Raw genomic sequence first — 60,668 nt, forward strand, 5'->3', positions numbered from 1 at the left:
TGTATGTTCAGGGGATCATTTTGAAAGTCTTATGGCAACAAGTCACAGAGTCTTATTAGTCCTCAATTTGTCAGGATACTCCATGCAAAATGTCATACTTATATGGCGATCTGCACAGTTGCACTACCTTAACTTTTCTATTCACATATTTTCTCTAAAAAGATTTCTCTAAAGCAGGTTTTCTGGCCCCTGAGACCAAACGGCCCCGAGCTGGGAGTGGTCGGTATGAGGTATAGCCCAACGGGGAATATTAGAGGAAAAAATGTAGCAAAAACTTCCTGAGAGCCTGAGACCTCCCGGCCTGTGATTTTAATATGCTGAGATTCATAATTACTTATTGACGGAGAACAGTCCCTGTCTTGCAAATAATAGTCAAACCAATTTAATGCAGTGCCAGAAATTCTCCGCAGTTTCATTATTTTCATTATTATTTTTTCAGTTTCTGAAGATATATCTCGTGGTTGACAGGTGTGGACGATTATTTGTTTGTCAGAAGAAAAACTGGCACCACTGTTGAGGTACAGGCCATCTGCTTAACTTAAACGCATCTCTTATTAAAAACCTGGATATTTTACGGTTGAGATAAGCTGCTGTTTACACTGATTGCCACAGATGCAGTTTATATTTTTATGTACGCCTTGACTGATATTAATGATTCAACATTTAATCTCTGAACATGGTGGAAAGTTAAACGCCCAATCATGAATTATGTACTCTGGGGAAGAAGGTACAAAACGGAAACTTTCTAGTATGTGTTGTATTGGCTAATTATCTAGTTTCCCCAGGATTAATAGGAATCATTTTCACCTGACTTTCATAAGCATATAGTGGACTTATATTAGAGCATCAAATTATTTCTTAATGCTGTAAACTGTATGAGTACTGTAAGACATTTTATCACCAAGTGTCCTTGTTTTTCTCATCTCTTCCGATTTGAATTCAAATATAATTCAAGGTTCGTTTTCATTGCTGAATTAATTGAATCATTTTACTTAACTGCTGTAATTGTTAATCTTTGGAGGCGTTTAACTCTTTAATTAATACGCCAATTCACCGCAAACAAGCTGGTTTTGATTTTGTTCTTTTATTCTTAGTACGGTACTTTAATGCGCCTCTCACAGATAAAATTGATGCCGATTCCTCCTAAGAAGAAAATACACACACAAGTGCACACGCGTGAAACCAGGTATAAAAAAGCAGAGCTATTCATTCTAAGAAAGCTAATATTAAGTGCCTCTTCGATCAAGAGGAGAAGACGCAGACACGTGAATGAGCATGCAGCTTCAATAATTAAGTGGCCGATCACAGAAAATTGAAAGAATAATCTCTCAGCTATTTACTGTTGACACAGTTGTGAACATGAAAGCCAGGACACACACGCCAGACACACAAAGAGAGAGAGAGAGAGTGATGTTTTCTTGTTTTTCTTCCCTCACCCTCTCATTTTCTTGCTGTTTTATTCTGAGTCATCAGCGATTCTGTCAGAAGTTGTTTTTGAAGACTTTGACTCAGTACGGTGCTTCCTTGTCCTGGTTTTGTTGATATTTTCTGTCTAAATGTTAATTTGAAGCTTATATGCGTGAGTCTGCGTATGTATGGTGCGCGGGCGTCTCGGGGCGGTGTTTACATAGAACGCCTGAAGCCGGCTGACAACAGCCATCGTGATGTCCCAACGCTAATTAACTAATTAAAACGGAAACGGAGAAAAACAGGAGCGCAGTGGGCAGACGGACTGACGGATCCTGAGCCGTGGCCAACTCAACGTATGCAGACGAGACCGACAAACATGTCCCGCCCTTCCCATCACGTCAAAGTCAGCCCCGAGTGTTTTCCCGGTTTCTGTCCAGGATCTCAAATGTCCCGTGTGCCATGCCGGTATTTCAGAGTTTGTCGCAGTACTACAAAGTGCAGGGTGTGAGGACCAGTTCCAATTCTGTGATCGATGCACCACTCTTTTCATTTTTCTTATGGGGGTTTGAGAGAATTCACCTGCCTTCATAACAATTGAAGCAACTTCATATCAGTGTTCCTGGGAGCTGCCATTGGAAATGCACTGACTGCAGAACTTGCTCTGCAACTCTAAAGATCACTCTCGAAATTCTAAATTTGACTTCGGCTTGCAAAAATGTTGGGCTATCTACTGACGCTGTACGCTTTGCCAGCGCTCCTCCACTGACAGCTGACAGTTAAAGTCTTACTTTGAAAAGAGGAAACCAGGGAAAAAGACACTTTTTCCACTTTGCTTAGTGTAGATATGAAGTTGTCTCGATTACATTCAATTCCATAATCAAAATATTGCTTTTAAAACCAATTCATCCTCATATGAAATCTATAAATTATTTCTACGATAATGTACTTTTTAAAATCTAATGAGCTGTGCTGCAGAAAAAAAAAGAAAAAATGCTCTACTGTACAACATATCAAGTATATCATCCATGAACAACTGAGACATGGTTTTTAAATACAAGAGGATGGAAAAACTTTAAAAAAATGAGGAGATGGAGAATGTGTATGCAATCTTAAATTCTACCTTCACGATTCCTGTGGTCGTACCAGCGGTCACATTGGTGAGAGTCATCCCGATCATGTGCCACTATCACATGATTATATAAAGACACAATCAGTCACCAGTCAACCCCTCAGGCTGCCTCGTGTCAAGTTGCTTTTTTTCAAGCCAAAATTAAAGATTAAAAAATAAATGTGAAAGAAGGCATGCTGGGAAAGAGTCTGTTCTTCCGATCTCAGTCTGTTCTTTTCCAGTCATGTCTCTGTTACGATGGAAACTTGTAGATAACTCAATTCAATATTTCTCAAAGTCACCAGCTGATTTTTTTTTCCTTTAGCAAAAATAAATCAGGATGAAGTAAAAAAAAAAAAAAAAAGGATTTTAGAGCTGAATTATGAGTCTAAGGATCTGATTATTAGAAAAAAACGTTATTAAAAAAAAACAATGTGTTTGACAATAGAGAGACTTGTCAAACATTACATCAGACTTGAAGAAGAGTTATATTCATTAACGCTCTCTAGGATTGTACGTTCAGTCCTTGTTTCCTACTTTTACTTGTTCTATCAAATGATCTCTCAGAGACACAACAGATGTATTTTCCACACTGTCCAAACAATGCCTTTACAGTTTATGATGCTTTAAAGCGTCGCTCATCTCAAGGCTGCGCAGAAAGCGTCATCCCTGTAAATTTGCCGCCAGGGTCAAAGGCAGAGATTTCATCAAATAAAGCTTTACTTTTTGTTTCATTTCACTTTCCCCAGTGATCCATCCAGTAATAGTCAATTTTATGGGCTGTTTTTGTGAAGTAAGCCACGGTGGGACCGATAACAACGTAAGAGGCACTGATACTGTTGTGGACTGGATGGATGATGACACTCTGGACACCTTTGCAATTTCTCTGATTCATTTCAGCCATCTTGAAGTGGCCTTTGGTCCCTAAATGGCCATGAATGATGAGAAGTTTTTATTTCTTCTTCTTCCAAAGGTATTTGTTCTCCTTCTTCTTCTTCTTCTTTCAACAACAACAAAAAAAAAAGAAAATTCTAATAAAATGAATTAAATTGTTACTTTCGGCAATGAAACATTTACAAACCAAGTGTTCTGCTTCTCTGATGTTGCGTGGTCTGATACATCGAATAACTAGTGTATTAGAGTTACCTCTAGGCAGATATGTGCTGTAAGAGAGATTACTCCGTGAATTTATAACATTTCTCTCCTTGGGCTATTATTGCACACATTTCTGGGCTTTCACCACTATCCTGTAATTGTCACATTCACCCACAGTTGCCAAATAGTCACTTTACTCTTTCGCCACCCATTCCAAAGGCTATCTGCCCTGTTAAATGGATGTTGTCAAGCGTTATCAGTCACCTTAAACATAAGGCAGCAGGACCCACCTCCACCTTCAGTTAGCTAATGTAGGCCACTTTTATCAACGTAAACTTCCAGTAAAAGGCGCTTTGGACCTTTGATATCAGGGTAATAATGCTACCGTGTTTAAGGAAACATCCCACTGTTGTCTCTATTATAGAGTCTATTTACGAGCAATGAGATACTTTACACGCATATAAATAAAACAACTAGATTTAATTTGGTCTCACAGGAGCCCTGGTTGTCTGCAGTAACTGAAAATTAGGGGATAATTAAAGGTATTGCTAAAAAGAACTCAATTCTTTAAGTAATTATGGCACTAATTTAATTCATCTGCTTCACTTTGGTCTGTTTTTTTATGTCTGCATACTGTAGCTGTTTTATAGCTGTTGCAGGGTTGCATTGTTTAATTAATAACTGAGTAATTACGTTCAGTCACAGTCTCATAAAGTGATAAGCGGAATATGGTGTGTATGTCATGGGTGTCAAACACACGAGGGGCCTTATGCAGCCATTGTTTCTTTATTGTTATTGTTAAGAGAATGAGAAATGAAAATGACAATGTCTATTTTTTCTACAAAACCAATCAGTAACTACACAAAATTACAATAATCTCAACACAAAGCAAATTTTAATGTAAAATACAATGAAATGTCCAGAAAGAGCTCATGTTTTACAACCTTCTCTGTATTTGAGGATAAACTGCAAATAAGACTAAATACAATAAGCTCTTCTAAAGGAAAACTAATATCTATTTAGCCAATGAAACAATCAAAGTTAGAATTCATCCTTAATTTAATCCTATATCTGAAAATACATAAAGTGTAAACATACAGTATGTAACTCCATTTTTTTTTCTTTTTTTCTAAGTCCACACTGCAATGCACTGAAAAACCACTTCACATGTTCTACATTTACATTCTTTCTGGTTACATATTAGTTTCTCTCCTCAGACACTTGGCACCAGACAAAATTAAACTTCTTTTTCTTATATTTTCATTATTTGATGAGGTAACTGAATTTTCAATGACTTGAGTGCACAAATGTTCTCTTTTCTGGTGACCAGAAACTTGTTGAGGAACTCAGAGAAAATTAGCAACTTCTGAACTGGCTATATAGAAAATACAATAATTTTAGCAACAAATTTCTATTAGTTTTAACCAAAAGTGAAATAATTTAGTGGTTTTTGCAAGCTTTTTTTTTTTTTTTTTTTTTTTTTTGCGGAGGCAGATTACGCTTTTTTGTGTGACGTAGCATTTCACATCAGATAAATATTTTCCTGTTCGGGGGCAAAGAGGGAGTGAGTGTCAGTCTCCCTTCAACGACGACGAAAGGGACCCTATAGTGGCGATATGCCGACCTACACCACAACGCGATGCAACAAGAACTATAGCATTCATCGCCTCCAAACTCTTTCCCATCGGCGTGATCAACACAAGTCTTGCTTTGGTTTGAAGAGAACAGCTCTTGGAATGGTCGTCTCCCCCTTGATGTCTCCCTACCGGTGCAACTTCCTGTAAGGACCTGGTCTTGTAAATGTTGCAACATGATCTTGTTCCAAAGTCATGACTCTTTGGGGTCCAACATGTGCAGCGTCTGCAGCAGAGCCACTTTCAGCATGCCGCTGAACATGTCTGATGGTCTGGTCAGAGCAGTTCATCTGTCGCTTAATTTCTGATCACAGACGCCGGATTGTACAACGCTGAGACATCGCCATCCTTTGGAGTCAACCGTGGCGTCATAGATGAATGGAATGCAAACTGAGGCCTTTAAACAGATTTATATAGGTTTTGCAACCAATCATTTGTGTACTGTTTTTTTCACCCAATTCTGATTACTCCCTGAAATCTTCTGCTCTCGAAAAGGTTTAAAATCACATATATCAAAAAATCATTACCTGGACAGCTTCACCGACCACCACATATAGACAAACAATAACTGAAAGCAAGATAAATTAGGTTAATTAAAAATGTAAGAACATTTTTATACAGATTTATTGTGAACACTCATGGAATACAAAATAATTAAACTGAATATACGAGTAGATGGGAAACTGTAACGTGTGTGTCTATATAACACAGATTATGCAGCGGAATGAAACATCGTGCAGATATTTAATTATGTACTGTCCTCAGTAGTAATTTCATTTTCTCAACCCCTCCTCATTCAGCGTGTCACTCAATGCTAAATGTAGCCAGATAATTTTCCACGAGTGTCACATGAGGGTTTTCAGATTCCAGGAGGGTTCGCTGGAGTTGTTGATGGCAGACAGATCCTCACTGCAGGGAAGAGGTCAGCTAGACGGTCTGTGCTCTGGCCTAAAAGCATGTATGTGTTAAATCTGTCAAAGGCAGGTGACTCCATTCTGCATGAAAATGTGTTAACTTCATTTTTCATTTTGAGCATATTATCTTGAAACGCTGAAGCAGACTTTTGGGGGTATTGTACTTTCTGCTGTCAGAAGGGCAGATGAGGATGAGGAAGAATGATCTGCTGACTGACTTCAGCTCTGCTCATGATGAATTTAGCTTTAATCTAGGTCTATTCTAGGTTTTGAATGCCATCATTGCTGTTGTCTTTCCTTCTTTTTATATTCTGTATACATATACACAAAAACAAAACATTTTTTCCTTATCCTTTTTTTGTATACTTGTCAGAATGTGAAAATAAAAGAAACAAAACTCTGCGGTATTATTTGATAAGCTATCATTGCTTCTCTGTATTAATTTTATATTTCTTTGTTCTGTCTGCTAAAGGACTAAAACACTTATCCCTTTAATGCCTTAAAATAAGCACACAGCTTTAGTTTTGAGCTTTGTAAATAAGTTTTTTTTTTCAACTCACTGCATTTCAGTAATTTTCCCACAAATATGAACGCTGTAGACCCAAAAATCAAGTGTACACAGACATAAAAGTAAAGCAGCTATGTAATGCGAGAATTAGACACATTGATTCATCTTATGCGCTTCCCCTTGTTGAGAGTCAGACAAAAAAAAATATTGATTCTGCTCGGTGGATGCATTCACTACTAATTTCCTGTAGCTCGCCATTCAAACTTCACAACTGCCATTCAATACGTTTCCATCACATTCACTTCAAAGACTGTGTGTTTTAATAAAATAAATATGTTTTTAAACCCCGACTTATCCCCTTTTTTTATCCAGAGCTATTAAAAATAATGCAAAGAAGGAAATTCACCCATTTGGCTTCTTCAGAAATCACACTGGAGTTGCATTAAACGTAAACTTTAATAACGCTTTACTGATTCAGAAAATTATGTATTTTTACCACAATCTTTCATAACCTTACATATCAGCATATTTCCAATGATCGACATCAACAAAGCCCACATCAAGCATTCAGTAATTACAGAGCATCACACGAGGAAAAAAGTAAATGTGATGTGTCGAGATCCAGCAACGAGTTCGTCTAAACCAGAACTGTTCCCTGAATAAAATGTCTGTTTTTGCAGTTTTTCTATAGACTTGGCGGAAATGTATCCTTGTTTTAGAAATTTAAAATGTTCAACAAAATTGTTCATGTGTCTTCATTAAATATGTTTCAGCTAAAATGAGTCCATATTACCTTGGATTCCACTGTGGGACAAAATCATGTTGGATGGCTGAAATAAACTACAGTATATTGCTTTAAATTTACACAAAAGTGAAATGTTTTACTTTAGAAAGTCTTTTTATTTAGGATGTTTTGGGGAAAAAAGGTTTCTAATTCACTAGTTATGGTGCAGAAAGCATAATCACATCAATTATGGTGCTACATGACAAATCTAAGAACAATAGTTTGAACATTTCATGAGTGTAAGAGACTCATTACATCTTATAATCACATAATTATGTGATTAGATCTCAGAACGCTTGTTCTTTGTGAAAGAAATGCACCTTGTGGAGTTTGTAAATTGCTGTCATTTATTATGGAGTCACCCTGAAGCTCATATGAATGTTTCTTTTGGACACAAGCTTAACATTATGTATGCACAACATGCCAGACAGGCAACCTTTCCCTCATACAGAAGGTTGCATTCATGTCTGGAGAGTTGCGATTATCTCCGGAGATTATCTTTAAGAGCATACTGAGTCTGTTTTTTTAGTTGTTTTTTTTTTTTAAGATAATCAGGAGGCAAATTGGGTTCAAGATCAACCTGAGAATTCTCAAGTGCATCGTAGCAAATAAAGATAGCGAAGTCACAGCCTCTGTATTTCCATCAAAACACTTTTAGTCACTTTCCGTTTGAAAGCACCGATTTCGAGTCGAGGGTCAAAAGCGCTCGTTGTATCGTCACTATACATCCTGACTGTGTGTTTTTCCGGCAAATATATATTATCACAAATTGAAAGCTGTTGTTTTCTTACGTCCTGTACATTTGTACCCCGTCGTAGGTGTTCAGGCATGAGCGTGTGTTTGTAGTCTGGGTGGCGACGGACATGAGAACACACATGTGGGTCACGGGCGGGCGTGTTTTGGTTGCTGCAGGTTTGCCGTGCATCTGCATTGTGTGTGTTCAGTCATGCAGGAAAACTGGAGCCCTCACGGGACAGACAGAGGAAAGAGGTCATACATGTGCTTAAACGGGGCCCGCAGTTCCTCACAAACATGTCCGCTTACGCTGAAAGCCTCAGCAATGTGCAGAGAGAGACTGCAGCTACATTGTTATTAAAGTGGAATATTAGAGTGTCAGAGATGAAGAATATGCTGGAGAAATGGGAAAAACTGATTTTTCTTTCCGGCTCTCTCAAAAATGAAAATGTCAGAGTGCTTAATGAAAACAAATCCTGTCACACTGCATCCGTACGAATGTCTCGCCAAAGCACACACATATACAACATATGTATATGCACACAAAAAAAATGGCTGCATGCGGCTCCTTTAATATGTCCTTGTTCTTCCTGAGCAGATATGCAGAATATGACTTTCACGGTCGTTTCTTTAGGTCAACACTCATTTTTGCATAAATTTTGGTATTTAAGTGAAATGTCATTTGGAAATAACACACCTCTCTTTCTTTGTGAGGAGAGAAATTATTCAACATAATGTTGTAACATGGACACATCACATGCTCATTGATTTATTCCATGTTTTCAATTCTGCCTGCAAGGAAAATAAGAACACAAGGAGTATTCACTTTATGGACCACATGACAAAAAGCTCAACTAGAGTTTAATGTGGGATCGTTCTGCAGTAGTCAACACGGTTTCCTCAATATAAAATGCTCCAGTGTTGTGATTTAAACTCATTGGATCTTCCCGTTGCCTTCAAAACATCAGTCATTGTATCCACTGTTTTTCTTCTCGGTCCTGGGAGCTGTTGAGTTTTGGGGCCTACTTGGGGTCAGTTGAGAGTCACCAATTAATAGTCATGAACACATGTTTTTGAACTATGAGAGAACACTCAAGGACTTGAAGAAAACCCCACACGCACTGGGTAAAAAATGAAATAAATGCAAACTACGAACAGAAAAGCCCCCAAGCAAGGACTCAAATCGTGAATATTCAAGATGCTAAGAACCACACTAGTGTGGCCCCTAATAGCAACAAATTTTAAGAAGAAGAAAAAAAGTGTTGATGGGCTCTTGATGCTGAGAAGAGACTGGATGTTACATTTAAGTTCTTTTCTCACCAAGTGAGCGACATGCCATCACGTTTCACTGGAGGGAGGACTGGTGGTCTGTCAGTGTCTGCAGCTCTGCATGAAAGATTCAATGGAAAAGAATTAAAGAGTCCAAGAGAAACTCTACCGCAATGACTCAAGGACGAGGTATTACGTTGGTTCTTGAGCTGCTGATTGGATGATGGAACCCCTCTTAAAGGTCAGCCTATCAGACTAAACCCGGATCCGTCAAAACAAATAGCTTAATATGTGTGAGTTGGGCTACAGACGGTATTATCTTATACTTTATTATTTATCTTTGAAGATGGTTGTTTTTAGGTAATATTTCTTCTGATTCATTGTAATTATTTTGTGTTTTTCTTCTTTCTTTTTTTTTTTTTGCCCTCTACATTCTTCTCCTAATCAGATCGGCTCAGACAATCTCATCGCATTTAAATGTGCCTAAAGAAAGAAAACAATGTGATGAAATGTAGCTGTAGCTGCAAGAGTTATAAAGAGGAAAAAGAAAAACTTTTGAAAGTTCCTAAAAGGTCACAGTCATAGTTCAAACAAACCAACAGTGACTGATGGCTGCCCGGCGTCCGTGTTAAAACACTACAGCCATTCATGCCGACCCTTAAAATAAGAGGTTCAACATCACTGCAGCTCCACGTTTACCTCTGAGAGACTGGGAGAGTCATGACCGCACAATAGCCAGACGTCATTTCTCAGGAACAAAGCTCAAACGCTCAGAAGTCCGAGGAATAAACCACTCCTTCCCTCTCTGTCCAGTTTTTTCTTGGAGGGAGAGATGCCGACCTTAAATTTCCTCGGGGAGGAACGTATAAGCTCTTTGTAAAAGCGAACAGGGATCACAACACAGACTAATAAGATACAGTCGTCCAAATACCAAGAGGAACACACACACTCACAATCACATGCAGTGTCTGATAGCAGAGGTATAATCCAGGATTAGTCAGATTAAGATCTATACCTACATGTGTTACACGATTATGCCAGACAGCCCTGACCAATAAACAGACTCGGTCTGGAGTGACAGCTGCAACACGTGGAGTGTGCAGAGGAGCAAATTATTTGTTCATATGCTAAAATATCTTGTTCTTTGATGTAAAACTGGTGTTTTCTTCTTTTGTGAGGAAGGAGGAAGAGGAGGTGGGGAACAGTGGAGACAGAAACTTAATGAAAATAAAGAAAAAGATGTCAGAGAAGGGGAGGGGGGAGTCTTCTGTGCAGCGGCTGATAGACCCAGGATGAATGACAAAGAGTTGTAATTAATAAACTCAAGGGATAATCAGGAGTCTGCACTCACACGTACTTGGACATACAGGCTACACATACACTCACACACACACACACACACACACACACACGCACACACACACACACACACACACACACACACACACACACAAGGGAGAGCATATCGCTCCACACAGCCAAAGACCACAGGCTGCTGTGGAGTGATGGAAGAGTCGAGAACAAATATAAAGTGAGTGAGAGCCTAATGAAGATTTTAAATGAGTAAATTCCTGTGAAAATATGATAACCCCCCCACCCGGCCCTGCCTCTCCGACTGCATCCCTCCCTCCACTCCCCCACGACTCTAATACCAATTCTTCTTCATGGTCTGCTCCCCCTCGCCTCCCCAGCCCTATTCTTCCATGTGTGTGCCGCGCACCATAAACACTGTTATTTTAATTAGGATTTGTGCACTCCAACTCTTTAATTTTCTCTCCCTTATTTTCCCCAGAAATCTCTTTTTATTAGTTATCAAACTATTCCAGGCCAAACTCATAATTACGCTCGGTCCCAGAGGGAAAAGTGTGTGTGCATTCACACGGCGGAGTTTATCTAAGCCTGTGAGGGCTTCGCAGGAAATACATGCTCGACAATTTTTGCTGATCCTCAATGAGAAAACAGCAGATTTCAGAGATAAAAGAATCCACAGAGGCTTGTTTTGGAAGGTTAAATTTAGGATGGTGCTCAGGAGAATGAATGAAAGTAAGTCGACGAAGTGAGCAGTTTAAGAAGCAGCATGTGTGATTATGAGAGAGTTAATGGTCACATACTGTTGGGCCGACACGGAGGTGCTACAGGTTCTCAGTGATCAGTAAATTATGGCGGGTAACGTCATTGTACAATCGAGGCTTAAGGAAATCGTAGCTATGTTGGACTTCCCCTCGATGCAGCAGAGAGCAACAGGGGAGGGGATTTTAATACACTTTTTTTTTAACTGGAAATCAGAGCAAATGGAAGCAACACTCAACTTGAAGTCTTCAGTTTAGAACATGAGGAACGTGAGATGGCTTGTAGGTTTGCCAGGAACTGAAAGGAACTTGCTCAAGTGCTCTGCGACTTTTAAAAAAATAAAATTGATTAAATACTGTAATTTTTTACCGTTTATTTCTTTAGCAAATATTTTATAAGGACTTGAAATCGTAGTTGTAAAAATAATAATGAAAAAAAAAAACACATGTTTATCTGGTTTGGCTTTACCTGCCTTTGAGGAGCGTGAAGACAGGGAGCACTCCAGCATTGTGAGATCTGATTCAGCTTATCAGGCTCAGGCCCCCCAAAAAACAGGAAATCTTCGCTGAGTTCTGGGTGTCTGTTTACATGACAACAGTGAAAACACAACTTTTTGAAGTTGTGCATGCGCAATAGTAAATAGTTCTTCAGCAAGTAGCTAGACAATAACCGCAATGTCGGCTTCCAGAGTGGCATGACTCCTGCTGTTATTCTCCCGGACTTGGTGGTGTACTTGAGTTACATGTAATAGTAATCTGTCCTCATCGCCTGTCCATACAAATGTTTGTGTACTCGCTATTAATGTCTATAGCGTATTGCACTCTGTACACTATGCAACGTCATTTGAAAAACAATAGATCCCACTAGTGGCCCTACATGACAACTACTTGTTGTTTACTGTACGCAAAACCTTTCTGAAATAGAAATTATTCATTTTCACTTGAAACATTGTGTAAAAAGGGCCTCAGAATGCTGAGCTCTGCACTGATTGGTGTGAAAATGAGGGTTACATTGTGATTTAATCTCAGATTAGGTCGAAGGTTAAGGTCAGACCTTTAGTTGCGACTGTTAAGGCAAGAGTAAGAGACGAGCAAAGGCATGAAGAGAATGGAAAGACTCAGTAATGACAGCGATGCTATTCTGTGTGTGTGTGTGTGTGTGTGTGTGTGTGTGTGTGTGTGGAAGAGGAAGGTTCCCATCTTTATAGATTCACTATTTGGATAAATCTTCCACGGAGGGGTTGTGTTATTTACCTGTGGTAATTGGTTCCCCCAAATGGCAGTTTTTCTGATTACTCTCACACTGAAAAAATGCAATCACGCACATACACGAGCAATAAAGGGCGAGACAACGAAGATGCCATTTCAGATAGCGGCAAGCACAAAGTCAACACGGTTGTCAAATGCACACATTTGAAAAATACACAACTGCACAGAAGTAGATGTTGAGAGTGCGTGCGTGCGCACGTACGTGCGTGCGCAGCAAGTATAAAGAGCTTCGGTGTTTCTGTCAAAACAATGATGATCTCAGAACCTTGTGAAAGAAATAATGAAGCACACTGGCTCGCCACAGTGTTACAGATTCATCAGACAAAAGACAGAACTCTTTGCTGTATGTGTAACATAGTCTGCACTGAATTTTAACCGACGGAAGCGAACCAGCATCTGAGGAGCCAGCCGCTCCACCGCTCGCTCTCTCTCTGAGGCGAAAATACAGCATGTTCTCTTTTCTTTACCTGATATTCACCTTTAATTGATTCATGTTCTCCTCCTCCTGTGTCTTCTCTCTACTCTGCCTCCATGTTAACTCAAGCTGCAGCAACAACTTCTTCTGTTATTTTTATCAGGTCATTTTGCTTTTAAACATCCTGCCTTGAGTTTCGGGTTGGGTAGGAAATCTATGATTTTGAAGTAGTAAAGCCAATGTCAACTTGAATACTTTTATAGATTCACAAGGTCTTTTTCAGGTTACAAATATGATTTGCACAAAACTTTTACAGTTTAAGTTGTATCACCTCTCTAAAGAATAAACAGGAGGGACTGGGGGTTCCACTTTATAACAAACATCCTGATATGGATGAATATCCTGTGGGTGACAGGACTGTGTGTGTGTGAAGAATTTTTATTTGATTGTCAAACATTGCGCGGTACACACTGCAACATTTTATGGTGTAAGAACATTTTAAGTATATATGTGTGTGTGTGTGTGTGTGTGTGTGTGTGTGTGTGTGTGTGTGTGTGTGTGTGTGTGTGTGTGTGTGTATTTCTACAGTCCCCAGCAATAGAAAATGACACTTTTCCAGAACTTCCTAAACTATTACAGTTGCAGGATTCAGCCATTATGTTCACGTCTGTAGCGGAGCCAGAGTGGGGGCAAGGGGGCGGTCTCCCCGGGGCCCACAAGGTCATAGGGCCCTGTTTCATGTGATGTGGTCACATTTACTCGTAAATAAATTATTATAATAAAATGTGCAGTGTGTGCCAGAAGGTATATGCATATGATTGTGGGCTCCAATTTGCCAATTCTTACATTACGACTGTCCATGAATGCATCAGAGCTGTAAGCCAGCGCTGATTGGCTGTGCGGCATGAACGAGGTTTTTCTTTTGCACTTGATCTGAACTCTTTGGAGGGAAGTTAACCAATATGATAAACACTATGCTAGCCACTAGCGGTACTACCCAAAACCTAACATCGGAGCCACTGGTGAGTCAGTGAAACCTTCAAAAATATTATCTTTATCAGAATGCTGTGGTCTTAAACACCTGCCTATTTGAATGTGCCTTTTGTTGCCCTCAACTACAAGAGACCGCCAAGTCTATTTTTTTCTAATATACGTGAATTCCAAAAGATATAGATAGCTGTGACTATATCTATCTGAATAGATTGTGTAATTTTAGACCAGCTGTGTTCATTTTATATTTAAGCTGTATCAAAGATGGTACAGATGTAGCCCGTGACTTTTTATCTGAGCTTTCAGCACCATGGACAGCGGACGCTCTGAGATTGACAGCTGTCAGGCAGGCTGCATTTGTGTGTGTGTGTGTGTGTGTGTGTGTGTGTGTGTGTGTGTGTGTGTGTGTGTGTGTGTGTGTGTGTGTGTGTGTGTGTGTGTGTGCGTATGTGTATTTGTTCTTCAGAACAAGTTTGTGAACTACTTTGTGACTTTATTCTGCTTTCTGAAGCATATAGGTTTGCTTGGCTCAATAAAAGTGAGCATTAGTGTGCTGTTTGATGGTAGCATGAGGTATTGTTTGAATGATAAAATTACAATCATAAGGCCTGTCGAGAATGCTCTGCCTCCTCTGTACTGAGGCCCACGCTCCGCCTCTGGTTCACGTTCATGCTAACAATGACTATTCTGCTCAGTCAAGTAGTTCCACTGTATTCTGTGTACCTCCACTTTTCACATCACACACACTTCAGACCCCATTAACTGTCATTTCTACACAGAGGACACACACATCTATTTATATATGAAGCCTGATCAGTTTGTCAAATTCGAAGTCAGTCTTCAAGACATGAAAGCCTGGATGAGCTGTAATTTTCTGCTTCAGAACCCAAATAAAGCAGAAGTTGTTATATTTGACCCTGAGAGACCTCCAGTACTACTGTGAGGAACGTGGGAGTTATTTTTTTTTAAAGGAATTATCCTTTTACTCCCACAATACACAAGTTTGCAGGACTGCTTTCTTTAACCTCTAATGTCTCCAAAATAAGGAACAAGTTGGTTCAATTTGATGCTGAGAAAAAATCCATGCATTTCTTACTCCTACAGCGGAAATCTATATTATTGGGAGAGACCAAATAACTCTTTAAAAAGTCTTCAATTGATTTAAAATAACTAGAAATAACTAGTAGAGCGATCATTATTGTGTTAACTATAATTTGTACATTTATTTGTGTATACAGCTCATTTTGGTCACATGAAAATGCACAATAGGGTTGAAGTTGTACCTGGAGGGAAGTGCCATTCAAGGACAGCTGACTCTCCCACACACTGATCAGCTCACATCCGCCCATAGAGGATGCACACCGCGGCCTCAGGGAGGAACAAGACGGGCTGCCTGGGCTTCTCTGCTGGTCTCGGCAACATGAGGACAATGCCTTCTGACAAAGAGACAGCTTAAGGTGAGAGGGGCAATGCCCCAAAGGAGATAAACAGTCCACAGAATACAAGGAGGTGGGGCGCTACTCTTTTTCTCCTGAGCTGCTTGCAGGCACAGAGTCACACTCCTTTACAGAGAAAATGTTTCATGTGATTCTTAAACTTTGAAATTCTGCATTAAATGTTCTCAAACTGAAGATGAACCTCATTCCAAATCTGAATGATGCACTTTTAGATCTAGAATAGAATTTAAAATCCTTCTTTTACCCTAAAAGCTCTTAACAACCAGGCTCCATAGTGTCTTAAAAAGCCAGTCAGTCTCAGCAGAACCATTTCAAAGTGCTGCCTTACTGGAGAATTCAATGTTTTCTAAAAGTAGCATGGGAGTCAGACCTTTCAGCAATCAGGCTCCTTTTATGTGGAGCAAACTTCCAGTTTCAGTTAGTCTACGTTTAAGGTTAGGTCTAAAACTTTTCAGTTTAATAAAGGCTGCAGTTCTAGCTGGTTCAGGTCACCCTGGGCCTTTTTCTAGTGAAGCTGCCAGAGCTTTAGAGTACACCGATGTCTCACCGTTATGTCACCACCATCTCATCTCTCTCTCCTGTAATCTTTTCTACCCTCTGACCCGAACTGGAACAGCAGAAAGTTTTTCAGTCAAAGTGCCTTGAGATGCTGGTATTGCATTATATGAAAAAAATGTATATGAACTGAAGAATGACCACAAAGCATAATCATGTCAGTGAAAAGGTGAAGACATCTATTAATAATTCACCTTTCAAGGAAGCAATCAAATTTGCATATGCAAATATAATTTCAGTTAATCTGAATTTGTCCGATAATATACGTTCATATATAAGGATATATTTCTAAAGGTGGCACAATACAATGAAAACTAAGAAAATCCATCGGTCAAACCAGAACTTTGAAAAACAAAGATATTTTAGGAATTTATAAAACCTACAGGACAATCAGCACATGAAAAGATCACGTCTGGACAGAAGGAAATATTTGGTCAAAGGAAATATACAGGATCTTACCTTCTTAAGAGTTGGTGCTGTTGTTTCTTCTTCTTGGTCGTTGATTAATCTGTTCATTTCAATATAAGCTGTTTTGTTGATTTATGCATGATTGCTAAAAAGTATCTACTATATCCCCATCGAGGATTGAATGATTGGCTTAAAAACAACACATGATTCCCACCATCTGACTTCCTACTAACTGATGTAACTTCAGCTGAACTAAATGATTCATCTCAAAGTAACTGAACCATGACAACCGGGGTGTGTGTGTGTGTGTGTGTGTGTGTGTGTGTGTGTGTGTGTGTGTGTGTGTGTGTGTGTGTGTGTGTGTGTCTGGCTTCCTGTGCTCCTCTGTGCTCCCTCTTCATGATTACTGCTAAAGTGTTATCTGGTGGCCTTCCGCATTACTGATGGGAATTTCAGCTCTTTCAGGAGAACCCATCTCTTTGAGCTCCTCTCACATGATTTTTCTGTTGCATTGTGTAAAATAAATGATAATAATGCACTGGTTTTATTTCACGCTTTTCTGGACACTCATAGTCACTTCACAAGTGCATTATTTTTTTTCATCCCGTACTTGATGGTGGTCAGCCACAGACTGACAGAGTCAAGGCTGCCAATCAGCACCGTCACCTCCTCCAACCACTCACTATCACACTGCTTTCACCCAGGATTCCTGCTGATCCCTCACAGTCTCTCATCCAGATACCGACCAGGCCCTACCCCACTGAGCTTCTGAGAGCTGACAGGGTCAGGCATGAGCAAGGCACTACAAAGCACATCATGTGCAATGTTTATTGTTTTTATAGCTTAATATCACAGTGCTGTAGAAGTGGATTTTAAAGTTCAAAAACATCAACCTCAATATATTACAGTTAATTTTACATCCAGTATTAAGACGGAGGGGAGGAGGGAGAGAGATATTCAGTTCAAACAGCCATACTGTAAAGACCTTGAGACGCTTATTCAGTTGATATCATAAATTGCTTACTCATTGTTTTTTGAATAATATCATCCAACACTGGTGACAAGAGGCTGTCTCTCCTCTATCATCCTAAAAAGCAAATGAAAAAAATGTTTCATTTTCTTAGTTTTCAACGCTGTGTGAGCAAACCTGCTCAAACACTTGTAAGTAATTGGAGACTGTGCTGCTGCTCTCCTAAGAACAAACTGTATTCATGTGCCTCTCCACACCTGTGATATTTATGTGTGAATTATCACTTTGGTGGGATTTTTTTAAAGGTCAGACTTCACATTTTAAAATCTTGCTGTCTATTTTGATCGCTGTTTGTAGAACATGCTCTGACTGCTCATGCGGTCCCGGAGAACCGCCACGTGCTCGTCTGCACTGCACCGGCCTCCGCATCCCTCAGGAACCGGGCTGAATGTCAAAGTCAATCTAGGGTAATTAACTCAAAATCCAATGCTGTCTCAGTTTTTAACCTCTGATGTCTGATTCCAAATCCACAGACAAAGGTGTGTGTTCGCTCACGCCGTTTGGTTCGACTTCTGCTTTCGACAGAATTATGAGCAGGGATTAATGGAGTGTGCTCCAAAAACTCCACCGAGCATCTTAATAAAATAGATGTCAATCAAGCGTGTTTTGCACATGCCCACATCATCCTGGGGTAGATGTTTAATCAAGCCTCAAAAGAAGAAGTAAATGCTACATGATGTGAAATGTTACAAGAACACAATGTGAGTGTGATTGCTGCATGCATGCTTGCAGTGCAGCAAAGCCTCTACATTGCATACAGGGCTCTCTAGAGCGCTGTGCAACTATGAAAAGAAAGCTCCACGGAATGAAAAAGTAAATAAAAAAAAAAGAACAAATTTACCTGCTAAAAGGCCATCTTGTAAGAGGCCTTTAATACGAGCCATTTAATAGTAACAGCTCCGCACACCCACAGACGCGTTTTGAGTTCGTCTGGCTGAATGGACCTCAGCTCGGAGTGTAGGGGCCGTTCCGAGGAGGAGAGAGCTCAGCCTGGTCGTGGGGGGGGAAATAAAACTGTGAAAGGAAAATGTGGCATAAATGAATTAGATTGATTAGTGATTCAGAGAGCTTACGCCGTAGAGGAATGAGAAAGTAAGAGAGTTCACTGTGGGTTATGCGTGGGCGAGATGTGGCGCCGCTGATGACACGATTCCTGCTTCTTGTTTGCCGTTACCACCGGGCAAGAGCAAGAGAGGTTGAACAAAACCAGACCTTTGAGCTTTGGTCCTCAAAATGAGCCCATTTTGCCCATTTCATGGATGTTTTTCTTACTTTTGTAAACTACACTGGAGCACTTTTTCATTTTTCATAGTTCAGGGCGACCTGAATGTACCTTATTCAACCCTTTCATAATAAAACAAAGCCATTTTATCCTCCACCCCATCATCAGTGCCCACAACTGATAACTTCATTACCTGATCACTTGATGGATTCCCACATTATGCAGCTTTGTTGTGAAATACAACGCAGGAGACAGAAGATTTAACATCAAGTTTGCTTTAAATGTGAATTCCAGCAGAAAACTGGTGCTATTCCTGGCTCACTGTCTGTGACGGCAAGATACAACCAGATACGAAAAGACAAACACATCTAAGTTAATTATGCTGGAGTCATAAATTAACTGCGTGTTTTTGAACAGTGAGAGCAAACCAAGCATAGAAAAGGAGTACAGGAAAAATATTTTCAGCATTTACCAGTTTGTAAAATTCAATTTTGTTTAAAATGTATCTCGAGCTTCTCACAGTTTGACTTTAATCAGTTTAGTCAGAGCTTCGCTACCAGCAGGTATGCTGACAGTGTCAAACACAGTTTGGACATTAAGGACAAAACCAATTTTTGTGAGAAATGGCCTCTATCCTCAACACTACTGAACAAAATTCAATAAAAAAATGTCCTTACATACAAACACTTCTTCAAGAAGATTTGCAGGTATTTTACTAGTCACCTAAACACAGGAAAAAAGTATTGAGGATGAATTAAAGTTGTGGAGGTATATTTGTTGATTTCCAGTCAGTCTGATGCCAGATTCATTCATTCACTTCGCTTGAAGTTACATCAATCAGTTGAAATTCAAAGTTTGGTACACTTGGTCTGTTTGAGATAATTAGTATTTTTTTTTTTCCAACTGCAAGAGTTTTCTCAAAGGAAATTGGTTTCCAACAGTGATTCAAACTCGACAGAACACCTCTTTTTGAGATTTAATGAACTAATGATGACGAGAAGAATCAGCTGCGAGGAGCGATCAACATCCACACAGCTCTTAGGACGGTTCCATAATGTTTATTTAGGTTCACGTCTTCAGAACTATGTGGGCACGTTTACATCAGCCAGCAGCTCAGAGTTGCCTCAGGAAACAGGACAGGGAGGCCGACAGCAGCTGTACAGAGATTCTCATCTCCATCTGAGGTGTTCAATAATTGGCCCGCAGCACTTGTCAAGCATAATTTACTTGCATTTGATTGATACTGTGAACATTACGACACTAGAGGTCAATGGATACACTCCTGCTTTAGTATTCAGAAATATGTGTGATCCAAACCCCAGGTGGCTGATGAACATTATTAGACTGTCTAAAGCCCGATAATACTGTGTTTATTGAGATGCTGTCTTAATATTGTAAATTGAAGGAATATGTTTGCACTAAAAGCTATACTGAAAAGAATATACATTAATTGTAATATACATTAATTGTAGTTATAACTTGTCTGATGTATGAGTTTGTATGCAAGGTTTGTAAGTATTTTTTTTCTTTCTTTTTCTTTTCTTTTTTTGCTTTTTCTTCTCATGGATGTGGGATTCAATTTGTGTGATTCTTAAAAGTGAAGGGGTGGATTTAATAAGTTCTTCGAACTTCTACTTGCTCCTTTTTGAACACAGTTCAAATATTACTGCATTAATGTACAATTGCTGCTATTATTGTTGCTCAAATAAAGAGATTGATTGATTGAAAGTACCTGTACACTGCAATTAAATGTAGTGCCAAATGTGTTAATGCATGCATGTCCTCCTGTAGTCTGCAGAGTTGAATGTTTTTTGTTTGTATTCATAAATGCATACAAAACTGAAGCTTGCACCTTTGGACAGTTTGTGTACACAGCGCCAAGACAAGTCCTAAATAATAAAAAAAAAACAAGTACAAATAAATTGAACAAACATCTCTTCCTTTTCTTTTTTTTTCCCTTCTCTGGGAGCTTGTTTTTTACCTGACATTTTCATGTTTATTATCATTTCATTTGACCTCCACTAAATATTTATGAGCAGCAAATTGTTAGCAAGGAAGCGATCAGATGAGTGGTGAGAATGTCGACATGTGGACAAACAGCGCTGTTAGAATTGCTCTGACTTGTGTAGGCTGGAGTGCAGGCCAGCGTTTGGATCATAAGTTACACAGAAGTGGCTTTCTCTGCTTTTATTGTTGGAGCAGGTGTATAAAAAGTTCACCAGTATTCAGTAAAGGATTTTATTTTATACCCTCCCAGTGTCCAGCAGATTTAACCTTGAGGTCATTTCAGAGGCAGGAGTTTGAGCTGTAATTTTTGTGATGTGGACCTGTTCCAGTATTTACTTCACTGCAGCAGAAATAAAGACATAACCCTCCGAAACAAACAATTCACTTTGACACACAGCTTGTTTTACTCATCTTACGAATCTGAGTTTTGACAACTAGATGAGCTGTATTCCTCAAACAAGCTTCATCTCTTTGTCTTCCTGTTAAATCAGTAGAAAACCTCAGTAACTTCAGTCGCAGACCAAGCCTAATCCTGCTTCAGACACTAATAAACGAATTAAGCTACTAAGAGTTTAATACTACAAATGAAAGAAAAGCTGATTAGAAATACATTTTTTTTTCTTGCATCCCAGCCCATCAGGATGTGTAACTTGGTGAGGACCGACTCCCCAGCCGCTCTGCTAATAGGCTGGCAGTTGGCCCCGTTAACGTCAGCTCTGTGGACACTTAGAAGTTTAGAGACGGGCTATGCAAACAGGAATGTGATTAGCCAATTCATGTGGGAGTTTTGTGTTTAATTTCAACCCAACGGGGTAAAACAGAGCCCAAACGTCTTTTAGTCAGAGACACAAAATGCACAAACTCAGATTCAGACGTGATCGAGAGCAGCAAAATGCTTCAGCTTGGGTCCATGTGCAACAGAGGATTGCTAATGCATCCGAGACACCACGCTGAAACACACAATTAAGGAATGGACTTTAGTTATATCAACCAACTTAAATACGGTTTTCATCCAGAGGCTTGAGGCTGTCAACGTCAACAGCAATGCATGACAAGCAGGGTGCAGTCTGTCACAGGCCGAACACAGAGACTCACCAACACACACTTTTCACATCTATAACCAATTTACAGTCACTCTAAAAACTAACAAGCACTCATTTGAACTGTGTGAGGGAGCTGGAGTTGATCCATCCGCCTTCTATACCTGCTTTATCAAACTCAGGGTGACAGATTGCTGGAGCTGATCCCAGATTAGTGTAGCTGAAGGGCACATCCAGCGCCGGGCACCAGTCTTTCACTGGGAAGACGTGGAGGGACACACAACCGCACACACTCGCAAAATCACACCTACAAGCAACTTTAGAGTCACGATTTAACCTGAAACATGTTTTCATGGTAAAACGGGTATCAGAGTATCTGGAGACACATCATGTATGCAAAAGCCCTGAATGTCACTTCAAACCTGAGATGTATTTCTTACAATTTGAATTTAAAACTGCAGAGAAAGTTATAACCTATTTGTAGCTTGTCTATTTAAAAGAGAAAAAAAAGCTAATTCAGCCCTTTCTGTGGTCGTAACTTGTAAAGATCCACAGAGTTAGAATAAAGTAAAAGCAGCTTCCTCTGCCATACCTTTTTCAAAAATCCCCCAAAGGTAGACAAGTCGTATTATATACAGTACTTACAGGTTAATAACAGGTCTTGTTCCAGGACGGTCAGAAAAGGGAGAGCACAGGTGGAATTATTGATGGTTTTGTTCCATTAAATGTCCCTGTAGGCCGGGGCAGTGAGCCACCGGGAACAGTCCTATAACCCTGGACCAGCTCGTCTAAATGGACGTTATCAGTTATGCCCGTGCTTTTTCGCCAGTGTTATGGAAAGCCGTAATAGTGAAACTGTCTGAACTTTGTAAGTGATGGTATTACTTGCATAGTCTGACAGGTTTTAAATGAAAAAAGTTTATATTCCTGCGGCCTCAATATGCCTCAGACTACTGCTTGTCAGATTGTTGGTCAGTCATGGAATTACTCAAGGCGGGGTATTCCTGGTGGGTGCTTACAGACAGAAAGAGCAGGAGAGAGATTTTCATAAGGGCAAAGTCAAGTCTGCAAAGTCCCAGAAAGTCTAATCTGTCACGTTAAGTGGGAACACCTGTGCGAGTGTTAGTATGGGCGTTCGGGGGCTTTAAATCTCGCCCTTCTGGCGTCTTATGTGGCACTTTAAGCACAGGGGAAAACAAGGCTGTTCTGCTTTACTAAGCTTATTTATTGAGTTCCAGCCTATTAATCAATCCAGCGCAGCCATTTTTTTAAAATCTCTAACAGAAGAAGAAGCACCTTCACTCTCACAAATCAAATCTGCAATGTGAATCTCCATTTTCACGAAAAGTATTTCTTCAGAAACATTTGACGTCACCTGCTTCGTGTTTGCTCTATTTTCATTTAATATTACTTGAAACCTCAATAAGCACTTTTTCCTTTATATGGCAGCAGCAGAAGAACAAAAAAATGCAAGGTAACCATGCCAAGGTGTAACCTTCTCACCATTTCTGAGATTTACTTTGTTATTATTTCTCTCATCCAGGAGCTGAAGCTCACTGTTGTGTTCCATGGTCGCTAATTCACTGTGAATGAGAGAGCCAGCTAAATGCATCAGGTGTAAAATGGAAAAACACCGGCCTGCAAACACTAAAAAGCTGGTGGGTGGCAGTGTGTTCAAATACAGTGTATTAATGCAAGGAGCCAGCCAAAGTCATGGCTCCAATGTGAGCAATCGATAGACCTGCGCCCGCCGGCAGTGTGGAAAAAGTTTTCAGTGTTTGGTTAAGAGGGTCGGATCAATAAATACATCTTTTAAGCTGATGTCATCATTGTAGTGATCAACAGAAGGCATGAAGGACCGTGTTATCACTGCATGAGTGGAAAGCAGAAAGATTTCCATTAATTCAAATGAAAGACTTCAGCTCCAAACAGGCAGATAGGAGACAGTTCCCTGGAACCTCAAAATATTTCTTGATTCATCCTGAAAAAATTCCAGAACCCAGAGCTATGAAGCTAACAGCAAAAAAACAACAACAACAACAACAAAACAACAACACCAAAGACATAAGGAAATCAACAAATAGTAAAAGCGTGAATCAACCAACTAATGATTTAACAATAGAGCCATGTCTATGGCAACCTCTGGTGATTGCATTAATGAAGATATAATCAATGTAAGAATGTAGGGAGGCAGGATATAAAGAGAAAGTGCCCTCTGGCAGCAGTGTGAAAAGCTGAGGCCCTTTGCAGCACTTACTTACTTTTTTAGGAGGTGAAGTAATGCATTTTATGCTGTTAACAAGGTTATTAGAAAGAAAAAAAAAACCTACCAACCTACTGCAAACATATTTGGTGAACAAGCACAGAACTATGTGCCAATGTTGATGAGTGATACTGACAACAAGGTCCAGTTGGATCTACTTTCATTGGTTTTCTACTCACTATACTTTTAAATTAGTTCTCCTTCTTTAAAATAACCTCACTTGGATTTCAATTTCTTCTTTGTGTCTAAAACTGATCAAAGATTAGTCATGTGAAAATGTTTAAAGTCAAGCTTGTCATGCCATTGGTCATTTAGGTTCCAGTGAAAACAGCATGGAGGTGAACATATTTTGAGCATATCAAGTTAATGAAAGGCAAATAAGTTAGTATATTTTATTTACATTTCACCGTTCACAGTGAGTCAGAATAAGACACAATAAAACAGCTTAGACCACACAAGAGAACTAAGTGGCCGGTCTTTATCTACCTGTCAAGGTATCAGGGTGAACTGCTGACACCACAGTGTGGAAAACTGAGGTGATTAAAAGCTTTTTCTCTATGAAATGGTCTTCAGCTGCTTTTTAAAAGCGTCAGTGTGCTGCATAGAGACTTTAGGAGGGATGTTCACAGTCTCGATGCCTGAAAGGTCCGAGCATCATGGGATTAACAGCAACCTCTGACCTGTTACCCTCAGAGTGTGGTTTCAGCTGGTCAGAGATGTATTGGGGAGCTGGGTCATGTGGGGCACTGACAGGTCAGACTAAAATGTTTCCAACCAAACATTTGACTGTGCTGATCTACAGCAGCTCTCTCCTGGCATTAGTCGTCCAAATCTGCCACTGATTTCTCGCGCCCACCTCCAATCAGCCTTGAATGAAACCCCAACATGCTTCAACTTCCTTCTTGGATGGATGAAGCATTTCGTGGAGTCAAAAGTACAGCCTCATCTGGGAATATTTCTGCAGACACGATCCTCCAGTCTTCCTTCAAATGATCCCCTGACTTTGGCTCCACTTCAATACCCTGCCTGTGAAAATCACAAACAGACATTTTTACAAAGCCTTTGTGGAGTTCAACATTCATTTTTGATAAGTCCGACTTAATACTGTGTCTTCAGACACACCTCTCACTCAGAGGATCAAGACTCAGAAAAACCCACAACAGCAAAAAAAAAAAAAAAAAGATTTCGAACATCGATTTCTAAATCTCAGGGCCTTAAATGTAAAACACCAGACTTGTATTAAAAACAGCAAGTGCAAAATCCGACCAACACAAGCTCCAGATCCTGAGCAGGAACTGCCACTCAGCCCACGGGGTCCCATCTCAGTGACACCGAGCCCAGAGTGCAGCTCCGCTATTAGAGACGCGAGGAGAGACGCCTGTTGCGCCGACTGGAGGGTGGGCCTGTCAGTCACCACTCACAGCCGCGCTCAGTATTTCAGTCAGGTACAAAAGGTGTGTTTTGTGCCAAAGTACCTCAAGTCAGACAGGCATTCAGACAGTGTACCTGAATAACAATATTTCATCAGAGTAAAGTGGGAATAACAGAGAAAGAGAAGAAGAAAAAAAAGGCGGAGGAGGGGGGGAACACAGCTCGGGATGGAGCTGCTGTCGTGTTGCTCTGACTTTTAACAGAAAAGGCAACTTGTGTACATCTTCAAGGTTCTCCTCCACCATCTGTTCCTTGGCTGTAGCAACTCCGGCCTTCTTGTCTTAAACACACACACACACACACACACACACACACACACACACACACACACACACACACACACACATTGCACTATAGCCACATGCCCTTCCAGCTTCATTAGCATATAAATAACTCATACGAACACAAAAACAGAAAAAAACACACCAAGGCGAGGGTGCCATCACACACTTCCCATTTCTGTCGGTGTTAAGAGGTGAATGTGGCATATTAGTGGGCACAGACACACTCTGGTGGTATTCAGTGTGTGCAGGCATGTGTGTGTGTGTGAGAGAGAGAGAGAGACTTGTGCAGTTGTGCCCAAACCTGATGAAAAGGCTTTTAGGCTAATTACATGAGAGGAGTGTGTTGGTATCCAGATGAATTTTAATCTTGTGCTTACATCTGCCTACTCCTCGAGCTCACAAATAAAAATGTGTCGACACACTCCGCGGCGCTGGCTCAGTGAGCTCCTGCCACTGCTGTTGTGTTTTGTGCGTGTGTGTGTAATGAAGCCTCTTCTCAGTTCATTGCTGATGCCTTGCTCACCACACACTTCACTCATTGTCACTGCTCTCTTTCTATTTTCACTGAAGGCTAAAATGACAACTTTGAAGGAAGAGGTTTTTTTGGGGAGGGTTCTAATCTAATGTAACAGCGCCCTCTGTCTAGAGTCAGTGAGAACTGTAATGGCACATTAGTGTTAAGCACTTCTTGCTCTTCTGAACTGCTTTTATCAAAGATAGAGAGCCAAACGAGACTGGCTTACACTGTGCACGATGAAGACCACATCTCTCCAGACCTTATAATCAAACTGAAAATGCTGAGAAAAGATAAATCACTGTTTGAACAGTTGAAAATAGATCAAATTGTGCAAGATGTCAGATGATTTCATACTTTCTTGCCATTAGTTATAAATTGTCAGTTTATAATACATATGTTGCTTCCGCTCATTTGGTCACACTTAATGTGAAATAATGTGAACTCATCAACTGTGTGCATGAATGTGACAGAACTTAGAAAATAAGTCAATTTACTGTTTGTGTCTTGTAGCAGTTGAAAGGAACTTGTTAGTGTTCGTTGCACTTGTAATTTCAGAAACTTGTTGCGATGACAATAAAGAGTATTCTGATTCTGATTCTGATTCTGTTCTCACTAAATGTTACAGGTAATGTGTCTGCTGAGAAATGCGCTTGCAGCATGCAGCAAATCTATGAACTTTCTCTCTTCATGTTTCGAGGGTCTATGATAACTTTTGTGAAATTACAAATTTAACTCTGTACTTTTGTCACTATTCAGTAAAAAATGAATAAAAGTGAAAACTTACATCCTAAAAGAAATACATGTCTTCAAAGCCGTAATCACATCTTCCCCAGTCAAGTATGATCATTTATTCACTCATTTCATATTCATTTTAACAGGATAGAAAATCCAGTTGATGAGTTACTTTCATTTCACAGAACTTTATTAATGTCACTTTGCCACATTGATTTTGATTTGTTGGTTTCATAGCGTGGGTTTCCTTATCGACATCTGTTGTTTTGAGTTGTTTCCATAATGCAAATGAAAAAATAAGACAAGTAGAAAAGGATGAAATATTAAACATATTCACATCAATATACCAGAAGACTGTCTGCATTCACTTTAATGGATAATTTATTCAATTTCAGCAATCATGTTCTCTAAAACTTTGAAGATTTGGATTTTTTTTTTTTTTTCCTTTGAAAGAAAAAAGACGGAATGATTTGGGATGAGCATCCATTCCTTTACATCTCAGACTGGACGAACACATGAGTGAAGCAAAAAAAGAAAAAAGGGAATTACAAAGCTTGATTGTTTCACTAAGAGGCAATATCCTACACTCGACATCAAGCAGTGAAAATGTGCATGTATGCAGATTGTCTGAAACCAAATGACAGAAAGGAAATCTAATTTAAACAGTAGCTGAGAAGAGTGGACATGCTGGCACGACTCGGCACCGCTCCGTCCAAATGGATTCTCTGTGGTGGACCTCAGTTCATCTTCACAACACCCTCATCCCACCCCACAACACCCCCACCTCCATGTTTGCTGCTTCTTCCAGCTGGCCACCTTCAGCTGAGTCCACTCTCTTTGACTCACAGTCACCATCTTGGTAACAGTGGGCAGTTGGTGGGTGGGGGGAGCGGGGTGCGGGGGAGACGTCCGCTCACTAGACTGGACTGGCGTGGCCCAGACAGATTATACTTGTAGTGAAACTGGCCCTGGAACAAGCTGGATCCCGTGACTGATTAGCCTCAGACAAGCTCCTGTTTCTGTGGCGGGGAGGCTGGCGAGCAGAGGGTCTCCTGTTGGCTTGGCTTAGCGAGACGCTGGGCCTCCGTTTGTCCGAGCACCAAGGCTGCAATCTGGCTCCATTGAAAGGAAAGTGAAGAAAGGAGACACAGGCTGGGGGGACGGCTTGGAGGAAAAAAAACGTAGGCTTGTCTTGTAAGTAATCCAAAGTTTTAACTTTTATTCAGCTGAGTAAGCTGGAATTCCACAGTCCAGATATGAGCAGGTCAGACTGGTTAGCAAAGATTTACTCACTATGTTTCAGGTAAAGCATGAAGCAGGATCCTGGGTTCAAATACTGGCGACGCCTTTCAGTGTGGATTTTGAATTTTCTCTTCTTGTGTGTACAGGATTCTTCCCAGTATTGCACTTTCCTCCCACAGACTAAAAGCATGAATGTGAGATTACTCATTGACCCTAAATTACTCCTAGGAGTGAGTATGAGTGGGTGTGGTTGTCTGTCTCTGTTAGTCCTGAGATGGACCAGTCTGGGGTGTTCCTCCAGCACCCCGCCACCCTGCACAGAGTAAATCAAACGGAAGATGGAGGGTTGGTTGTCTGAAAGATGCTCCAAGAAGTTCCAATGCGAAAAAAAATCCAGGCGTTTGGTATTTAATGCATGAAGATGGATTTCCATGCTTTGCTATTTTGATTCGGAGTGTGGTAGGGCTGTTGTATTTCTACCGTAAATCCATCAATCCATCCATCCGTCCATCCATAAGCTGGACCTGTTTTCATCTGGAGTCTCGGGGCCTTTGACACATGGAAAAAGGTGAAGTGTCAGTCACCTGTAAGTGTGCAATTTATGGTGAAGTTAACAACACATTGGTTTGCTCCATACATCCGACAGACAATGATTTAGCTTCAAGCTCAACATGACAAATGAGTGGCTTTCCTGTAACAGAGCAGAAGGAAATGTGACTGTGGGTTGTTTGTGAAGAAAACACTGACTTTTAATTTGAAAAAGTTTGTTTTCACACATTTTTTCTAAATCTTCAGTTTCGATAGATCACAGATGTACAGGCCAAAAGCAAGTGTCAGCTATCTATCTATCTATCTATCTATCTATCTATCTATCTATCTATCTATCTATCTATCTATCTATCTCATGCTCAATCTGGCAATCACCATACCTGTGCACAGATAACATGTTCCGAAGCTTTAGTCCATATATACAAAAATGATTTTTTTCCTGCTCTGCAGCACTTGACAAACAAACTGAAGATCTTAGCTTGATGAAAAGATGCAGTTGGGAGAACTTTAAGCTTGCAGAACAAATCTTAATGCGCCACTGTCTTTTCAGCAGTCGCATTTGACATTTAGACACACCAGCTTTTTTAGACCTTTGAAATGAAGCTTTTTTTTTTCTAAAGACCAGATTTCAACCACCAGCAGCTTTCTTACTGCAAATCCTCACAGATGCACTAGAGCATAGAAATTCAAAATTCCCTTGTAAAGTTCACATGAGACAATGAAAGTGGTGCATATGTTGAACTTGCAGACAATAACCACAAGAATCCTTTGTGTTATCGTCTTTGGACCCTTTTAAACATTGCAACACGCTGCTGCCAGCCTCTTAAAGTGATAGAGCTTGTTGTCATCTTTTGTAGGACATATCAAAATGCAGTGTTCATTGTCAAGTGTTTAATGGATGGCTGAGCATTAATGTAGCTGTTGTAATTATAAGCTGTCATCTGAATGAAGCTCTGGTTTTGATGGTGCAAGCTCTTTATGAGCATCATTGATAACTGCTTATTATGGTGTGTTTCAAATGCTTTGTCTTGTCATTTATGAATTCTCTTTTTCCACCATCACTGGACTGATGCTTCATTAACACATTTCAAAGACTGTGAAGGCAAAAGGCTCCGAAACAAAAAGCAGTAAATCGTTATAGTTGCGCCTGGTTCAATAAATCTATTGCCAGTTGTTTATGGTTAATTGAGTGGTGGTTTTCAACCCTTGTCGTGGGACCCTCTTTGGCGATGACAGCTTGAGCCTCTGGCAGCTCTGAGACCCATAACTTAGCACATCAGGGAGCTATGCTTCAGGTGTACATTTAGGCAGCATCAGCTTATCAGTAGGTTGCACTGAGAGAGTGGTGGCTTGCTAAAGAGAGCAGGTAGCTCTCTGGAAGAGAGTAGCGCTAAATTTATAGAGATGTTCTGGGACCAACTGCACAAAAACACCAATGAAAAGAAGTTTCCTCCTCACCTGAGGACCCCAAAGATGTGTCACTGCTCATTGATCTGTAGCTGAGCATGTAATTTTTCACGATGTGCAAAGCTTCATATTTTTTTTGTTAAATCATATACACTGTTTCAAGTGTGTTCTTCATCTTTTAAATAAATCTTATCTCATAAGTTTTTAAAATCAAAAATGTGTTATCTCAAAATATAATGGAGGATGATTATGACAAAACAACATTAGACATCATAAGAACATTTTCCATAACAAACTTCAATGAATTCAAAGCTAACTTTAGAAACTGACCATTGCATTTTGAAGCCTCCTGCAGAAAAACAAATAACAATGGTGTGTGTGTGTGTGTGTGTGTGTGTGTGTGTGTGTGTGTGTGTGTGTGTGCGCGCGCGCGTGTGCGCGTGCGTTTGCCTTGTTTAATCTCAAATTCTTTTCTTTTTTTTTCCCACTACTCTCAGGTTTTGGATGCACTCTGTAGCGGAGCCAGAGTGGGGGCAAGGGGGCGGTCGCCCCAGGGCCCACAAGGTCATAGGGCCCTGTTTCATGTGATGTGTTCACATTTACTCGTAAACGAATTATTATAATAAAATGTGCAGTGAGTGCAAGAAGGTATATGCATATGAGTGTGGGCTCCAATTTGCCAATTCTTACATTAGGACTGTCCATGAATGCATCAGAGCTGTAAGCCAGCGCTGATTGGCTGTGCGGCATGAACAAGTTTTTTTCTTTTGCATTTGATCTGAACTCTTTGGAGGGAAGTTAAACAGTATGCTAAACACTATGCTAGCCGCTAGCGGTACTACCCAAAACCTAACATCGGAGCCACTGGTGAGTCAGTGAAACCTTCAGAAATATTATCTTTATCAGAATGCTGTGGTCTTAAACAACTGCCTATTTGAATGTGCCTTGTGTTGCTTTCAACTGCAAGAGACCGCCGAGTCTATTTTTTTCTAATATACGTGAATTCCAAAAGATATATCTATCTGAATAGATTGTGTAATTTTAGACCAGCTGTGTTCATTTTATATTTAAGCTGTATCAAAGATAGTACAGGTTTAGCCAATGAGTGTTTTTCTGAGTTTTCAGCACCATGGACAGCGGACGCTCTGAAATTGACAGCTGTCAGGCTGCTGTTTTGTGTGTGTGTGTGTGTGTGTGTGTGTGTGTGTGTGTGTGTGTGTGTGTGTGTTCTCGTATTTCTATCCTTCTTGGGGCCAAATGTCCCCACAAGGATAGCAAAACGTGAAACGACGTGCCTTGTGGGGACCTTTTTCCAGTCCTAAGTAGGAGAAACAGTGTTTTCTTGACCATGTTGTTGTTACTGAAAAAAGTAAAAGTGCAAAAACATTTCTTTAGGGTTAGGCTGTGTTGTGGTGTGGGTTAGGGTTAGGGTAAGGGTCAGGGTTAGGGGCTAGACATGAATGGGAGTCAATGGAAGGTCCCCACAAGGATAGAAATACAAGACTGAGCGTGTGTGTGTGTGTGTGTGTGTGTGTGTATTTGTTCTTCAGAACAAGTTTTTGAACTTGTTTGTGACTTTATTCTGCTTTCTGAGGCATATAGGTTTGCTTGGCTCAATAAAAGTGAGCATTAGTGTGTTGTTTGATGGTAGCATGAGTAGTAGTTTCAATGGTAAAATTACTATCATAAGGGCCTGTCGAGAATGCTCCTGCCCCTCTGTACTGAGACCCACGCTCCGCCTCTGGATGCACTCAAACACATACATGTATGCGCATGTGTGTGAGTGAATTATTTGTAAAGCACTTTGAGTCGCATGTTGTTTATCATTTGCAGAAAATTTGAAAATTGCTTTCAGCAGCAAGTAAACACTTCAGATCCCCAAAGATATCAATAACAATCAAGGAATCACTGATTCAATTATTTAATCAACCAAACATTATTTATAAACCACTTTACACACAACAAATGGAGCATGAGATGTTTTACAGGATTTTGAGAGCCCCATTCTCCTGAAATTATCACGTGCAGACACCAAATCACTATTACACACCAACATGCAAACACAGTGAACATTAACAAAATAAACTAAATACAAAACATGCACACAAATTGTATACATGTTTTGAATTTATAGGCGCCCCCTGGCGGTGGTCCTCTGCGGTGTAGCGGCGCCCCCTGGCGGTGCTCCCCTGCGGTTCAGGGGCGCCCCCTCCTCGGACCGTCCCACCGCCGCAGACGCTCCGCAGCCCCGCTCAAGTTCACCACCCGCCGGCTGTTCGGATAGTTTGGACCCGGAGTGCTGCAGCTGCAGAGCTTACAGTCTTATGTCTTCGCTCCCGGATGGAACCCACAACTTTAACTTTCAGCCTTTAAAAGTTCTCCGAAACTTTTTCTGAAACTTCCCCTGCCTTTGTTTCCCTTTCAAGGGGGATTTTTCTTTTTTTTCCTTTTTCTTTTTTTGTTCATGGCGGTTTAACCAACATGAACTCGGGTCTCAGCCTAGATAAGTGTTTCACTCACTAATGTAGAGCTGCTTTATTAGCTTGTTTTTTTTTTTTCTCTGCCGGGACAAAGAGTTTGTCAGTGGATGTAACCGTGTCCACCGCAGAGCTCCCGGTCCCTATAATGAACATTTCCCCACCGGAGTTTCCCTGAACTTTTCCCACGACTCGCCATGTCGGGAGTGGTCCGCACCCTGAGCCGCTGCCTGCTGCCGGCCGAGGCCAGCCGGGAGCCGGGCAGCAGCAAGGAGGGCGGCCGGGAGAGGGAGAGGGACGCGGCGAAGGAGCGGGAGGCGCGGCGCCGCAGCCGGGAGATAGACGCGATGCTGGCCCGGGAGAGGAGAGCCGTGCGGCGGCTGGTGAAGATCCTGCTGCTCGGGGCCGGGGAGAGCGGAAAGTCCACATTCCTCAAACAGATGCGCATCATTAACGGACAGGAGTTTGATCAGAAGGCGCTCCTGGATTTCCGGGACACTATTTATGAGAATATATTGAAGGTAAGAGGAATGGAGTGATCTGGGCCTACACACGCTCACGATGTTGTCTCTTTCTGTTCAAGTGTTTCTCTTAAAAATACCCTTTAAACTTTTAATCCTATTGTTGGAAGGAAAATATGATAGCTGATTGACTTATGTTTGAGCTTAAACTCCTGAAAACACAATAACAATCTGCTCAGATGCGTCTGCTCTCATGGTAAGTTTATTTCAGGTGACTTATCAGACAGGAAGATGTCAGCTGAGGTCCTGTGAGACTGCGAGTTACTTTGATTTCTCCTTTTCTCACACTTTTTATTGACCATATAATTGATCTCTCAAAGAAGGAACTAAATAGTTGTCCAGTCAATAAAGTGAGTACCTCTCTGCTTCAGGGCTTCACTCACAGCCACTCAAACCCACACAGAGAAGTCTGTTGACATAGTACATATTTTTATCCTGCTGTGTGTGTGTGTGTGTGTGTGTGTGTGTGTGTGTGTGTGTGTGTGTGTGTCCAACCCTTTGTTTGCTGTCATGGCTGGGCCTCCTTCACCAGCTAACAATACCAGACTATTCCTGAGGGATGAGCACATCCGCCCTGAGTGCCACACAGCTCCAGACGTGGGTGATAAGAGCCCCTGCACTCCTCCACAGACAAGACAGTATTCAATACCCCCGCTCCACCCAACCCACCCAAACACAAGCATACAGTGGCCGTCCTGTCTGGAGTCATATCACGAACACAATCCCCCCCCCCCCCCCCACTCCCTCCACAGCCACCCACCCTTTACCACGTCTAACCTCCGGAAAACACACACAATGCCTGGTGTGTAGGCAACGATAGGCCAGACAAAAACTGTAAGTAATGGCGTGATTTTGATATAGGTTTGCCTGGCCGTGGGCCCACTGGGCGTCATTCTCAACACAGCTTTGTGTCTGCCATGTCCACAGACGCACTTTTAATACCGATCGTAAGAAATATGAACATGACACACACCCTGTGATTGCTTGACTCATCCCGCAATCCATCATCTTCACAATATCAACGACTAATATTACAGAGTGGTTGATGATTGATCCCACAGTTTGACAGAAGGTGAAACGTGTTCCCAGATGGCGTCTAGGAATGGTGAAAGCCCTCAAGTATTCAGACTGCATTCATTCACAATCTGCTGATGGCGTTAGTGATAAATGCATAGATACAATGCCGAAATAGCAACGTAATGGAAATAAGTCAACACAATTCTTAAAACCTCTGTAAAAATGCAAAAGTGAGTTTATCTTTTGTGCGCCTCACACCCACACTTCTCGTTTCCAGTCGCTTCAGACAAGACAAATAGACGGTCCTGTGCTGCCTGTCTTGGTGAGGATCAGAGTCACCTGTCAGGTGTAAAGGAAACATCCTCCCATCTGCTTCACGGGAGCCTAATGACAGAGAACAAAGCCGGAGAGGAAGGAGGGATGAAGCTTGAAGAGAGAACACAGGTGCCAGCCACAATTAGGGTTTATAAAAATAAATATGGTGGTGATGTTCAGGTGTGGTCCCGCTTACTGAATCTCAGTAATTATACTGCTATTCACTGATAAGTCTGCGCTATAATCTTCGTCACAGTAGACCCTCTTGATTCCCGTGCATTAAAGTGACTATAAAAACTGCTGATGTAAGTCTGTCAAGCTTCAAGTGTGAAATACATTTTTGCTGCGTTAGAGCGGAGCGAGCTTGCTTGACACAGAGTTATTTTATGGTCCTTTGAGGACCACTGGAACAAAACGGATTTCTTGACTTGCACCCATGTAATTTGTTAAAAATGTAATGTGAAGAAAGTTTCAGTTATAAAACTTCAAAAAGAGATCGAGTTTCTTTCAAGGTAGCATTTTAAAAAAAATAATAGTACCATTATAGTGAATAAATACTGTGGTCCCTGGTCATCACACTTTTTTTGCTGCTGGTATTAGTTTGCATTAAACTTTACTCAACAATTGAGGTTCATACAGTGCTGCAGCCGATCTCAGCTAACAAGGCTGGGTGGAACTCAACTTTTTTGAAACGCTGCTACTGAGCATGTGCACCACCGTCTTTCTTCTGCACATGTGCAAGTAGATGGACAATGATAACAATGGCGGCCTCCGAGGTGGCATTACTCATATACTTATTCTCCTGGTTTGAGTGTCACAGTAGCGATCCGTCTTTGTTGAGAGGAGAGTAATGGCCCCGACACCATCCTGCAGTCTATAACTCACAAAGTATATACATCCATCCAGATTGAGTATGTTTGTTTTGTCTCTCATCTCTTGTTTTTTTTAACTGTCATTGACTATCGCGATCATCTTTCAAGTGTTTGGTCGAAGCTTTTATGTCAGATTAGACAGTTTGCTTGTCGGATGTAAATTAATCGTGCTGGTTAGATACTTGAGTGTTGTGGTTTTTGTCTGCTTTTGCTGCCGCTCTGAGTGTCATCCTTAACTCGGATGCAGTGATTTTTCAAGGGAGGATCTCAATTCTCTGTCATTGCAGACACTGGCAACACGATTACAGGATGAGAGCGATTTAATAATTAGTGACAGTGGTAAAAAAGAAATATGGTTATGAATGAAACAGAGCTCTGTCCGAGCCAACGTCCCTGCTGTGAGAAGTCATCAGCTCCAACAGAAGGTTTTTAATGTTTTCCAGCCTCTGGTGGTGAGACGCACATGATGAAGATCAGAGCTGATCCTCTTCCCATTCACTGTCATGCTTCCTGTCTTGTTGCTCTCTGGCTGGGGTGAGAGTAAAGTTTGTGGCTAAATGATAAATAAGCTTTTTCGTCAGAAGGTGAGGCGTCACTTCCTCTGAATCATAACGGACTTTATCTTGAAGATGATGACGACAGTGTCTCACCCTGGCAGTTACATTTGGGAGGCGGTTATGAGAAAGAACAGTCAAAACGTTCCATGTGAATGAAATCCCCCATGAGCATTTAAGCGAGTGTTAAACCAGGATTAAAGTCAGTTATAGTCATATTTACAAGAAGACGTTTGAGACGACACTTCAAACAAAATAGAAAAGCAAAACCATCTGCGCAGCACTTGTTAAAATATCATGAAGCTTAAACTCATAAGAACAAACCTGAGTCTCACGAAGGCTTTTTATAACATTCCCTGTCATGGCCACCTGACTCTTAAGTGCCTGCTAAATTTATTCTAGTCAATGTTATTTGGACCAGGATCACCTGAATGTTCCATTCACAAATTAGCTCGCTCTCATAATAGAGGGAGACGCATACTCTGGGATTAATTTCCAAATTTGGGCACAAGAAGGCAACATATCTTGGCCGAAAGGGGTCAGGCCTGGTGAACTTGTTATGGAGAAGCAGAAGGTATGTGATGAGGAGCTGAGCTTCTTTTATTGATTCAGAAAGCGTAAGAACAGACAGCCATGTAAATCAGGAAGAGAAACAGACATGAATATTGAGAATTATGAAGCGAACACTGCAGATTAATAAACTGATAAAGTTCACCCAGCGACTGAAACAAAAACTGCCGTCTGGAAGTGACTCAAAGCCCGCTCACTGTGACTTTCTGGTAGCAATTTTCCTGCCAATGTAGAGCTGGAGCTGCATGCGTGTTGGATTATGTGAACGTCTTTGTGTTCATGACTTCCTCACCAGTTTGGGTTGTCATCCATCTCACTCATTCCTAAAAACAACAGCCTCCAGTCTGACTAAAAAGGGTTTAAAAATGTGGGATCAGACTTTCGACGACCTCTCACCATTGAGTCATGAAGCACACAGCACATGCTTCACATGGCCAAACAAACATGCATTAGTGAGAAATCCTTTTGTTAAAAACCCCTTTTCATGCCTTGTCTCAAGGAGGAGGAATCTCTTGCTGTCTGAAGTCGTTTGGAGTCTTTTGACAGTATTTTCCTCGTCTGTGTGAAGCAGGGTCAGAGGCTGTTTATGTTGTGGGTGTGCAAAGCCCAGCAAATGTGAGATTAAGGAGTACAAATAAACATGACTCAGCCCAAGGTTTAGGTGGTTGTGAGTCAGTGATCGTCACTCATCACCCCGGTTTCATCCTACTTCCTCCGACCTGCTGCGACCCCTCAGACACTTGTTGCTTGTTCACTGCTGAGCTCAACATGGTGTCAATCAATAAAAAACAAACCAATGGAACTCCGAGGCTTTAATAATTGAGCAGACTTTGAACTTTAAAAGGCTATAAAATATGCACGGTAAATTATTAAAGGTTCCACAATGTTGTAAAGGAGACTTCTATTTCTTTCCTGATAATAAATCTATTTTCGCTATAAATACTGTGAATGCACTGCAGTGTGCTGCCTCACAGTGAGAAGACCTGCTTTTACTCTCAGACTGGAACTTCCTGTGTGGACCTTAAGTGTTCTCCTCCGTTATTATAGGAGATCAGGGGAATGGATGAAACCAAATGTTCAGCTTGATCAGGCAGTTTGAGGCTCTTTGGTTTCATGGTGTCACTCATCTTCTGTCTGCATTGAGCATTTAGATGAATGTAGATTAATGTTGATGGTTTTTAGTACGAAAGGTTGCAAAAAATCGTCTTATGAATATCAGAACTGTAAAGAAAACACTGGAACAGTGAGAAATATGTGAGGATTTAAGTGATAAGAGCTCATTTTTCTCACCATATAGGATGGTTAATTTTTACTTTTAGAGTTTTTCTCCAGGAAGACAATTAAAGGGCCACATGAGAGGAGACAGAAAATGGCAGTTCTGGAGCAGCAGGGAGGGTTGAGCTAGTATGGAGCTCCTGTTCACTTGGAAATACCCCAAGTGGAAATTTGGAATCATATATTATGGTATTGGTTCTTGGTGGATGAGAAACGTGATCTAGGGAAGTGGTTCCCAACCTTTTAAGCCCCCCAGACTGCTTCTCGGAGAGACTGTGGAACCTTTTCCATTCTCTGATTTTCCAAAACAAAGCACTTAGCTCAAATGCTGGTGGACATGGCCGCTCTCATCAGCATCCAAAACTTACTTGGAACGTTATTGATCCCCTTGGGGGAATTATTTTTTAATGGATTGAACCCATCCTATTCATAGTAAACTTTAACAACACATACTGGGAGCAGAGGGTCAGGGATCTTGCTGATTCAGCCACAGTGGTAACCAGTCTTCTCATTTTTTTGTCCTTCATTTCCCTCAATATAGCAACTTTTATTAGTTTTATTCTGCATCGTAGCAGTGTTTCTCCATGGTTGAGTAGGACGTGTAAACAAAAGATTTTTTAGGCTTCTTCTACAATGTGAAAGTGCAGTTGAAAATTTTCTTTGCATTCTGGGTGTTTGATTACATGAGAACTGTGTTTGGAGCCACTGAAAATGCAACTTTTTGAAGATGCTGCTGCTGCACATGCACCTCACAGGCGTAGTCAATAGTTCTGCTGCACACAGTCAAGTAGATGGACAAAAACTGCAGTGTTGTTAATCTCAGTCTGTATTCTTCAGGGACTCGGTAGTTTTTCTTTTAGAGAGTCACAGCAATCCAACGGACATCTTTTTCAAAAACAGAGCTGTGTGAAGCTTTTCTGAAACACAAAAATTATGTTTTCATTTGAAATGTTGTTGTGTAAACGGACCCCTTGAGGCCCGTCGTTGCCTTCGTATGTAAGGACTTTCAGCTTTATCATTGTTCCCTAAGAAATAACAGAATCTCTCTGTTGGCCTCCATACAGCTGGTTGAACACTGTGTGAAGTGTGTGCGGACGTGCGAGTGGAAAGTTAGGAGAAACTGTGGGACTTTGATAATCAGAAGATATTTAAGTGACTCTAAAACACCACAATGGTGGTCAAACACCTGGCTAGTCCTGTTGAAATGGAATCGATGGTGAGGAGGTAGGACTCTGAGTGCCTCTCTAAGTGTTTGTGTTGTTCAGATTGATCAGTGAGGAGCAGACCTCCCACACAGATCAGTCTCCAGAAAACCACCAGCAGCCACTCATGCATGTGTCTGAGCGCGACACATCTGCCGCAGTGTTAAAGCTCCTCCACATTAACCAGCAAAGGCCAGACACACTGCTGACGCTTTCACCTCTTTTTTTTTTCTTTCTTTTTATCCGCTGTGTGGAAGTTGTTTATACGTTACTGCCGATTTTAAGAAAAGCAGCTGTTCCCGTGCCGGGCTCATGTGGTGTGTGTTTCCTCAGGGCATGCGCGTGCTGGTGGACGCCCGGGACAAGCTGGGCATCGGCTGGCAGAGCTGCGAGAACGAGAAGCAGGGCATGCTGGTGATGTCGTGGGAGGGACGCGTGGGCGCCTCGGGGGTCGAGCCCAGCGAGTTCCAGCTGTACGTGATGGCGCTGAGCACGCTGTGGGCAGACGCCGGCATACAGGAGGCCTACGCACGACGCTCCGAGTTCCAGCTGGTGAGTAGATTAAAGACGTGGTTTCCAGTCTTTTTATTTGATGAAGCCCTGTAACTCTGTGAGCCCTTATCACGACCACCTGGGGCTCCGACTGACTTCAAACCGGATGTCCTTTAGCACTATTAATTACATGAAAGGAGAATGTCACTTCAGAAACCTTCTCACATGAAACAGGCTGATCACAGATCAAAGGTCTATCCCTTTTTAATTTTTCAGGAAGCTGTAATAAGGTTTGCTTTACTTAAAGCGTTGAACTTGCAGTAGTGGCGTGTGATAACAGGTCATGCTCTGCATTCGCCCAGAGAAACAGCACATGCTCAACTACTACTTGTCTCACTATTTACTCCACAAATGAGTAGTGAATTTACATCCTTTTAACAGCTTCATAACATTTCTTTGTACCAAGCAAGAGCGACTGCTGTGGCCTCAAGTTCAGAATCAATTGAGAAAAGGGAAGGAATAAATAAACAGATGGATGGAAATCAGTTCTTAGCTTTTAATAACAATTTAACCTTCATACTACTGTACAGACTCTAAACATAGTTTTCTGTGTGCTACTTATGTATTTATTAAAGCACCAATCTTTAATATAAAGAGTCTGTTTGCCACATATTACAAGAAACTACTTGAAAGTTATCAAAGCTTTTCATGCAGGGTTTCACTGTACGCCAGAATAAACGGCGCCCCTTTTATCTACTTTTGCTACTTGTGCTTATTAATTTTGACGCAGGGTTGCACAGTGCTGTAGCTGTAAACACTGTCGCTTGTGAAAATCCCTTGGATGTGGATTGTTGGTGACTCTAAACTGTCCCTTGGTGTGGTTTTCTGCTCTCTGATGAATGATCTTTGTGTGTGTGTGTGTGTGAGAGAGGGAAAGATCCGTGACACACTCCAGCCTGCAAGACTTTAGTTTAAATAAGACAGGTGTAGAGAATTAAAGTAGAAATGCACTGATTGCTCTGAGTTTTCCATTTTTCGCCAAAACATTAAAGGTGTAATACAACATTTTGATTTCCGGGTGGATCACCTAAATAATTGGTGGGTCTGTTTGTCAATCATTCTGACGAGCTGCTTTCGTAAGGCGGTTCTCCGTGCTTGCGCCCAATCAGCTTCTCCTTTTTGCGCATGCGCATTCAGAGTGTTTATGTAGCCGGTGAGCTTCTGAGCTAGTACTTACCGATGGCGAGTCTGACATAATGAAACTGTAGCTGTTTCGGGAAAAAAAAGCTTTATTTATGAGCGAGGCGGATCGCAGAAACTGTACAGAGCCGTGCACGCCGGAGAAGAGGAGATCGCGCTCGTACACTTCCGCGTTTTCTGGGAGAAGCAGGAGAGCCGGGCGGATGGTCTGGCGCATGCGCGTTGTTCAAAAAGTGAGTAACAGACGTGGGGCTTCGTCTTTTCGAGAAAATGTTGTATTCCACCTTTAAAAATATATAATCCTCCGGTTTGGCTTAAGCTCGGTCTTTGACTCCAAAACATGACGACGAGAGGTCACTGAACTGATGCTTCAACTTTTATGCATCGCAGCAGCTGAGGAACATCCAATGAATGACCTGTGACCAAGCCGCTATCTCTACATGTCAGTATAAAAATGCATTTTTTTTTTTTTTTTGGTTCCCTCACAAGAGTCTGCAGTTAAAAGTAGCAGTTTGACCTTTACTTCTTGGAAGCGCTCACCAGACAACATGCACTGAGAACATTGTTGCCCATCTCTCACTGTCGAACGGACGCCTAAGTAAATGCATTTCTGATAAAACTCTCTGCTCTATAGTCTGTGTGTGTTTCCAGTCGTGTTAGAACAGCAGATATCTGCATGGTAGAAGGTAGTTTTCACTGACTTAATGATCGCCGGCGAGCTCCGGACGTCAGGGAAGGCAATCGGCTGCCATCCGAGCCGAGTTTCGCTGTCAGCCGAGAGAGAAGTCCCGCCGAAGCACTAAGTGCTGCGCCGGGTGAAGCAGCTGGAAGTATTTATTGTTTCTCTATGTAACTTACTGTTTTCATCCTCTATGTTTTTTTTTTTTTTGGGGGGGGGGGGGTTGGAAACTTTCCAAAAGTGTAATTGTTTTTCTCTTGACTGGAAAATGGAGTCGCTGGAGTGGAGCCCCGCCGAGTTTCATCTGCCACGTTACAAGGAGCGAACACGATCGAAAGCAGCTCGTAGACAGCGGCGCGATTCTTTTTTTCTCTTTATCCGTAATATATTAAACACGCCGGTGGGTAGCACACATCAGTGGCAGTTTTCTCTCTTCTGATTGTACAAGTAGTCACTGTGAATAGATGGAATATCGAGTAATATTTCACAGGAATTGCAGACAGGTATTTTGAAATCAGAGAGCGGTAAATTGTCACACTCTTAATTTGAAACCATCCAAATCCCAATCAAAATTTTTCACATGCTTTTGTCAGCGAACAGTGTGTGGATAAAGTAAAAGAGAGACTGCAGCTCTTTCCAAGCCATTGATTTATCTCTTTGCCTTGTAGAAGACGTGTCAGAGGGCCTTATAATATCGATTTACTTATTCAGAATCTTTTTATTCTCTCCCGCTTTTTGTTATCTGACAAAGCGTCTAATTTTAAGACGTCAGTAGAAATCTAACAGGCTAGCTTGCTGAACTGTCAGGGTGTTTTTTGGACATCAACCAAAGCCATATTTTTGGGCCCTGGTTATACAACAACTTTTCAAGTGAAAAACACGTCATTTTCACATTTTAATAGAAAAAAAATATAGAGAGAATGTTATCTAAAATGAAATGATAGTGTAGTTGCTGTACATTATATACTACAAATCTGAATATTGTGTTTTTCTAACTACTGTTTCATAAATTTTCTTTCATAGTTTTAATAGTAATGCAGCTTCTTGTTTCATTTTTTTTTTTATATATCTTTAATTAAGCTGCATTTTCAGACAGACATCACACACTGCTCACCATGACTTTACATGTTTGTTAGAGTCTGCAGCTCAATTGTTGGTCAGGACACTTCAGGACACTTCAGGTTCTCCAGGCGCTCCGCCCTGCTGTAGAGCAGAGCGCCACACTGACAGGACACAACAAACCAGTGTCGTGCCAAAGAAGTTTCCCCCGATCAAAAGTGTTTCCTGCTGCAGCGCTGTGTTTACATATCAGCTTTCTGCCTAAATAAGTGCTTTGGTTATATCCTGTAGATTACGTGCTGCTCAGGTTGTATTGATATTGCTGCCTGACAATGCTCCTCTTTGTTTTCAAAAGTGTCATGATGCAGGGCGATCAGCCTGCTACTCTCTTGAAACAGAAATATGTTCTGTTTCAAAAGGACACAAAACATCAGTGCTGACCACACGCTGCCATTCACTTGATTTTCATTTATTAGTGATTTCACGGTCACCATCAATATAATTTTCCTGGCCTGCACCTTCTGTTTCACTCTCCATCACATTTTCCTTGTCTTTTCAGCCACGGTTGATCATAAAACTCCATTTATCAGCAAGCAGAATATTCAGTAGGTACATTGCATTGAGCATTTATGGTAAAAAAAAAAAAGTGGGCGTGTCCAGGGCGGGACATGAGGAGAATCCACCTGCGCTGCTTTCCAAGCCAGTTGTGATTTACAAAGGGAAAAGTGTGTGTATGTGCTGGTTTTATCCATTTGACTCTTTTTTTTTTTTTTGGCTTACATAGACTTTTAGCATGTATCCTACACCATGTAAACTTTGATGTAACCTGTCCGGGCTGTGGCTCACAAGAGCAGGCTTTAAGCACTACAGGGGGATGCGTAAAGCAGAGGCAGATCTGTCCCTCCACCATCTCTTTTTTCCACCTGGGAACTAAACTCACCCAGTCTCCTTCAAAGCCTCCGTTTACCAGAGTTCAACAAGTCTGTATGAATTTGCAGTGAGACTGTTAAAGACACTGAGCGTCTTTGCACAGAGGCTTGAATGATCACCAGCCCCACTGTCGGCGCTCGGACATCAGCGGCTGGCCTCTCTGTCAGTGCTCTCCGGACTGGATGTGGCGGCTCGTTTTATTCTGTCTCCAAGGAATCAGCCGCTTCACTGTCCACTCGGACGGCGGCGCATTTTGACCTTTTGCCTTGTTGGACATTTATCAGTGACAATGCAATCTGGAGTCAGACAGAAGCCACTTCCGCCTCCCTCTCACTTAACATACTGTGTGTGTGAGATGTGCAGCTTAGGGTCAGTCAGCTTTGTCTTATCTGGAGTCACTACGTGATAAATTTAGTGTGTTACAGCCTGCGGCAGAGGTCCTCCTGCCTTAAAGGCCAATCCGCATGGAAAACCGACGTATTTAGAAGTGTTTGTGACGCCTGTCACCTGCCTATGTGCTATCAATCCATACTGAGTCTGAGATGTACGCATCTGCGTGCCTCCCCGAGCCCCCCAGAGCGATTCCCGATTCCTCCGTGCACTCGGTGATCTCCACGTACAGATGTTTACACCACAGGGATCACTTTGTGTTTATGTGTTGTAAACTTTCTTATAGTCTCCACAAACTCGGAGCAGATTTCTTGAGTTTGCCTTGTGAGCCCGACACGTCTCACTTTGATAAAACTCGCTTTACTGCATTTTTCTGGCTGTCAGCAAATCCCATAAAGAAAATTAAACTTTGAGTGGATTAGAGAGCTGTTGTCTGTGATTTGAGGAATGCTTGTTCAGGATTAGGTGTCACAAACCATCCTCAATCTAGGTAAAAAGCAAAATTATGCTGAAATATTTGACATATTATCATCATTGCAGGATAACTGTGATTGTTCAAACAGTCTCTGATACTCAGTAATTGTGTGTTCAGCAAGTTCTGTGCCTTTTTTTTTTTTTTTTTTTTTTTACAAGACCTCTTTTCTTTGTAATTTCTAATCATATTTTTGGAAGTGGCTTTACAATGGATCATTGAGTTTTGATACCAGCTGCTGCAGTCAGGAGCTTCTGGTTTTGAATCACCATAATTACTTCTATGAATTGCGTGTCGTAGCTCCAGTCGCTGCTGACTGCGTGTGGAGAAAGTGGCCAAAGTCAGCAGACCAAACTGAAACTAAACCCCCTCCAGTTTCTGGACCACCGTGGTGCACTTTTCACCTCATGCAGTATCTTGCCTCTACGTCTTCCTTCACCTCCGTCTAAGCAGGACAGGCTGATAACCTCCACTGTGGACTGAAACTATTCCAGTCTGAGCTAAACCGCTGGTGTAACGTGCAATATATAGTTTGTAGATATTAATGTTGTCGTTGTTGCGTGATTGGTTAATTCAGTTGGTTTATCAGTAAATAATAGAAAATTTCCATCCTATGATTCAAAATATTTTTTGAAACCACACCTCTGAGTTCTTTACATTATTTCCTGGACTTTTCTAAATAAAACTATGAGCTGTTTTCAGTGACTCTTCAGCAGGACTCCGTTTGCTCCAAGCGAAGTGTCACAATCCAGATGAAGAAGCTGAGCTGAGCTAAAAGTCATCGCTCCTGGTGGATTTGTCCCGGGGGGGGGGGACTTCTTGGCAACGATCTGAATATGGAGTAACAGAAGCCCTACCCACTTACAGAGAGAAAAACCAAAATGTCTTCTGTGGAGTAAATGTGCTGAGTTAGATACTCTCCACCTCCAGCTTTTCCCTCCGCTCTCTGAGAGGTTTTCCGGGGATACCACAGTCAGCTTTTCCCAGGCACAGCTGGAGCCGGGCCACAGGCAGACATGGAGGGGGAGGGAGGGGGGGGGGGGGACCGAGACCAGCAAGGGAGCAGAAAGTGGAGATGAGCAGGGGGGATGGGAAGGCTCCGAGCGAAGGAGAAGTGAAGATAGTGAGAAAAAAAAACAAACCAAAAAGCCAGCGCATGGAGGGATTTTTGTTTACTTGCTGGGTTTGCTGCGTTCCCACCACACCCAGATAACACACAGTTTGATACAGGACATAAACAGCAAAGGCCTCCTTCGCACAACGAAAAACAAGGGTGTATATCAAGCTGCGATGGCGGCTGTCTTCAGCGGCACAGGCGTCCCCGAATGAAGGAGGTACAGGGAAACGTTGAAGCCCCACAAAGCAGTAAAGGGGCTATAAATGCTGAAACACATGCACTGCTACACACACACACACACACACACACACACACAGTTTATGGTTGACTGCAATCTGGAAGTCTGTGCTGCTGCTGTCAGCGAGGAGGTCTGTTTCATGATTTAACCGTGGCTTTACAGGCAGCTTCACTACCAGCACATATGTCCATCTGCACAGGGAGGAAGCACTGAAGTACAATACATATATTAGTGTGATAAGGATTCACTTATATTGTTGTGATCTGTGGAATCTCTGCTTGAATCCGTTGCATAGTTTTTTTATGTGTGGCATGAAGTAGCACAGCGTTAGTGTCCAAAACATGGCAAGTGGAATCACAAAACACAGATTTCAATGTTTAATGTTTGTATTTGGGGTCTGAAACAACAGAGGACTGTTCTCACAGCCAAGGTTCCTCTGTTCAATTCAACTTTGACATGATTATGGTATTTTATGTTGCTAGTTTGTAGCATCCCTTCACACGCCCTCATTTCTAAGTAGATTTTCCACATATTTGCTCATTACTGTGCAACATTTTTTCTGGTGACTTCTTACTTTTCCTCCCTATTTTGCAGCACAAATATCTGTCCCTACTACTCCTGAAAATTTGCTCTTTTCTTTTTTTCGTCCGCAAGTGATGAGTGAAACGTGGAGACAAGAGTCGTCCCCATGTGTCTGTCTGTCTCTTAGAGATTAACGCATGATCAGCAGCACGACTTAATCCAAACAGTGGAAAACAGTTTTGTTTCTTTTGAAGTGAGGAGTCAGTCTTCAAAGCAGCTGAGGGTGACAGTCACAACTGAATGCACAGCGAAAACTGAATAAACACAAAAAGAAAAGTCAAGTAAGTGTGTGCAGCATCCTCATGAGTCCACTGGAAAAATGTCTGTGCACTAAAGTTTTTTTTTGGTTGAATAACTACAAAAAAAGATTAAAAAAGTGTTTCCATGTTCACATTTTCAGCATTTTGACAAAAGAACATAGCAGAGGGCATGAAATAAGCTTCCAGATTAAAAGAAAAAAAACACACACGCACGCAAGACAGCAAAGGTATTACAAAAAAAAAAAAAACAGGCCACTGAAGCAAACATGGCCGGCACACGATTATAAGAGATGCTGGAGGCACAAAGACAATCTGGCACCAGGACCTTGGTGGACGTGAGTTTATATACACGAGGGAGGAGGATGCACAGGTGAAACACATCAGGAAGGAGTCAGATAATCACACACAGCGGGAAGACGCCTTCTGATCAGGGCTGGAGCCATCCTTGACACACAACTTTTACATTCACTTTTAGACAAATTCTGTACATCTGACATTTCAAGGAATATAATCACCCTGTTCGCTTTACTTCTGCCAGAGACGCCTGATGGTAATTCAGGTTTGATTGAAACTGGGTTTTTTTTTTTTGTTTTGTTTGGACTCTGACAACTGACCAAATACATCAAAGTCTTAATAGAAGAGTATTACAAACAGTCACTGTTTATAAAGATAGCCCTGGGACAAATGACACGACTATTGACAAATAGGTTGCATGGTAGATGTAGTTAGGTATGTCTGTGTGTGTACATGTTGACAGTTAGTACTTAGTGCAAAGGTGTCAAAAATAAGGCCTGTGGGCCAAAACCAGCCTGCAAGAGTCAATAATCCAGCTCGCCAAACCACCAAGCAAAAAGAAAGACGCCGTAGCTAAGCACGCTGCAAAAATACGGGTATAAACCAGTCTCAAAGCATTCTGTTAATCTGTATAATGCAACAGTTTTTTGACAAATCACTGTATTCTGAACCAGGTTTCACTACATGTTGAGAATGTAATCATTTTTTGGTAGTAATTGTTTGGTTTTTATGAAAATATAGACATATTTCAAAGCTTAAATATGAAGGTTACTGTGACACTGTTAGACCGGTCCAGCCCACTCAAGATAAAATTCGACTATATGGGGCTGATGAACTTAAAGAGTGCTTCCATCCATAATTTACTGTGTTAGATAGTCATATCGGTCTTTTTTCAGGTTTTTGTCCTCATCAAATAATAAAATAATTGTTGAATTGGAGACGGACACCATATTTATGTGTGCTGTGTGAACTCCAGGGACATCTTGAGTCAAGGAACATAAGCAACAGTTCAATGGGATTTCTTGTGAAAACTCTCATTAAATTCCATGTTTGTGTCTCCATTTAGTCAGGAGTTACCACAACCAATAGAGGGTTGTGTGATTGATTGACAGCTTCAAAGTCCTCTTCCCCTTAAAAACACATTCCTCAGCAGGATGACTGATTTCGGGGGTGGAACAATGAGTGTGGTTCACTTGGCAGCATAATAGTAATATTTAATCATTTGATTCTGAAGTTGATGTGGAAACTTGTGCAACTCGAAACATTTCGTATTCACAAGTTTTACTTTTGATATGGAAAAAAAAAACATTTGCATATTCATAAAGCGTGAATGATTTTATTTTAATGAGGGAGAAGAAGCAGAAGTCAATTCACGACATTTATCAAGATAATTGAATTTTTGGAGAGAGCTACCCATATCAGTCATGCATCATTGATCCAGGCGGAGCATTTCTATATTTTTTAAGAAATGTCTGGAGAGATAAAGAAGGAATGGATTTTACATATTCATGTTTGCTCTCAGAAACTAATGAAGTCAAAGTGGCCAAAAAAATAACTTTTTTTTTTTTTTTTAAGAATTCAAATAAGCGAGAGGCTGGAAAAAAATGTCTGTTAAATGTGATAAAATTCAGATGAACTTAACTGCAAGCTGAATTTATTAATTTATTTACTTTTACAGTCCCTCCGTCTCTCACCACAAAGTCATTCAGGAGTATCGGTCTTGTAAAAAGTAAATGTTTTTTTTTATATTGCACCTCTGAGCACATTAAAGACTCTATAAATGAATTTCAAACACACAATGATGAAGATGCTTCTCCTTTCTTTTTTCCCCAGACATGTTTGTTGGGAAAAGACTCGTGACGCATATACCTGCGCGCACACACACACACGCGCGCGCACACACACTCTCTCTCTCTCTGATAGAAACACACAGACAGTCACGCACACTGCAGAATGTGAGCTTATTCTGCTCTTTGCTGTTATAAAGCCCCTAATCTGCCCATACACGCTGTGAATGGAGACATTCCTCCTGCCTTACTCAATCGCGCGCACACAAATGCACACAAACGCACACGGCGGTACTTGTACTACGTGTCGCCCTACAGATATGCATTAGAAGGTACTAAAATCTGCTCCCGGCCTCATAAATTGAGCTTAGTTTGGTGTTTCGGCTGCATGAATGATCATACTGTTCAGATCCGACTCGATTCTGCTGATGGCCATTAAAGCAACTGTGGAAATAATCCGTGTGAGTGACTGTGTGTGCTCTCACATTTGTGTGTGTGTGTGTGTGTGAGTGTGTGTGTGTGTGTGTGTGTGTGTGTGTGTGTGTGTCTTTGTTTGCCAACGCGTAGCCCTTCATCTCTGGGAATTCCCCTCTCCCTGCCTTTCCCTCCGACCGACCCCTCCTGTCCTCCACGTCCCGCCGAACCAATCAGAGTGGCAGGCTTTGTGTTTCCTGTGGCCGTGACGCTGTAGGTCAGCGTCAGGGTCGCGGGTTTAACGCTCACTCATACCGGGGTCACACTTCCTGGCTGTCAGGCGGCATGTCGGGAACGAGATGAGAAGTTTACTGGTAGTTATTGATGAGTTTGATAGAAACCAAAACTTCTGCAGAGTTTGGGATAAAAATAAATAAATAAATTTTTTTTTTTTTTTTTTTGCAGGTTTAAATACAAACTTTTCTTTAAGATCAAATCAAGTCTCCATAAAGAAATTCTTTACATTTTATAAGACCATAGTTTAGGGAAATTGCTGCGTGCTCGGGAGAAAATGAATGCAAATCAATGCAATGCGTGGACCTGATCCCAAGCGTGCACACACACACACACACACACACACACACACACACACACACACACACACACACACACACATACACAATCACACACACATACAACAGGACTTGTGTAAGGACAAACATGAAAGTCCAAGTTAGGTAAGATGATATAATTCTTGGGCAGGCTATGAACTGAGTTAGGTGAAGGTTCAGATAAAGGTGAGTAATCGGTTCAGACGAGTGTCGTGAAGGTCTGCAGGAAATGGAAGTGAGTCATATTTTGTCCCCAGAACGCATGCAAACATGATGTGTGTGCGTGTGTGTGTGTGTGTGTGTGTGTGTGTGTGTGTGTGTGTGTGTGGGAGGGGGTGCTACGACGACTTTGTAGCTGGTTCTGTCTGACTGGCTAATCCCTGTCTCCCTCCCCCTCGTCTCTCTCCTCTGTTTTCACACACACAGCTGTTTCCTGTTGAATGTGAGGGCATTTAAGAGAAAGACGGAGGCAGCCACAGCTTCAATTTTAAGCCATTGTTGGGAATCAGTTTGATTCCAGTTTGAACTTCTTGGGGCTCATTGTTTCGTCTTAAAATCCCGCTGTCAGCCCACGGACCATAAATGACACATGGAACAAACTCCTTTTGCAGATCCCACTGCTGCACTCTGAAAACCTGAATAATCTCGCTGCACTGTTCCAGGCACCTGCTGGTCTCCATTCATTTCCGAGCACTATGAAAATCAATTAGCAGCCACTTAAAAACGTGCGTGAGCCGTGTAATCCATCGCGGCGAAGATCGGCTCGCACTTAAACCGCATTACTCTTCGATAGCGGACGATGGAGTGCTGACAGAAAAATGAACACCATCTCTGCTGTAATGGATTACACAACTCAGGTTTTCAGAGTTAGCCCATCGATTCTCATGCTTCACTGAAATGAAGTGAGCTCAAGAGCTGCTTCAAACAGCAGGAAAGTCCAACAATCAGGAATACGGATCACCAAAACTCTCTATCGAGTGAGAACGTTATTACTTGCATGTGGATACACTACCAAGTAGAGCACTTTGGTCTCTGACTACAATTTTTAAACCGATAAAAATCATAAAGAACACAAGCGTTTTCAGAGGCGGTGAATCACACTGCATGTTGTACAGTAATTATTAGTATAAACTCTTTTCAGTATTTTCGAAACAGACATGATCCTCCAGACTCAGTTAAACAAGGTCGGTACAACAAGTCATCTGTCAGTCAGAAAACTGCAGGTTTGGGTGGAAACTACATCGTTTTCAGCATTTCGGCCGTTTCCATGTAAACGGGCATCATTTTCCAAATGTTGCTATGTGAATGCAAAACTTTTCTGAAACAAAAATTAGCATTTTCTCTTGAACAATTGTCTTGTAAGCCAGGCCTGAGATGATTTGCGGAGTCCCGTGGCAGTCCTCTGTCGATACGTGACGACGGTCACACCTCTTCAAACTGCTCATGATCCCACACGGAAATCTCAGTTCTGTTTACTGCCTTCTTCATATCTTTTATAGTGCTTTATCAAATCATGTGTGGCAGTTTTATTAACCTGAATGATGATCTTGATAGATACCCAGTTTCTATCACCACTGATATTTAGTTGAGTCACTTTGTTAAAATGGCAGCTGATTAAATTTGTGAGAGAAATACTGGGACCGACACGACTTTGGTCACATGTTTTCAGTCTTTATCACATAGAGAAGTCAGTAACGTCTGTTTTGTAATAAATTTGAATTGAAAGATGAAGGAGTGTATGCAAGGAATGAAACCTTTAAATGCTTTAGTTGAACTTGTATTTGGCTCTTTAAAGTTTGATTTATGTGCAACATAAAGGTTTTCTTCCTTGTTTGCAGAGCGAGTCAGTCAAATACTTCCTGGATAACTTGGATCGTATCGGACAGCTGGTGAGTCACACTCTACCAGTTAAATCTCGCGTAACTACACCACAGCCATCAATTTATTTTTTTAATGCTTCTCTGCTTTTTTCCATTTTATAGAGTTATATTCCAAGCAAACAGGACATTTTGTTTGCGAGGAAAGCGACTAAAGGGATCGTCGAACACGACTTCGTCATCAAAAAGATCCCATTCAAGATGGTGGATGTTGGAGGGCAGCGGTCTCAGAGGCAGAAGTGGTTTCAGTGTTTCGACGGGATCACGTCGATCCTCTTCATGGTGTCATCGTCAGAGTACGACCAGGTAGATACACCATCGGGCTCACACATGCTTCTGATTATGTCCGGCCGATGCTGCGGAAAGTTGTTTTTTTTTTTTTTTTTTTTGTTTTAAGACGGTCTCTTGACTTCGGGAGTTATAAAATCGAGGAGAAACATCAGAGAGAGAGGGAGACAACATTTGAGGTTTACACAAAGCTTTCTTTGTGGTCACTGAGGAAACTTGATTGTTCCCGCAATTGTGGCTCCACTTCAAATCAGCGGTCATATGATGACGACTGAATATTCAATTTAGTGCCAGATAAAACCTGGAAAAAGAAGAAAAACAAATAACAATGGTGTGTGTGTGTGTGTGTGTGTGTGTGTGTGTGTGTGTGTGTGTGTGTGTGTGTGTGTGTGTGTGTGTGTGTCTCTCTAGGTCCTAATGGAGGACCGCAGGACCAATCGCCTAGTGGAAAGTATGAACATCTTCGAGACGATCGTTAACAACAAGCTCTTCCTCAATGTGTCCATCATACTCTTCCTCAACAAAACAGACCTGCTGGTGGAAAAAATTCGAACTGTTGACATCCGAAAGAACTTTCCTGAGTTCAGAGGCGATCCACGCAGGCTGGAGGACGTACAGGTACGAGATCTCCTAACCCGTCAGCTGTCTTCAGTGTTACGTCTGTGTTCATATACTCTGATTCTAAAAGGTTAACCGATAGTGTACACTCGTGGTAAATGATTATTATGGGCTGTCTCTTTTGGGGAATAATTCCCTAAATCTAGAGTTACATTAGGTAGAGTGAAGTAAGGCAGCATTCAGCTGATGCTGAGTCACGGCCGCTGAAGGTAGAAAAAGTCTGCATGTGATCAAAGTTGCATCAATGCCTCTCTGCATGCTTCAGTTAAAATACATTGTTTCAAATAAAAAGTTACAAATAAAATGATTCAAATGGAATCAAAACTGTTTTTTAATGGCCCAGCTAAGTTTAGATCTATGACCCTCATTCATGAGAAACACAGAATCTGAACAAATAGCAATCTTTACTCCAGCTGGTAAATCTGAAACCTGGAGTCCTCTTAAAGAGGTGGAAGCAAAATCCAGTCAGGAAACTGAACAGCTGAGGAATTATCAGGCTCGCAGGGAGTGTTGAGACAATGAGGCACAGCTGACAACAATCAAGGGGAACAAACTGCTGAAGGGCGGAGCGTCAGACCATTGTGATCCTGTTTTACCTTTGAAATGATCCGTTGAGCTTGGTGAACAGACCGCCCGTCCTCTGCTTCTTCCAGGCGTTCCTGGTGCAGTCTTTTAGCCGAAAGCGGAGAAACCGGGGGAAGCCGCTTTTCCACCACTTCACCACGGCGGTCGACACAGAGAACATCCGCTTCGTTTTCCACGCCGTCAAGGACACCATCCTGCAGGAAAACCTCAAAGATATCATGCTGCAATGACCTTCGCGCCGCTCGGCGGCCTCTCCGCGGACCGTAACTGTGAAGCCGGCCGTGAATCCGGGCTGGGAGGACTTGTGAGGAGGCCTGCTCCTCTGTGACTGACCTGTGGAGCAGAGCGCTGACCCGCGCAGAGAGCAGGTCCAACTCTGCACCTGTGGAGCCATGAAGGCAGTCCAGCCCCACGACGGAAAGACTGCATTTAAAGTCATACTTCCTGTTCTCACACGAGCTCAGAAATGTGTATATATAAAAAAAAAAAAGAACAAGGAAAAAAAAGAGAGGAAAGCACCAACTACATAACACGAGCACTGAAAGTGTTTTTTTTTTTTTTTTTTTCTTTTCTGTTTTCTCGGATGTATATAAGACTCATGACAGCCTTGTCACTAAACCATGTCTGCCTGGGTGGATGCAGCTGAAGGAGCACAGAGAAAGGGAAGAAAGGAGGGCAGGAGGTTTGGCGCTGAAGAATGCCTCGTCTTAAGCACACGTGATGGAAGGAGAGGGTGAGGGTTTTGGGCTCGTACTGGTCATATGCTCTGTTATGTGATAAGGTTGCACAAGTGTTCCTGTCAATGAACTTTAAGAGAGGACAGAGCCGAGGCTCTCCGACTCTCCACCATCTTCTCGTCCTTCTCTCAGTCCTGCCGTCGTGCGATAGAAGAACAGCTGCAGATAACAAGTCTTACTCTTCTCATCCTCCTCTTCCTCCCCTCCCCCGGTACAATGGCCAGATTGTTCGTCTCGTTGGCAGAAACAGTAGACGCTCGAATTATAGGCTCTTCGTGGTTTGAAGAAACTCCTGGGTTTTTGCAGGAATCTGTGTTCCTCTCTGTCCCCTGCCTTTCCCCCTGTGTTCCTGCCCTTTTTGTTCTGTGAATTTGAAGGAAACGGCAACAAACAAACTCTAAATGACCTTATCCCCATGTTCAAGGCAGCAGTAGGAGCCAGGGAGGGAAACCTTCCCAGAAAACATCAAAACGGGAACAAGTGACCTGAAGAAGCTCGCTAAACTGTAAATTTGTAATTATATCTTGCCAGTACTCAGATTTTTGTTGTTTCCTGGAAAGGAATGATAAATGTTTGACACCACAGAATCTAAATCCCTCGTGAATAACTGGTCTATTTGAACCTAAAATCATTTTATTATGTGATTACGATTGGGAACATGATTTTCTCCTTCATGTCAACTACACATTTGTCAGAAGATAATTCAGCTAATCAGCCTCGCTCGCTTCTCTCTTTGTGTTTGTAGCTGCTCTGTGTGTTCAGCGCTGTGTTGGTCAGACAAAACAAACTGGAACCACTTTGAAGAATTCGCTTTTTTCACTTTTCTTTCTTGCAAAGAACACAAACGACCATTATGGTAAATGGAAGAGTGACTCGCAGTGATAAAACTAGTTTTTGTGTCTTTCAGGTCACCGTTTTAGATTTACAGCTCGACCCTGTATGTGTTTGGTTTAGAGTTAGCGTTAGCCTCATCCTAACCCCCCCGTCCAACTGTCCTAATCTATCATCAATCAGGTTTGTATTGTGGATACCAAATACCATGAACTCAATTTATACCTAACAATTATGTCTTTTCCTGAATTGTGAGGAAACACCAATGTCCAGGACTATGAACTTGTGACGCTTTTATCAATTTTATTACATCATTATGATTTTACTGCTGCGCTTGAGCTAAAGGCTAAGGAGGAAAACGCACGTTAGAGGAGAAAATAATCACTTAATTGATGTAAAAAATGATCGATAGAAGAATCAGTCATGAAATAACCACTATCTTCCCCCTTTATGACCTTTCCGCGAATGAGCTCACTGTTAACGTAGCGTGAACAGCAGTGCTGCAGCCGCAGCTCGAGTCGTGCACTGATTTATGGCGAAACTGCGGAGATGTTCTGTCCCGTGGTTTGAATGGAACCCTGCGCTCGGGTCTGGATCCACTCGTGCGTTTTCAGGGACGGCGGAGTGACGTGAAAGTGCTGATTTGGCCCCATTTCGGTACGCGGCAGCAGGGACACAGCTGAGCTGCTTTTCCCACCCGGACCCTCCAGGGGAATGAGGCAAACCACGAACGCTCGGACACGCCTCGATATCACGTTAAACCGTGTCGTTTGCGTGTGTTTATTGTGCTATGCATAAATCTATGCTTCCCTGTACATATAAAACTGTAAGAAACTGACTGACACTGTGTGAACGCCGTACAATACAAACACCACTCTGTCTCCCAGTATCACTGTAACCATTACTGGTATGTTGCTGTAACATTTGTCGTTAACTAACCTACCTTTTCCACTCACATGAGGTGTTTTTGTTTGTTTTTTTTATGTAACTTTTTCGTCATTGCACTGGATGTGTGTGAGAGAAAATGACCCGGGAGGAAAGCGTCTGGGGATGAAAAAAAAAAAAAAAAGGCAAAGAAACAAACAAACAGGCGCAGGCTTTGAAAGGCGATCAGGACGGAGGCAGAGGATGAAGGGAGGGAGGTCTTCTGCTTTTGTTTTTTTGTTTCCCAGTGCCTTGGCTCTGTGCTCTGTGGTGAAATACACTGCCGTTTGCTGACATGCTGTTTCTTTATTTTCTCAGTGTGTGTGTGTGTGTCTGAGTGTGTATGTGGCAAAGCAAGGGGTCAGGACCCTCTGAGCTGAAAGTGAAGAGTGGTAGAAAGATTAGCGGAGGAAGGGGAGAAGGGGGGGGGGGGGGGGGGGGATTTAGAAAAATAAATTCAAACATGTCTTTCTTCTGTCCTGGAGCAGTGCGATCAGGATTTACGAACATGAGGAGGCAGAAAGTGGAGAGTTGACGCTCCCGATAAGCGGTGTCATACTGATGCACAACGGAGGCAAACCATGAGCCCCCCCCCCCCCCCCTCCCCCCTCCGTTCCTGGTAATATGAAGCCCATCAGCTCGAGCTATCAGACCGCTGGGCATGAGAGCAAAGCCGAGGCCGGCCGATATCTCAGTTACCCAGCAGAGTCTGACCTTTGCTTTGGCTTTTAATCAGAGGAGCTCTGCTTCATAACAGACAGCCGGTCTCGGGAGAGAGGGAGGGAGCTCAGAAACGGCTTCAGCAAAGTTTCACTGTTGTTTTAGAAATCTCTGATTAACATAGATTTGCTTACATGAAGAGTTGACCAAATATGATCTGAGGTCTGTGAAGAAACTCATGTGACAGCCTCGGATCTCAGAGGAAAGAAAAGCCCGGAGAAGTGGCCTTGTGAATGGGTATGCACGGGCTTCAGAGGGGAGGGGGGGGGGGCGCACAAAGGGAGGAAGAGGGAATACAAGAAAAAGTAAGAGGATAGAGGGAGGGAGGAGAAAGGGGAGGAGGTCATGTTTCCTCTGTTGAGCCCACTTCCTGTCCTGATCCCAAAATGGAGAGACTGTAAGTACGACATCCCTTCGCCTGTTTCGATCTGAAAGCCCCTCTCCCACACACACACACACACACACACACACCACACACACACACACATCAGAGAAACTAAAACCAGCCTCCTGCGGTATCCTACAAAGGAGATGAGAGGAAAAAGCAGGGAGCAGAAAAATATATCCCCAGCGGTCCCTGAAACACAAGGAAGGCTCGGTTTAGACGCAGAGAGGTGCAGGACATTTTGTCCTCCACACAACTGTGTTTGATGTGGAATGTGCACTGATTTTACACACGAGTGTGCGTGTGTGTGTGTGTCATAAATTCTGATACTTTAACATTGTCTTATGATTATTGTTACTTTAAGAAAAAGTCAGTTACTTTGTCTCCCTCCATGATTGTGATCTTCTAGTTAAACAATAACCTGAGCTGTTTATTGAGGGTCAGGGGTCAGTGAAAGGTACTGTGGATGTTGGTTTATTTAATTCCATGTTTCTCCAGTAGTTTGCTCTCCAGAGTTTACTGTAATTATTGTCGAGACAGCAGCTCATCAAGCCCACTGAAACTTCAGTGGCTATAAATGTATTTTAATTTCATATATAATGAGCTGCTTCGGTCAAACGCAGCGGCGTTACAGTCTGCATCACTTTGAAGAATGTTATCTCCAACACTGGTTTAGCACGATCACTAAAACTACCATGTGGATTGACCATGTTATTGATTCTGCAGTTTTTCCTTGAAGGGAAGTGCTTTATATTGGAAATAATCTAATAAACCTTCATATCTGCTTCTCCGTCTTGCAGCTGGGTTTACATACAGTTCAGATAATAACTTATAGCTTTGGTTTTATTCATTTTCAGGCTGAATTCTTAAGTTTACTATCAATGTACTGGATAACTTTTTTTTCTTTTTACAGGACTCATTAAAAAATCATGTAGATAAGCACCAAAGAAATGGCCTCCACTAAAGACATGCTATGGAAACCACCTGAAAGAGCTGGTTGAAGTGACTTAGTCAGCTGAAAAGACGACTAATGACAACTATTATTGTGTTGAATGTTTTGAACTCAAGTAAATAAAAAAGTTAATGTACTGTTGTTAAAAAATGACTAAAATATTAATCTTTTGACTTCATTTAATTTGACTGCATATGAACAAATCGAACAAATACTACATAAATACAGTAATTTGAGTATTCGTAATTTGATACCTGCAGTTCAGAGGTTAAGACTATTCAGCCACAGGAGGCTTTGGCTCAGTTTTTACATCAGATCATCTTCCAATGCAGTGGATCGATTCTCCATATCAACTCTGTTCCTGTGTCAACGGATGAGATAAGCAACTGAAGCTGCTCCCAGCAGGGAGAAAAACAATATCCATCAAACACTGTGAGTGAATGGAGAGACCACCGAAGAGGAATTCACATTTACATTCAAACTGAGGACGTCCCAATACCTGAGGAATTTATCGGTTCACAAAGCATCTGCTCTAAATATCCTACCGAGAAACCATTAATCAAGACTTTTCCAGACGCTCGCAGTCGTGGCCACCCGGCGATGAGCCTCAGACCACCGCAGCTCGCTGGAACTGGCTGGTTTAGTCAGAAAACATCTCCATGAGCTCCATGTGCCACATTTCTGTCTTCACAGTCCCCTTCAGGGGACGTGTGTGTTACAGCGCATCACACAAAGTCAGATTTCACACAGGTCTGTTTACCAGCCCCACACACACATCTCACACACATCTATCACTGATCAGTGAGTGGTGAGTGTGTGTGTGTGTGTGTGTGTGTCTCATGACTCTGGTTAAGCTGATGTTTCCCTGCGGCTGTTGTGATTGGACTTACAGCTGAACTCTGATATTTAATAATGAGTCGAGCACTCCCCTCTGCTTCTGCCTCCACACACACACACACACACACACACACACAAGGACAGACCCAGCGACTGAATCATACAGTGAAATATAAACAACTGGTGGTTCATTAGCTGATGATTTGGCCGTGACACATCCCAGCACCCCGAGCCGTCACATCATTAAACCTCCTCTGTTTTAGTTCACACTGACAGAGGAATTAAGTGATGTCTGACATCTTATCGGCACTACAGGATGTGTTTTCAAGGACGGATTGTTAATCAAGGCAAGATGAGGAGAACAAATACATTCACATGTTTGGATGGAGCTAAATTTACCAACATAACATTGTTAACGGGAATATAACTGCAGGTATGAAAACTACTTGTAAACATTGTTTGCTTTCTCACATTTTGCTGCTCAGAAAAGAAAAAAATCTCAAATCAGTTCACAAACTACACATGGGAGACGTCGCCCTCTGAGAATAATGACCCATTTTAGTGCGATTTCTGGTGTTTGTTTTAAACATGCGGAGCAACATCAACAATCTACATGATGATTTGTATCCATTTCTAAAAAAGTAAGTTTGAGACCTATTCGGCCACATGTATACATTTTCACGCAGTCATTTTTAATCTTTTCGGGGCACTTTTAGAGAAATAAGTTATAGAAGGCAAACATAAAAATTATTTCTGATTGAAATTGAAGTTAGAAAGGCTATTTTTAGGACGATCAAATCCATTTTAAAACATAAAACTCATCAAAAATCAATAATTCTTAAAGCAGTAACTCAATGAAAAGGTTCATTAAATTATCAAGTACAACAATTTGATGTGGTATTTACAAAAAAAAAAAAAGAAACCCTCCCTGGGACTAATGAGAGTTCTCGTTATATGTCAGATTTAGGATTAAAAGTTTGTATAACACTGATCGTTCATTCGATCATTTCAGTGATTGCCATGAAATTGTGAAGTAATGAAGGAGTTACAAAACTGCCTGATGCAGGAAAAACCTGTAAAATCTTTTCTGTGTGAGCAACAGTCATGAATTCATGAGAAGATTTAGTCTCATGGTTACATAAAAGGAGAAAAGGACGCTGTGTGGAAGAGATGAACAATTAGGCCACTGAAGGAAAACTGAAGAGGCAGAGATCTTCACTGATGTTGTTACCAACCAAATAAAAGTCTCATTTATCATCTGCAGAGTATCTTTTGTTGTGGATCTCTGTGGAATTCCCCTCGCGGATGTTTCCATGCTGGTGGGACTGCGTGTTGTTGTGTTTTGTCCTGTCTGGTCTCTACCTGGCTTGTTTTCGCCTTTTAATTCCTTCATGGTTCATGTTCTTGTTTTCTTAAATTCCCCTTTATGTCCCAGCCATAAATCCACGAGCTGTATAAATGTTCCTAACCAGGTCACGAAGGTCCCATGGGAATGTTTCCCGGCATCACCACTGCCGTCTGAGCTCCGTCTTTCACCTTCTGTTTTTTTTTTTTTGTTGTTGTTGTTGTTAAGTCATCCAGACGTTTTGAAGAAAAATCACTTTTCGTTTGAGACCAATCTGATATTGGTTCTTCCATCCACAGTCCCTGACAAATGCCATAAAACTGATCACAGCAAAATTTTACCAAAGATAAAATCCTGGGGTCTGTCATGGGAAACAACCAAAACTGTCCAAGCATCTGGGGAACATACGCCACTCTGGAAAGACAACACCACTAAACTCATTTGTGAGAGTCTACAGTTTATCAAACCAACACAGTAACAAGATTAATCATTTCTCCTGGTTTGTTATCAGTATTTATGCTCACAAACTGAAGACCAGACTTTGTTTTTTGTCATTCTTTGGCACACCCAAAGCATGAGTTTAATCGACTCATTCAAAAAAAAAACAAAAAAAAAAATGTACAAAAGTTAGATTTTTCATCATTCACTCTGCTGCAGAACTATAAACACACCTTCATCCAGGAGTCACAGGGAGAGGTGTGACATTTATTCTTTCTAAGCTAACATTCAGGAGTGCTGATCCAGTGAAGCAGTTCGGCTAAAAACAGGTAAACAATACAAAACTGTGCACGCACGTCAGTAACTTCCACTGATGATGGGAATTCAACAGCGATTTCTGCATCCTTACACTGGCTGTAAACTGTGCAGCTATCAGCTTTACGTTATTGAAATATTAAA

The 60,668-nt window shown here is 41.6% G+C and overlaps 1 protein-coding gene across 1 annotated transcript; it reads left to right on the forward strand.

Moving 5' to 3' along the window:
• The first annotated feature begins 32,617 nt into the window (after positions 1–32,617).
• On the forward strand, positions 32,618–55,826 carry LOC115384512 (guanine nucleotide-binding protein subunit alpha-12-like). The gene is made up of 6 exons (XM_030086793.1): positions 32,618–33,342; positions 39,481–39,699; positions 51,511–51,561; positions 51,655–51,855; positions 52,249–52,455; positions 53,109–55,826. The coding sequence occupies exons 1-6, from the start codon at positions 33,019–33,021 to the stop codon at positions 53,268–53,270; spliced, it is 1,164 nt and encodes a 387-aa protein (XP_029942653.1). The 5' UTR covers positions 32,618–33,018; the 3' UTR covers positions 53,271–55,826.
• Positions 55,827–60,668: the final 4,842 nt, after the last annotated feature.

The sequence above is a fragment of the Salarias fasciatus genome, unplaced genomic scaffold, assembly GCF_902148845.1.
Source record: "Salarias fasciatus unplaced genomic scaffold, fSalaFa1.1, whole genome shotgun sequence".
NCBI lineage: Eukaryota > Metazoa > Chordata > Actinopteri > Blenniiformes > Blenniidae > Salarias > Salarias fasciatus.

Coding starts and splice junctions, on each gene's coding strand:
- LOC115384512 (XM_030086793.1), top strand. CDS start 33,019: ATGTCGGGAGTGGTCCGCACCCTGAGCCGCTGCCTGCTGCCGGCCGAG. Junction 33,343..39,480: donor TTTATGAGAATATATTGAAG/GTAAGAGGAATG, acceptor GTGTTTCCTCAG/GGCATGCGCGTGCTGGTGGA. Junction 51,856..52,248: donor CATCGTCAGAGTACGACCAG/GTAGATACACCA, acceptor GTGTCTCTCTAG/GTCCTAATGGAGGACCGCAG.